The following is a 72,089-nucleotide window of genomic DNA, read 5'->3' as shown; positions in this document are numbered from 1 at the left end:
ATTGGCTGGCTTTTCGGGGGTGCCATGTATCTGGCATGAGCGGTCGAGTATTCGGTCCAAACTGGACGGGCCCCTAGGATTCCTTTTGAATGGCTTTTTCCGCTGACCGGATTTAGAGCCTGTGAATTCGGCATTAACTGCCATATCCTCAGCATTGTCACCGTTAATGCGGCCCTTCTGCTTGTTGCGACGTGACCTGCCACTACTGTCCCTGGTGTCCGAATTACCAGGGTTCTTGGTCATATTGTTGCTACGAGCAAGCCAGCTGTCTTCTCCCGCGCAAAAGCGGGTCATGAGTGTCGTGAGTGCTGCCATAGATTTTGGCTTTTCCTGTCCAAGGTGCCGGGCCAGCCACTCGTCACGGATATTGTGCTTGAAGGCTGCTAGGGCCTCAGCATCCGGACAATCGACTATTTGATTTTTCTTTGTTAGGAACCATGTCCAGAATTGCCTGGCCAATTCCTCTGGCTGCTGAATTACGTGACTTAGGTCATCGGCGTCTGGGGGTCGCACATAAGTGCCCTGGAAATTGTCGAGGAATGCGGCTTCCAGGTCCTCACAACAACTGATTGATCCTGTTGGCAAGCTGTTAAGCCAATGCCGAGCTGGTCCTTTAAGCTTGAGTGGGAGGTATTTGATGGCGTGGAAATCATTGCCGCAGGCCATGTGGATATGAAGGAGATAATCCTCGATCCATATCGCAGGATCTATTGTGCCATCATATGATTCGATGTTTATGGGTTTGAAACCCTCGGGGATTTGATGATCCATTATTTCGTCTGTAAAGCAGAGTGGGTGTGCGGCGCCTCTGTACTGGGCTATATCATGACGTAGCTCCAATGAGCCTTGTCTACTGTGTTCGGCCCCGCCGAAGTTGTGGCCGGCGTGACGGTTACCGTCTCGAACCGTGGGGTGCCCACGCGATCCGTAGATCGATCTTGTTTGCCTTGCCTTGTCCTCCAACATGTCTCGTAAGTCCGGCGCATATTCCCGTGCCTTGGTACAGGGTGCGACTTGAGTGAAGGGCCGAGAGGCCTCTCTGTCACGACCACGAGGTGGCCGGTCGGCCGCATCAAGTGCTTCCTCCTCTAATCGGGGTAGCAACCTGCGCTTTGGGTAGCTCTTGGAGGGGCGTTCGAGTTTATGCTCTTCGGCCGCAAGGACTTCAGTCCATCTATCGACTAGCAAATCTTGATCAGCTCTAAGCTGTTGCTGTTTTTTCTTGAGGCTTCTTGCCATGGCCATAAGCCTGTGTTGAAAACGCTCTTGCTCGACGGGATCCTCTGGCACGACGAATTCGTTGTCATCGAGGCTTGCCTCATCTTCGGAGGGAGGCATATAATTATCGTCCTCGACCTCTCTGTCTGCCGCTCTCTCATGAGGGCTGGTTTCTCCATCCTCCTGTACTAAATCTGGCTGGAGGGGGTTTTCTTCGGCGCTTTCCGGAGTATTATTATCTCCCATGCTGGAATCACCTTGTTTGTTTTGGCGGGATTTTGAGCGGCGCCGCTGACGCCGGTGCTTAGGCTGTTTCTTGGAGGGGTCATCCTCCGCTATTCCATCGCCCTCTCCCTCTTTTGGGGTGTCCACCATGTATATGTCATATGACGAGGTGGCTTTCTAGGGCCTAGTAGGCGCTGGTTCTTCATCATCTCCTTCATCGACGTCCATACCGTCGATGTCTTCGGAGTCGTAGTCGAGCATGTCGGTTAAGTCGTCGACAGTGGCTACAAAGTGGGTGGTGGGTGGGCTTTGAATTTCTTCATCGTCCGTACTCCAACCTTGCTGCCGTAGTCCGGCCAGGGCTCTCCTGATAAAGAGAGAGACTTCAGTGACTTCAGGATATCGCCGAGAGGCGAGTGCTGAAAGATGTCCGCGGCAGTGAACTCCATGATCGGCGCCCAATCGGATTCGATCGGCAGGGGCGCGGAGGGTTCGGAGTCCGGAGAGGAGTCCGGCTCCTTGGAGTCACGAGTCTCGCAGAGTACGGGGCTGGTGTTCGGCTCAATCACCGTTGGGGTCGCAGCCCCCGAGGTGGCGTCCAACCGCCCATCCTCGATCGGCGCAGTTGGCTCCGAATTAAGGGTCGGAGCTGACACGGGTGCGGTCTCCAGGGCACTGTTCGGCGGCAGAGCTAAATCATGCTCGTCATGACAGTGCGGCGCGCTCGGCAGTGGCTCGAATCCGTCAAAGATCAAGTCCCCGTGGATGTCAGCCGTGTAGTTTAAACTTCCAAATCTGACCTGACGGTCGGGGCCGTAGCTTTTGATCTGCTCCAGATGGCCAAGCGAATTGGCCCACAATGCGAAGCCGCCAAGGACGAAGATCTGCCCGGGGAGGAAGGTCTCATCCTGGACTGCATCGCTATTGATGATCGTAGGAGCCATCAAGCCTGATGGCGACGACGCAGAGGAACTCTCAATGAAAGCACCAATGTCGGTGTCAAAACCGGCGGATCTCGGGTAGGGGGTCCCGAACTGTGCGTCTAGGCCGGATGGTAACATGACACAAGGGACACGAAGTTTTACCCAGGTTCGGGCCCTCTCGATGGAGGTAAAACCCTACGTCCTTCTTGATTAATATTGATGATATGGGTAGTACAAGAGTATATCTACCACGAGATCGAGGAGGCTAAACCCTAGAAGCTAGCCTATGGTATGGTTGTTGATGTTGTATGTTGTCCTACGGACTAAAACCCTCCGGTTTATATAGACACCGGAGAGGGTTTGGGTTACACAAAGTCGGTTACAATGGTAGGAGATCTTCATATCCGTATCGCCAAGCATGCCTTCCACGCCAAGGAAAGTCCCTTTCGGACACGGGCCAAAGTCTTCAATCTTGTATCTTCATAGTCCAGGAGTCCGGCTGAAGGTATAGTCCGGCTATCCGAACACTGCCTAGTCCAGGACTCCCTCAAAGAGATCAAATGCTTGAAGTTTGCCGTCCATTGTGGTGACAATGGACTTGTGAAGATGTGCGGAAGAGTGTCTCACCCATAGTGGAGTATGGGGGAGCAATCAACTAGTCTTCATCGAGCCAACACAATCAAGAAAGGTGGTCCAACTTGAGGGAGTCAAGATCGTCATCATCTAGCTCAAGTGGACCATCTGCAAGGCAAAGGTTTTCCCTTGATAGGTTTTCTATTTTACCGGTCTCATGATGGTAGTTGGGAGACCCGGTTATAGGATCGATTGTCGTACTATCAAGGGGGGCTCTTGATGAGTAGCTTGATCGTATCATTCATAGAGAGCTCAAACCATTGCATCCTTGCATCATCTTTCTTGGTTCTTGTTTGGTTCTCTTTGTGAGTCTTATAGCTTATGGTCATCTTGATGACAAGCTTGAGTTCATCGAAAACGGAGTTCGCATGCATCTTCTATGATGTTTTCGGTGTTGGAGGTTTTACCGGTATTTTCCGAGGAAGGGTTCTCACCATTTTCTTATGAACCTGTTCTCATTTTCTTCTTATTGTTAGTTCTTTCAAGATTGTGTTAGCCCTTGTTGCTAGCTTTCTAACAAACTTGGTTTCGTTGAATTCGGAGTCCGTTTGCAGAAGTTGTGGCTGTTTTGGTAAAGGGTGCAGCGGTACTACCGCAGCTAGAGCGGATGTAATTTTTTACTACCGCTCCAGAGCGGTACTACCGCGGCTCCTGAGCGGTAGTACCGCTCCCGAGCTGTACTACTGCGGCTCCTGAGCGGTAGTACCGCTCCGGACCAAAATCTCGTGTTTTGCTCAGCGTAAGTAGGCACAGAAGTTTTTTTTAGTACCGCTCGCAAGCAGTAGTACCGCTACCATTTGCGGTAGTACCGCTATCCCTAGCGGTAGTACCATGAGGTCGAGCGGTAGTACCGCTCCGGCGGTGCTACTGGCCTTTTTCCTCCTCGCTGTTGTTTTTTTAGCGGTAGTACCGCTCCTTGGAGCGGTAGTACCGCTCTGTGCGGGCTGTGAGCATAACGGTTGGATTTTCCCCCACCTATAAAAAGGGGTCTTCTTCCACAATGAACCTTATCTCTTTAGCTCGTGTTCTCCCCCCATTGTTGACCTTCTTCGAGCTTGCTAACTCTCAATCCCTCCACTGATTCTTGCTAGTTCTTGAGGGAAAAGAGAGAGGAGATCTAGATCCACGTTTCCACCAATCACTTTCTCCTCTAAGTGAGGGGAACCCCTTGGATCTAGATCTTGGAGTTCTTGGTGTTCTCCTTCTTGTTCTTCCTCTCATTTTCCTCCCTAGCATTAGTTGCTTCAGTGGGATTTGAGAGAGAAGGACTTGGGCACTCCGCGTGCCCTTGCCATTGCATTTGGTGCATCGGTTTGAGTTCTCTACGGTGATATGTGGAAGTTACAAGTTGAGAAGCTTATAACTCTTGGGTGCTTGGTACCCTTGAGCTTGTTCCTCTTGGGTGCTTGGGTGCCCTAGATGGTTGGTGGTGTTCGGAGCTCAATCATTATGGTGTAAAGCTCCGGGCAAGTGTCGGGGTCTCCAATTAGGTTGTGGAGATCGCCCCGAGCAATTTAACGGGTTTCGTGACCGCCCCAAGGATTGCCAAAGTGTACGGGTTCGATGACCGCCCCCAAGGGTTGCCATTTCTACGGGTTTGGTGACCGCCCTCAAGGGTCTCTTAGTGGAATCACGGCATCTTGTATTGTGCGAGGGCGTGAGGAGATTACGGTGGCCCTAGTGGCTTCTTGGGGAGCATTGTGCCTCCACACCGCTCCAAACCGAGATTAGCATCCACAAGGGTGTGAACTTCGGGATACATCATCGTCTCTGCGTGCCTCGGTTATCTCTTACCCGAGCCCTTTACTTATGCACTTTACTTTGTGATAGCCATAATGTTCTTGGTCATATATATCTTGCTATCACATAGTTGCTTATCTTGCTTAGCATAAATTTTTGGTGCACATAGGTGAGCCTAGTTGTTTTAGGTTTTGTGCTTGAAAAATTAACCGCTAGGTTTATTCCGCATTTGTTCAAGCCTAAACCGTAATTATTTTAAAATGCCTATTCACCCCCCCTCTCGGCGACATCCATGATCTTTCACCGGCCCACTTTCCTCCTTTCCTCCCTCTCCTTCCTTCTTCCCTTCCCCCTTCCTTTCCTCCTCCTAGTAGGAGTAGGAAAGGGGAGTCGTACTCCTACTAGGAGAAGGACTCCTCCTCCTGGCACGCCCTAGGAGGGCCGGCCGGACTCCCCCTTGCTCCTTTATATACGGGGCAGGGGGCACCCTAGAACACACAAGTTGATCATTGATCCCTTAGCCGTGTGCGATGCCCCCTCCACCATAATCCACCTCGATCATATCGTAGCGGTGCTTAGGAGAGGCCCTGCATAGGTAGCAACATCATCACCGTCATCACGCTATCGTGATGACGAAACTTTCCCGTGTAGCTCTGCTGGATCGGAGTTCGTGGGACGTCATCGAGCTGAACGTGTGCTGAACTCGGAGCTGACATGCGTTTGGTACTTGGATCGGTCGGATCGTGAAGACGTTCGAGTACATCAACCGCGTTCTCATAACACTTTCGCTTACGGTCTACAAGGGTACGTGGACGATACTCTTCCCTCTTGTTTCTATGCATCACCATGATCTTGCGTGTGCGTAGGATTTTTTTTCAAATTATTACGTTCCCCAACATATGAGAGAATCATGAAGCATATGACTAGCACATTTAAGCCTAACCCACTTCCTATGCATAGGGATTTTGTGATAAAACAATTTATGCGAGCAAGAATCAACTAGCATAGGAAGGCAAAACAAGCATGACTTCAAAACTTTCAACATAGAGAGAGGAAACTTGATGTTGTTGAAATATAGAAAGTTTTGCGTTCAGTGTAGAAAACCCTCTACTAATAAGCATATCTTCCCCTCTCATAATAATTTTCAGTAGCATCATGAATGAATTTAACAACATAATTCACATAAAGCATTCTTTTCATGATCCACAGGCATAGAAATTTTATTACTATCCAAATAAGCAAATTTATCCTCCTTCATAATAGTGGGAGCAAACTCAGCAAAATAACTATCACGAGATACTTGAATTGACATAATCAAATTTCATGGTTATCATTACTCTTTATATAATACATGTCATCACCATAATCATCATAGATAGCACCTTTATTGTCATAATAAATTGCACTCTCTTCCAAAATAGTGGATTCATCACTAAATAAAGTCATGACCTCTCCAAATCCACTTTTATCATTATTCGAATAAGATTCAACACCCTCCAAGATAGTGGGATCATTACTACATAAAGTTGACACTCTTCCAAACCCACTTTCCCCATTGTAATCATTGTAAATATGAGGCATTCTATCATCATAATAAATTTTCTCATCAAAAGTAGGGGGACTAAAAATATGATATTCATCAAACATAACATCCTCAAGATTATGGCTTTCAATATCACTAGCGTCATGGATATTCAAAGAATTCATTCTAGCAACATTGCAATCATGCTTGTCCTTCAAAGATATTATGCCAAACATTTTATTGAACTCTTCTTCTAACACTTTGGCACAATTTCCTAATCCATCATTTTCAAAATACACATAATAAAGACAAAGAACTTGATGAAACTTCAATTCCATTTTTAGTTTTCTTTTATAAAATCAAACTAGTGAAAAAACAAGAAACTAAGATATTCAGTTGCAAGATCTAAAGATATACCTTCAACCACTCAACTGCATGGCAATGGCACCAAAAAAGAGCTTAATGTCTACTATGCAACTTTATTCTTGTAGACTCTGTTGGGCCTCCAAGTGAAGAGTTTTGTAGGAGAACAGCAAATTTCCCTCAAGTGACTGACATAAGGTTTAGCAATCCATCGGAGGTATAGGATGAATATGGTCTCTCTCAAACAACCCTACAATCAAATACAAGAAATCTCTTATGTCCCCAACACACCCAATACAATGGTAAATTGTATAGGTGCACTAGTTCTGCGAAGAGATGGTGATACAAGTGTAGTATGGATAGTAGATATAGATTTTTGTAATCTGAAATAATAAAAATAGCAAGGTAGCAAGTGATAAACGGGGCACAAACGATATTGCAATGCTTGCCAACATTGCCCAGGGTTCATACTTTCACTAGTGCAATCTCTCAGCACTGCTAATATAATTGAATCATATAACAATCCCTCAATGTGCGACAAAGAATCATTCCAAAGTTTCTATCGGAGAACGTAGGACAAAAAAGTGTATCAACCCATGTGCCTAGATTACCCCAATGTCACCACGGGAATTCTCAAGTTGATTACAAAAACATATATCAAGTGACTCAATATAATACCCCATTGTAACCATGGGTATCCATATGCAAGACATACATCAACTGTTCTCAAATCCAAAGTATTCAATCCAACATAATGAAACCTCAAAGAGCAAGACTCAATTCATCACAACAAGATAGAGAGGGAAAAGCACCATATGATCCGACTATATTAACAAATCCCATGGTTACATCAAGATCGTGCTAGATTAAGAACACGAGAGAGAGAGAGAGAGAGAGATCAAACACATAGCTATTGGTACATACCCTCATCCCTGAGGGTGAACTACTACCTCCTTGTCATGCAGATCATCGGGATGATGAAGATGGCCTCCTGTGATCCCTTCCCTCTCCGGAAGGGTGGCCAAACATGGCTCCAGATGGGATCACTTCGGTATAGAGGATTGCAGCGGTGGAGTCGAAGTTCTAGGTTTAATTCTGGGGGTTTTCCTATTTAGAAGAATTTTTAGAGTTGGAATCACGCGAAACAGAGAGGGGCCACAAGGTATACCAATGCATCCACCCCCTTGGGCCCAACGGGTTGTCTTGTCACCTCCTCGTGTGTCTTATGATCCTCCCACAAAGCTTCGGGGGTCTCTTATGTTAAAAAATCATCAAAAAGTTCTTTCGCGTTTGGACTTCGTTTGGCATGCATTTTCCGAAAAACCAAAAACAAGAAGAAAACAACAAATGGCACTGGGCACTAGGTTATTATGTTAGTTCATGAAAATCATATAAAAGTCATATAAAGGTGCATCAAAACCATATAAAACTATTATAAACATGGCATGAATACTTCATAAATTAAAGATACATTGGAGACTTATCAACGTTTCCTTCAAAAAAGACTATAGAGGCGGTGGAGAAGGGCCACCACGCCTAGCAAAGTAGCGCCAATGACAAGTGTACCCACAATGACGAAGGCGGCGAGCTTGATGTCGTTCTTGCTCTCATGCCCAAGGCCATGGCTTTGGACAGGTACATCTGTAGTGTTGTTCAGAATCAGTGGCGGAGCTTGACAAAGCTGGCGTGGGGGGGAGGGGGCAAAACACAAAATCTGAATTTCATGGGGCGCAAAACACATAAGTATCTCTCTCTTGAAAATTTTCGTCGCAAATGTGCAAAAGTTGGTGGGGGGGGCACGGCCTCCCTATGTTGCACTATGCTCTGCCATTGTTCGGCATGCTAACCTGGAACAATATGTGGTGTAAATTTCCATCAAGAATAAAGTAGAGGTATAAAAATCCAAAGATTATACCAAAGAATCAAGTACATTGTATAACATGAGTATCAAACTAGCCGGGGGCTGAGAATTAGACCAGTTAAACAACATTAAGCAGCATGTGATACAATCATGAATTAGACATGCTCTAATGAAATTAGTTGTTGGTGTCTCAATTGAGATGAATACAAAATTTTGAGGCGGCGGGGAGAGAGAAACATAAGAGTAAAGAGTACCTCAAGGAGTAGTCGACTATCAAAGAAGCTCTGGAAGCTGGTTCTGGTTAGATCACATGCTTGCTCTGATGGAATTCGTTGTCGGTTTCTCAGTTGAGATGAATACAAAAATTATGAGGCAACTGGGAGAGAGAAATTAGTTAAGAGTTAAGAGTACCTCAAGGAGTAGTTGATGATAGAGAGGTTGTGGACAGTGATGGTGTCCTAGACTAGGGGGTGCAAACCACGTTAGCCTCATCATAGTGGGCCGGGCCGAGGACCCCTGGATTGTTAACGAATGGGCTAAGACTGCCATAGCCCAAGGCTTACCCAAGATGGAATCCTCTGAGGACTTAGTGCACACTTCAAGACTCGTTTGAATCTTTGGCCTGTTTATCCCTAGATATAACCAATCTCATGTAAACCCTAGTATCCCTGGTCCCTATATAAGCCAAGGGGTTGCTACTTGTGAGTTGCGTTGGGATTCTCCCCCTCCCCTCTAATAGAACTTTACTCTCCTCACCACTCAACTATCATTCCCTACCTCTAATTCCCATGAACCAACATAACCAGCTGTCACAGCCCTAGAATTGTTTGCAATAGTTGCATAAGAGAGCATCCATGCATCATGTCTAAATTCTGAAAGTTGAATTGAGGTTAGTTAAAACCCTCAGAAAACACTTCAGAAATAATCAACATTAAAAATCTTTTCAAATGAGTCCAAGGAAGTGTTCCTGTTATTATGTAAAAATATTGGCAAGAGGTAAAATTCAAACCAATATTTTTGGAATCACAGAAATATTTATTTTGGGCCTTTGACTTAAATCAATGACATATTTGAGTTAAATTTATTTCTGTCATATAAGAAATAAAGTTCAAATATTTTTGTAAGTTGCCTGTGACCTTGGACTAGTTCCTGAGCTCACATAACAATTTACAGAAAGTTCAAAAAAATGATTTGATGTTTTAAATCAAATCAAAACCAATTGCAGAAAATAGAAAACAGAACAAAATTAGAAAAGACAGAAGAGAGAGCAGGCTTACCTGGCTCACCTGTAGCAGCCCACTTGGCGGCCCAGATGGTGGCCCAGCCCACTGGCCGAAGCGGTCGTCTTCAACCTCTGCCAATAGGCAGAGGCGTATCGACGCGCGCACGCCCAAGGCCTCCACCTCCTGCTTCCTCCTCCACGCCCTCGTTCGATCGCCTGGAGACGCCACGACACCCCCCGAACCTCTCTCACTCTCCCCCGTGCTTCCCCCCTCCTCTGGTCCCCCTCCACCTCGCACCCGAGCGGAGCGCAGCTCGTCGCCGAGCACCACCGCAGCCACCGGGCACGCCTCGCCTCCCCGTGCTGTCCCCTACGTCTGCCTCGATGCCTTGAAGCTCCCCCTCAACACGAGCATCGCTGGATGCCCTGTCGCCTCGCCATTGACCCGTTGTCTCCGCGCACGGCCGTGCATCGCCGCCGTCAAATCCGTCGCCGTCCGTGCCTCCCCGAGCTCGCCAAGAAGCTCTTCGTGACCGCGGTGAGCCCCCGGTCATTTCCCCCTAACCTTGCCCCCGTTTGGTCACCGTAGCCATCGCCTCCTTGCTTACCGTATCCGTCGCCGCACGGGCTCATCGCCAGCGAAGCCCCGGTGACCAAATGGCCCCGCGCGTCCGTCCGTTGCACTCACAATGACCCATGGAGCAACGCTAGCGCGACAGCCAGCTCATTTGCAAGCCGCAGCTCTAACCCCGCACCCACCCGAGCTCCGGCCGCCGCCTCGCTCGCCGCCGTTGCTGATTCCGACCACCCCAGCACCTCCCGCTGCTACCAAACAACGCGCCTCGCCACGACGCGTCCGTAGAACCCAGCCACGCGAGCTCTTGTCGCCAGAGATGGCCGGACAAGGAGTGCCGCCGCTTTCTGATTAGCACCGGCGGCTAATCACCGGTTAGGTGACGTGGCAGATTAGGTTAGCCACTAACCCCGTGGTTAGTTTAACCCGGTGACACTAACAACCGGGCCCCACTCTCTAATTAACCTGGTTTAGTTTCTATTTAGGTTTAACTAACCACAAGGGCCCCACATGTCAGTTTGACCTGGCCACGTCGCCTGTTGACCGGACCCCACCTGTCTGTGACACTAACCTGTCCTGAGTCACTGACCAGTGGGCCCCACTAGCCAGATTTGACCTGGACCGGCCTGTTGACCCTGCTGATGTCACCCAGACGCAATGCTGATGCAGTAATTGATTTTCTGGATTTAAAATAAACCAGGAAATTCCAAAAAATGCCCAAAACTTCTAAAAATCATAGAAAATTATCTATGACTCCAAATAAGATAAATTATATATGAAAAATGATCAGAAAAATCCAATCTATCCATCTGTACTGTTTTCATGCATGTTTGAGCAAGTTAACCTCACTGTTTAGGATGAAACATGATTAGGACAAATTTGATAATAGATTTGGAGTTGGAATTTGATCTAGCTTTGAATTCCACTTCAATTAAAATGACTTTTTGTTGCATTAGCCCAAATCACAGCATATTGCCATGTCATGATCATGCATCATATTGTGCATTGCATTGATTGTGTTCTTCCTTGTTTGCCGGTATTTGTCCCCTCTTGGTAGACGACGTTCCGATGATGAGATCGATGACACCGATGAAGAACTATATTATCTTCAGAAGTGCCAGGCAAGCAAAAACCCCTTGTTCATTCCGATACAATCCCACTCTCTCACTCCTGCTCTCTTTTACTGCATTAGGACAACAACGATTCAACTGTTACATGTTGTGGTAGTTGAACCCCTTTCCTCTGCATGACCTGTCATTGCCACAGTAAATAGATGAAACCCACTAGCATGAGTAGGAATTGTTTGAACCCTGATGTGCCTACTCATTCATGCTTGTTGTCATGCCTGCTACTGCTTAGAGTTGAGTCAGGTCTGATTCATCGGGAATGAATTGGAACATGGTGAACATGTCCTACCGTTGAGAGCTAAGTGTGTGAACACGATTTGGTAAAGGTAGCGGTGAGAGGCCATGTAGGAGTACACGGTGGGTTGTCTCATTGCAGCCGTCCTCAGGAACCGAGTTCTGTGTTTGTGATCCATGAACAGTTACTACCACACATTGGGTTCCGTTAACTCGGCCCCTCTTGGCTTATTAATCAACTCGATCTCTGTCCAGGAGTTGCAACTAGTTTCTGGTGTTTGTAGGTAGTGTTAGTAGTCTACCAAGTGGCACCCGGTACATGTGGGCTTGGGACAGACTAGGCACAGTGGCACGGTGTACCAAGTGGCACCCGGATGGTGGGCTTGGGAACCCTGCACACATTTTTTGGGGCCGTGAGCGACACCCCGGCCGGATCTCCTTGCGGATGGAACCCGAATAGGCGATAAACCTAGACGAGAGACTTGTGTGGTTAGTCAGGTCGTGGCCGACTCCCTCGCCAGGCTTCCACTTGAAGGTTGCCAGAGATACACGACGTGTACATGGTGGTAAGTGGCGAGAGCGTGTGTGAAGAAGTACACCCCTGCAGGGTTATCATTATCTATTCGAATAGCCGGATTCCTCGGATATGGAAACTTGGACCCCTTGCATAGTTCATAGACAAGTGAAAGTGGATACTCTAAAATGCGCAAGATAAGTGTGAGTGCTACGGATAGCGTTCTCGTAGGGAGACGGGAGCGAATCCATAGTGGTATATTGATATGGTGAATATGTGGACTCGTGTGCGCCACCGCAAAAGAGTTACTTGCAGTCATAGTTCAGGATAGCCACCGAGTCAAAGCTGGCTTGCTGCAGTTAAACCCCACCATCCCTTTGTTGATAATGATACATATGTTGTTAGTTCTGATATAAGTCTTGCTGAGTACATTCGTACTCACGTTTGCTTAATTTATTTTTTTGCAGAGAGACTTCAGACTCACTAGTAGTTCCGCATGGACTTCGGCGTTTAGCTCGTTACCTCAGCTACGATCTTGTACCCTTGGGAGTGTCTTGTAGATAGTCAGGCTTTTGAGCCTTCTTCATTTGTAGTTGTCTGTACTCAGACAAGTTAAGCTTCCGCATGTGCTTGTTGCTTGTATGCTCTGTATGTTGGGTCATGAGACTCATGTTTGTAATGTCTCGCTCCTCGGAGCCTATTGAATAAATACTTTAAGTCGTAGAGTTTTGTTGTGATGCCATGTTGTATTTACACATATCAAGCATATTGTGTGTATGATTGAAATGCTTGGTATGTGTGGGATCCGACAACCTAGTTGTTTATCCTTGGTAGCCTCTCTTATGGGGAAATATAGTCTTGTACTTCCATGAGCCATAGTAGTCCGCTACAGCTCGGTTCACCGGAGTCCTGCTAGCCCAGCACTACTGCTCCGGAACACTTGAATGGCCGGCATGTGATTCACTTCGTTCATGTGTCTGTCTCTTCGGGGAAATGTCACGCGATGACATCCAGAGTTCTGGCTAGCCTGCTACAGCCCGGGTTCCCGGAGTCCTGTTAGCCTAGTGCTACAGCCCGGATTCACATGCTGCTGACCGACATGCTCGATGTTGATTCATGTATGCCTGTCCCCGTAAGTTAGTGCCACTTTGGGTTCACGACTAGTCATGTCGGCCCGGGTTCTATGTCATATGAATGCTAGCGACACTATCATATACGTGAGCCAAAAGGCGCAAACGGTCCCGGGCCAAGGTAAGGCGACACCCGTGGGAATACCGTGCGTGAGGCCGCAATGTGATATGAGGTGTTACAGGCTAGATCGGTGTGACTTAGAATCGGGGTCCTGACACCAACCCATAAACATAATCAAATATGTGATCAATAAACCAATAACAAAATTACAGTTAAAGGGGAGTTGGTGGTCATTCATCCACGTCCCTCCTCCCCTCTCCTCATATATTTGACATGTAATCCTTCAACAATCCCACACTACTATTTTTAAGTCACTTTAGGTGCAACACATTTCTGAATTTGCCTGAGTGGCAATAAAGGAAAAACATATCACCATATAAATATTCAACGCCTTGTATTGAGTTTCACTTTAAATACATAGGTTTATGTTATGTGGATCACCCTAAAAAATTGCGATGAAAGTATAGGCGATATTATAAAAACCATACAAGTTGGGGTTAGAAACTCTACCGTTGGGAGGGCTAGAGCCAGAAAAAAGTGTATGAAGTGGGCCTACTGGAGGCACACCACCGTTGTGGGGGCCAAAACCAATCAAATGTAAAAAAAAACCAAAATGTCATATTCGTAGCTCTAGCAATGTTGTTTTATCAAAGTTGGTCCGGGCCATGGTCCCAACTCGCCCCCTGCCTCCTTCATTGGTTAGAGTTATACAGATGGAGTGCTCTTTTACGCAGCCACAACTACAAATATTGTGTACTGTGTTAAAAAAACATACAAATATTGTGGTAAGTTGTATCTCGAAGCTCAAGTCTTGCGTTTTAAACCATTTGATTGTGTTCTCGAGCCGATTGATCTCATAAAATGTGAACGACCGATACTTTGTTACACGTCGACTGACTAGGGTGTCGCAAACGATGTCAAATTGGTTTAAACATGAGATCTGTGATTTGTGGTACAACTAACCGTAGTGTTTTTCTCTTTTGAAAAAGACACACGATAGGCCAATTCATATTTGTAATTCGTCAAGGAAAATAATAGCTAGTACTTACTAAAGAATGACAGCTCGACACAAAGTAACCACTAAAAACAACAAAACTAAAACCTTCTCGGCTGATTTACTTAGATTATGACTTCTTTACCTAGCCCCACCCAATATGGTTTCTGATATTTAGTTATTTACTAGGAAACATGACCGTGCGTTGCAACAAGACAAAAAGTCGTGCCCGTCATATTTTTCTATAGGAGAAAGTGGGACGTGTGCATGCGTGATATAATCAAGTTACACTATGAAGATTCGTAAGAACCAAACAATTCATTAAGCTTAATCCTCATTTTGTTAAAGCAACATACATGCATGTATTTGTCCCAAAGAGATGCATAGTGGAATGCCTATTCATTTCTATGGAGAAAAAATCACATCGAAATCTTAAAAAATTGTTCAGTTTTTTTAAATCATTTCATAAATTTCAAAAAATCTTCATATTTTCATATTTTTTTCAAAAAATATAAAATGTTCATAAAGTTGAAAAAATGTTTGCATTTTGAAATTATGTCCTCAATTTTAAAAAATGTTCCCATTTTCAATTTTTGTTCACAGGTCCAATAAATGTTGTGATTTCAAATTTTGTTCAGAGTTTCGAAAAATGTTTAGAACAGGCAAGATTTGTTTTTGTCCCGTTGCAATGCACGGGCATGTAGGAGAGAAGAGATTACTCAAGAAAGCCGTGTAGAGGATCGTGCCCCTGCCGTTGGATGGGCAGGATCGTACATTCATACGGCGGCGATCTATCGAGGCAGGGCATACGACCCGGACTTCTATCTACACATTAAACACCGCCTGAGCAAGATAACAACTGCCGCATATGAAGACGGAGCCTCCACATAACGCGCAACAACCTGCAGTCCGCCCAGCCTTGACCGGGAAGGCGATCGAGCTTATCCATCTGATCACCAGCGGATGAGCGAGAGCGCAGGGCGGCGACCATGAGGAGCAGGGGGACGTCGACGAAGCGGCTCTTCGCGCTGCTGCTGACGGTGCTTTGCGTAGCCGCGCGTTTTCAGTGCATCGTCTGCCCCGCCGGAGGTCGGGCTGGCGGCGGCGGTGTCGGCGAAGGGGGTGGAGAGGCGGAAGGCGGTGGTGGCGCCGGCGCCGGCGAAGGGGAGGAGGGCGGTGAAGGTGCAGGTGGATCACGGAGTGGCGACGAGGAAGAAGGTGGGTCGACGAACACGTACAACTGGTGGGGTGGTGCTACCCGCGCCGTGGCGGCGGGGCCGGGCGTGGACCCGAGCGCTGCCGCGGGGTCGCAAGGACTGGCCAGCGCCTGGATAATGTCCGGCGCCTTCATCGTCGTCGTTCTGTCTATGGCGCTGGTCGCGCGCGTCCGTCGCGCTCTTCGCCGGCGGGGTAGCAGCAAGTTGACCAGATCGGTGGGTGCATCCTCTCAGCATGTGTAATGTCAGTGGTAGTTTGATTTCACATCGTCGTTTTGGTTAATTAGCGTGTAGAGCTAGATACCCAGACACATCGTCACTTCACTCCGGGCGAAGTCGTAGGGCCTCCGTGCACATTTCATAACTGGTTCGATGTCATAGCTTGTGCAAACACGAGAATGTTGACATTAATAAATTTGAATTTTGTCTGAAAATTTTCAGCGGCAGGTAGCTGGCATTTCTGATTACCGCCCGACGGAAGACGTGTCCGTGTGTAATGTGCTGCTGGTATTTGCACTTTGCCTCTGTTTCAGTCTAGCGAGATCCACATGTTAATGTCTCGCGTGGAAGACTATCATATTGTTGTGCCTCATCAAGTAATTACTACGTACTCCAGCTTGGAAATGTTTTGTTAGCAAGGGAGTCAACATTCAGCATGAGTTTCCCCATTTCCATTATAGCAACATTCAGCGTGAATTTAAAGCAACATTTTGCAGCAAGTTCTCCCAAACCAACATGGCATCCCCTCGAGCCTTGGTGCAGTGTTGACGATCAGTTGTAATAGTATCCTCCATGGTGTAGTTGCCTCACTTGTGTAATAGTATCATCCAGGATTGTAAAGTTTGACTGATATAGGAGATCATTCCACGATAATGTGTCACCGTTTCATGCTCCAAACACGTATAGTTTCTCACCAGAACAACAATGCAATCCCGCAAAAGGTAAACCTATGTCTTTTCCAGCAAAAGCTTTTAAATCCATGCATCAAGTAGATCATCACCATCTTTACGTAATACTAGCACATATGCCCGTATGTTGCAACAGGAGAGATATTTCTTTGCGAGAAGCAATAGAGAGATAATTGATGTGTTCACAGAAAATGATCTCCACAGCAGCGCGATAGAGTGAGGAGTTGTGGTCTTCTTGCGGGTCATGTTTATCCCGCGATATCATGATAGTGGTGGAGTTAGTCGGCGTGGCGGCAACCATCCAACTCGTGCCTTTTTTTCTCTGCATCTGCCTCTGTCTCGGGGTTGTGTCTGCCTCCTCATTTAGTAGCTATGCAACGACTTTTGGGGCACGATTGTTTCGACCACTATCTCTTGCGATGGCATAACCGATGGATTACTAATTGTAGTGTATAAAACCCATTTCATCAGCATATTTAGCACATAACCAGACATCAATGTCCCTTCTTTATTAGGGTTTATTCTATTTGATTATTTTAGCGCTGACATGGCCATAATTTTTTTATTCGAGCCAATATATCCTCTTTTACTGGCACTTGCAAGCTAGCAACGGCAAATATTTATGGAGTCCCTCCCTCTGCTCATGATTCTCGAGATAACTTCCTTATTTTGATACAAACTTCTTATTTCCAGACAACCTATGGACATACAAACGGGTGCGGATTTACTACAAAGTTCCAAGGTAATGCTATTCTCATCATAATTGCGTGATAGATGAGTTGGTTCTGTCCATCGACACAATATGGAAGGTCCATAGTTCAATTCCCTCGGGGCATAAATCTTTTGTTGCTCATCCGTCTCACAGAAAAAGAAATATGTGGGTAGGCCTATTCGTCCCACCCGGTGGACAAACAAAAACAAGTCGCGTGAGGAACAAAACCTATATGTATATTTAATAGGAGGACCAACCCGTTTTGTGTAACAAAGGCGCCCTAGCCAGTTGGCATCCGCATGAGGATTTGGATGCAACATCGCATGCCCTATTCCTTGCGACCGTCAAATATTTTTGGCTCCCTCGGCAAGGATCAATGGGCCGGATGCGGACGGCCCAGTAGGCGAGTACGGCTGAGGCCCAATACTGCCTCTGCGATGGAGCAATTTTTTTCTTGGGACAACTATGTGGGGCTACTATATGATGCTAGTTCTGTAAAATAGCGCGTGGGACGCACATCGGTTCGTGTATGGGCCAGCACACTGATAGGCTCCAAGACGACCTATGTTTGTAAGGCACGAAAAAAAAATCCAAAAAACGATGAGTTGAACGATCAAAATCATGCCTTTAAAGACCCAACTACGTGTTGCTAGCTACTCGACGAAACGAGTCCTACTAACCAATGGCCAGCTCGAACCTTTAAGAACATACTCCAATGTCAGATTGGAAACATTTTTTTTTCTTTTTAAACTTTTAAAAAAATATAAATTGCTGAATATTCTTGGAAACTTGATTTTTTTTGAAAAACTCAAACTTTTTTTGAAATTACATAAATTTCTAGAAATACACAACAAATTTTGAAACATTCGAAATTCACAATTTTAATTGGAAACATGAACCTTTTTTGGAAACATGAACATTTTTTGAATTTGTGATTATTTTTTGAAAATGTAAACATATTTTAAACATTCAGAATAATTTTAGAAAATGTGTGTTTCTTTAAACTCGGAAATTATTTTGATTTGCGAACATTTCACAAAAACAACAATGTTTTTCGTATTTGGAACATTGTTAAAATGCAATTTTAAAAAATCTCGAACATCTTTAAAAACACAAAGAAAAAATGAAACATTTTTTAAAAATTTGAACCAATTTTTGAATGAGAACAAAGATTTAAAGTTCTAAACATTTTTTAAACATGATATTTTTTGGAATTCAGAACATTTTGAAAAAAAATCAGAAATTATGTTTTTGTAATTTGGAGTTTACGAAAAAATAGATAAAGTAAAATAGAAACATAACACAGAACAAAAAAAATGGTTCAGCCCAGGCGCCCTTTGCAAAGCTGCGACTATTTAACGCTCCATGCAATAAATAGGGTTTTCCCATCTGCGTGGGCACGGAAATAAATAGGCTGGCTTTGCTGGACCACACTGCGGCGGCCCCTGCATGCAATTTTGGTGTTTTTCCTTTCTCTAATACATGAACGGACAAAAATTTAGTACCACCGCAAAAAAAACTTTTTGATGATGAACGGATAAAAAATTCGGAGAAACGCACCTTACTTTATTTGTAGTTATAGACTCAGAAGGAAAAGGTACATTTTTTCAAATAAAGGTATAGTAACGATTAAGTATCGGATTGTATTGGAAACATAGGATAGATTAGAAATTATTCTGGCTTGTCTTGTACTTCAAATCGATCATGTACTTTTATATATATGCCCATGAGGCTTAAGCAATAAACATACATCATCAAACAACTATTCCACCAATCCATCTCTCTCCTTTCTAACATGGTATCAGCCTTACCTCGATCCTAAATCCTAGCCACCGCCGCTTTTGCACCCGTGCGCCGCCCCCGAGGCGGTCGGTCTCCATGAACGCCACCGGGGGCCGCGCCGTCCGTATCTAGGGTTCGTCCATCGGTCGTGTTGACCGGCTGCCCTAGAGAGTCTTTTTCTCGAGCCCTTGCTCCGGTTTATTTCTCTCTCCCGCTGGTCACCTTGATTGGCGTTTTTTCTTTTTGCTTTTCTGATCTAAGCTTGACTGGTTTGCGTCGCCCGTCACTCTCGTCGACCCACCGCGCCTCTACTCCGACACCGGCGTGACCAGCCGTCCTCTCCTCCGACCCGGCGGCCACACGCGCCGAGGCGGCCCGTCATGGCCTATCGCTGTCCGCACGTCGGCTTGCCCGTCGCCCTGCGTCGTCCGTGGCCGCCCTGCTCCGACCGGGATTCTTCATCACCCATCGTGTCCGCCACGTCTGTGCGGCCCCGTCCCCGGCTACCTCGGGCGCGCTGGCTGCGGCCCCGTTGTTGGCTACCTCGGGCCGGCTGCCTAGGCCTTGCCGGTTACCTTGGGCCGGTTGTGTCAGACTCGCCGGCTGCGTCGTCATCGCCGGCTTCATCTTGGACTTCGCCGCCACCCCACCTCCCCCAAGCGGCGTCCCGGACCTCGTGCATGATTGGATTGTTCACCCACCCGCCGCCGCGTTGCGCCTCATTTACGCCGTGCGACCGACCTAGCCCGTCGGTTGCGCGCGCCTCCAAAAATCCCGTGAAAATTGTTCCGAGTATAGCGCGCCTCTCCACCGATCGAGCATCGGGCTGTCGCTGCATCGCCCCATCGGGCCGCAGCGTCACCGCCTCGTGGTTCTCTCTGCGACTACACCGATCCGCGTCACCGTTGCGTCGCCCCTTCGAGCCATAGTGCTGCGGCCCATGGTCCACCGCCGCCCCGAGGCGTCCGCTCCAGGCCGTCCTCGTGGCTGCCCCGACCCTCGCGCTGCCGCTGCGTCGCCCCGTCGGGCCGTAGCGAGCGTGGCACGTGATCCACGCCGTCAATATTCTTTATTCACCCACGCCTTCTCTCTTCCTCTGCTCTTCCACTCTTGAGCTCCAGCGCCCAAGTTCTCATCTATTTCCCACTCGAGCAAGCACCCAACCATGTCCGGATCCGGAGGTCAAGGCAAGTGGATGGCCTCCTCTGTCAAGGAGGAGGACGTCGCCGAGCTTCGGACGGCCGGGTATCTGGCGAAGGGAATCGCCCACCACCTTCCAGCCTAGGGACAAATTGTTCCCACGCCGAAGCCCAATGAGAGGGTAGTATTCATCCCTCATTTCCTCCGCGGGTTAGGGTTTCCACTCCACCCCTTCGTCCGCGGGCTGATGTTCTACTACGGGATAAACTTCCACGACCTATCCCCGAACTCCTTTCTCAATATCTCGGTGTTCATCATCGTGTGTGAAGCCTTCCTCCGCATCCAACCCCACTTCGGGTTGTGGCTCAAAATCTTCAATGTGAAGCCGAAGGTGGTGGATGGCCAGCATGCAGAGTGCGGAGGCGCCATGGTGAGCAAGCTGGCCAACATCTCCTGGCCAAAAGGCACTTTCGTGGAGTCTGTCAAGGAATGGCAGAAACAATGGTTCTACGTCGGTGTCAAAACCGGTGGATCTCGGGTAGGGGGTCCCGAACTGTGCGTCTAAGGCGGATGGTAACAGGAGGCAAGGGACATGATGTTTACCCAGGTTTGGGCCCTCTTGAAGGAGGTAATACCCTACATCCTGCTTGATTGTTCTTGATGATATGAGTATTACAAGAGTTGATCTACCAGGAGATCGTAGAGGCTAAACCCTAGAAGCTAGCCTATGGTATGATTGTATGTTATCCTACGGACTAAACCCTCCGGTTTATATAAACACCGGAGAGGGCTAGGGTTACACAGAGTCGGTTACAAGGGAGGAGATCTACATATCCGTATTGCCTAGCTTGCCTTCCACGCCAAGGAGAGTCCCATCCGGACACGGGACGAAGTATTCAATCTTGCATCTTCATAGTCCAACAGTCCGGCTGTCCGGAGACCCCCTAATCCAGGACTCCCTCAGTAGCCCCTGAACCAGGCTTCAATGACGATGAGTCTGGAACGCAGTATTGTTTTCGGCATTGCACGACGGGTTCTTCTCCAAATTCCGAATATCTGCTAAGTAGTGTCCGGTTCCCCATAAATGTTGCACTTCTTGGCTTCTGCGCCCAATAAGGGCTATCTTCCACGTGGCGAGCGAATGCGAGGAGCCAGGGCGTTTTTACATTCACCCCCCCTAGCCAGGTAAATAAATCATCATTTAAAGGGATGGGGATTCTTAGATCCAATCCACACCATCCTCCCATGGTGAGAGTTCATCGGAGCGCGCTCGGAAAAAATCCATTCCATCACGGTCGGCCATCGCAGCTCCTCCTCCCGCTCCCGTAGCCCTAAGCCCGGTGATTGGGAGAAGTGTTCCGTCCCGGACAGCTGATTAGTAGAGTTGCAGGCCCAGGGATTTCTTCCTCTAGCGTATATGGTCCCCGTTCGAGCCGGGCTCGCCACCTATAATGGTGGAGAGCAAGCGGAGAGCTTCCCCAATCCCTCCAAGGGGGAGCGGGCATGCCTTGTCCCTTACTTACTAAGGGGACTCGGATTTCCAATTCATCCGTTCCTCCACGGGCTCCTGGAGTTTTATATCCCCCAGTTGCATAATTTCACCCCTGCTTCCATATTACACATCGCCGGTTATGTTGCCCTTTGCGAGTTGTTTCTGGGCTGCGAGGCTCATTTCGAGCTGTGGAAGAGGCTATTCGGCCTTGTGCCCCGCACACAGGAGGGGTCACTTTATCAAGTGGGCGGAGCCGAAATATGGCGCATCGCCGAGACCGGATACTTGTCCGGTACCTCAAAGAAGACGTCTGAAGACTGGCCTTCGGAGTGGTTTTACATGGAGGACGTCCCCTTCCGGACCCTGTCCGAAGGGGTCTTCCCGAGTTCAACAATGCTCCTCTGAAGAAACGCCGAAGTTGGCGCCCACGGAGCCCCCAGGAGGAAGACAACGGAGAAGTCCTTTACCTGATGGACCAGATTAAAGTGCTGGCTCAATCAGGATTAACAATAATCGAGGTTATGTCAATATGCATAATGCGGGGGGTGCAGCCGCTTCAATATCGAGGGCACCCCTTGTGGTGTTTTAATAGGGAAGATGATGCCACCCGCTGCGGACGTAAGGGACCGGACTCCGCTGCTGCTTTAGCAAAAATTATGTCCGAGTTGTTCAAGGGAGAGGAAGAGGAGTTCATCCGTATTAAGCTATGGCATGGATTCTCCATGTACAACCCTCCAAGCTGGGTGAGTTATCACTCTTTACTCCCAACCTTCCCACATTCTTCGTCGTAGATACTCACCTTGCCATTTCACGCCAGGAACTGCGAAAAGCTATAAGGGAGGTCAACAGCCCACCTCCACAACCGGAGGACCCTGGCCGGGCCCTCGATCCCGGACTCAAAGAGGATCCGGACATATTTGTGGAGCTGATAGACAGGCAATTCTATCAATTGAGTTGCGATGATGCCATGGTGGCCATAACGGCCGACTATCCTGGACTACTCCCTGCATCGCATGTAAGAAAAAACCAAAGCCCCAACTCCCAAAAAGGATCCCCTTTTATGCACTTCACCTATCATACACATACGGTGTTTTACAAGGAGGGCCTTCGGGACGCCGTGCCGAACCTGCATCAACTCGCCAAAAAGGGGCACCGAAGCCGGGTAGGCCAAAAAGGAAGGCGATTAGGACGGAGACGCCAGCGCAGAGGTATGACACAAAACCTCGCTCCGTGGTTGTCGTCTTTCTTAAAATATAATGACGTCCATGTTTCCTAGTAGGAAAAACGCTCGCCAGACTATATCCGAAGAGGCTGCCGATCACGCCTCGACCTGTCGGGCTCCAGGGCCGGACATAGAGGCGGAAGCTAACGCGGGGCAGGCGCCGGATGTTCCTCCTACAGAGGATGCAGACAGATTATCCGCTACAAATTCTGAAGTGGAGAGCGCCATGAATCACAGGCGTCGCCGGGCCGTACTCCGTGACGCTTGTTTCTCCCAAGAGGTGTTCAGTGCCTTCAACTCAGGAGATGCGTACATCCGTGCTGCTCAAAATGGTCTTGACAGAGCCACGGACCAGTATGTAAAGGATATACGGGTAGGAAAATCTAACGATTATGTATACCAGTAGCCCCTGAGACTTGAAACAGTTGACGCAACTGATTTAAGGATCATTATTTGTGCAAGTTCTTACAGAGAAGAATTCCCGTCTGTCTCAAGAGCTGGAAGAGTGCAAGGCCTAGCTAGGGGCCGATGTTGCCGCGTTGAAGGAGTCCAAGATGGGCCCCTCTGGTAATACTTGTTTCCATTGCAAAAGAATACAGGTACCAGGTAGTACACGACATGCATGCAAATCTAACAATAGATGTTGGAGATGACCCCGGAGTGAATCCGGAGGCCGTGGCGGTGAATGTGGCACGTGTTGATCGACAGCTAAACGCTAGCGAGCGCGTGCTTACGCGAGTCAGGCAGGAGAAAAATAATCTCCAAGACGCCAATATCCGGCTGGGAGTGGAATTGAAAGATGTCCGAGCCTAGCTTGCGGACTCCGTGAAGGAGAATATGCGGCTTCGGCGCCGCATTTTTAGTATGTGCTTTAATGAACTTTTAAAGGAGTTCGGCGAAGAAGCTGACTAACAGAGTTATGTCTGCAAGTATGCTGACGGGTCGTCCCGCGGAGGAGAGGCCTGGGTCTTCGGGTGATCTTCTACCAGAGCTCTCACAATTGCACGAGCAAGTTCGGCAGGTGATGCAGGGTATTGCCCAAGCCTTGTGGCCATCCGCGTCCCTCCCAGGAGGCATAGGGGAGCTTATAGAGAAACTCAAGGGAGCGCGGCGGCGCTTCCGATTATGGAAGATATCCGCCTGCCGACAAGGTGCAAGGGAAGCCTGGGCTATGGTGAAGACGTGATATACCAAAGCGGACCCAAACCACATGGCCGAGGTCGGACCTGTCGGGCCCGATGGGAAAGAGATCCCCGTTAGTTTAGTGTATGACCAAGTAGAATTAGCCGCAAAGTATTCCCAACAGGATTGTAGGCTAGACAACCTATTGGATGGTATAGAAGAAGAATTTAATCAGTCTTAGTGACTGTGTACTTCAGGTGACATATGTAATGTCCCTAGCCGGATTGTAAATCATTTGTCATGGCGAACCTTTTCGCTTCGACCTCTCGACCCGATAGTCCGAAGTGTATCCGAATACCCGCTCGGTTATGTAAAAACCGGGATATGCATGGAAACCAAGCGTAGGGGTCATAAGTACTTGAACAGACAAGTACCCAACCAGCTATGTTATATTACATGGGTAGTAAGAAACATCTTCTAGGGAGAATAGTTCCGTTAAGGGTTCCTTTCCCTGGGTACGCATGCCCTAATGTGCATGTCCGAACTGCAAAAAGAGACACAGGCTATAAACATCTGGGGGCATGTGTCAAATTAAATAAAAGTCATCTTTTATTCACCGATCGAATATTCTCTTAAGAACGCTAGCTTTCAGCTTCACCCAGTTTGAGGTACACATCCGGCTGACCCGGCAGTAATAATCGCAGAGGTGCTCCCCTTATGCCCTAGCCGAATTAACGGGAACGTAGGGCATAAATACAAGAGCCAGGCAACCCAGCCTGGCCAAAACTTAAGTCATATCGATGCATATAATGGTGAAAAAAGGTACATGCGGAAGAATAACACATGTGTGGGGCATAAAGCCCGGAAAAATAATTAGATTAAGCTTCTGTGTAAGAAGCCCCCGGGTATAATGAGTGCGGTTAGCGCGTGAAGATTGTGTAACCAAGACACAAGTTTAGCCCTTTAGGGCCTTGAAGAAAAAAAAGAGAAAGAGAGAAAAGACAGATATGCAAAAAATTGACGCACGTAGGGAGGCGAACATAGAGTCCGGCGCTAGGCATAGAATCTTCGGAGTCTGGCTGCGTTCCATGGGTTTGGCTCGAGTCGATTGTCCGATGCATCCCGTAGACGGTACGCTCCACCGGTCAGAACCTGGCCAATAATGAAGGACCTTCCCATTTGGGATTGAGATTGTTCTTTTTCTTCTCCGGTAGGCGTAGAACTAGTTCGCCAACGTTATAGGTTTTGGCCCGCACTTCTCTGCTTTGATATCGTCGAGCTTGTTGCTGATAGAATGCGGAACGGGCTTTTGCCACGTCGCGCTCCTCCTCCAGAGCGTCCAAGCTGTCCAGCCGATCGAGCTCGGCCTCTCTTTCTTCGTACATGCGCACTCAAGGTGAGTCATGAATTATGTCGCAAGGCAGAACCGCCTCAGTGCCGTACACCATAAAAACGGTGTGTATCCGGTAGTGCGATTCCGCGTGGTCCGCAACCCCCATAGTACGGAGTCAAGCTCCTCTACCCAGTGTGTGTTTAATTCCTTTAAGGACCGCACTAATCTGGGTTTAATGCCGCTCATGATAAGAACATTCGCTCGCTCGACTTGACCGTTAGTTTGCGGGTGATAGACAGAAGCATAATCGAGCTTGATGCCCATGTTGCCGCACCAAAGTTTCACTTCGTCGACTGTAAAGTTCGTGCCGTTGTCAGTGATGATGCTGTGGGGGACACCATAATGGTGTACGACCCTGGATATGAAGTCTATCACCTGTCCGGATTCAGCCGTTTTGACAGGTTTGGCTTCTATCCATTTGGTAAATTTATCCACCATGACCAGTAATTATTTTTTCTTATGGGTTCCCCCTTTAAGGGGTCTGACCATATCAAGCCCCCAGACCGCAAAGGGCCAAGTAATGGGGATTGTTTGGAGAGTGGTAGGCGGCATATGGCTTTGGTTTGCAAAAAGCTGGCAACCGACGCAATGTTGGACCAGATGCTGCGCATCTGCCCGGGCCATCGGCCAATAGAAACCTGTACGGAAGGCCTTGCTTACAAGGTCCCGGGCTATGGCGTGATGGCCGCCGAGTCCGGCATGGATTTCTGCCAAAAACTTCCGCCCTTCCTCTTCGGAGATGCACCTTTGAAGGACTCCGGTTGTGCTTTTCTTATAAAGCTCTCCCTCGTGGAACTTGTAGGCTTTAGATTGCCGCACTATGCAGCGTGCCTCATTTTGGTCCTTGGGTAGTTCCTGCCTGGTTAGGTAGGCCAGGAATGGTTCTGTCCACGGGGCGACGACGGCCATTATCACGTGGGCTGAAGGTGTTATTTCGATGGCAAAGCCTCCGATTGTGTCAGAGTGTTCGGTATCTGATGTTGTGGTCGGGTCCAGATTATTGTTACCGGTGTCCCCCTTCCATACCACGGATGGTTTAAATGGTTTTACCAGGAAGATGTTGGGTGGGACAGGGTCGCATTTAGTGCCGATACGGGCGAGGATATCTGCCGCCTAATTGTTTTCCCAAGCCACGTGGTGGAATTCAAGCCCCTCGAACCGAGCTGACATTTTGAGGACGGCGTTGCGGTATGCCGCCATTTTCGGATTCTTGGCATCGAAGTCTCCATTTATTTGGGATATTGCGAGTTTTGAATCCCCACACACCTCTAGGCACTGAATGCCCATGGAAACTGCCATTCGGAGACCGTGTAATAGGGCTTCGTATTCGGCTGCGTTATTGGAGTCTGTGTATAGTATTTGGAGTACGTATTGAACTGTATCTCCGGTGGGGGACGTCAGGACGACGCCAACCCCCAGACCAGCCAACATTTTAGAGCCGTCGAAGTGCATGATCCAATTGGAGTACGCGCCATACTCTTTAGGGAGTTCGGCTTCTGTCCATTCGGCGACGAAATCGGCCAATACTTGCGACTTAATGGCTCGCCGTGGTTTATATATTATGTCGAACGGGAGGAGCTCGATAGCCCATTTGGCAATCCGGCTCATGGCATCGCGGTTGTTTATTATGTCATTGAGTGGTACTTCGAAGGCCACCGTAATTGAACACTCTTGAAAGTAGTGTCGTAATTTCCGGGATGCCATGAATACCACGTATGCTATCTTTTGATAATGTGGGTACCGTGATTTGCATGGAGTGAGGACCATGGATACATAATACACTGGCTTTTGAAGTGGGAATTTATGCCCGTCCGCCTCTCGTTCGATGACGAGCACTGCGCTTATGACTTGGTGAGTTGCCGCTATATATAACAGCATTGGTTCGCCGACGTTTGGCGCGGCCAAGATTGGGTTGGTGGCCAGGATGGCTTTTATTTCTTCCAATCCGGCCATGGCTGCGTCCGTCCACTCGAAGTGTTCGGTGCGCCGAAGAAGGCGATAAAGGGGAAGTGTCGTTTCTCCTAATTGGGAGATAAAGCGGCTTAAGGCCGCCATACATCCAGTTAATTTCTGGATTTGATTGAGGTCAGTTGGGATAGCCAACTGCGACAGAGCCCGTATTTTAGCCGGATTTGCTTCAATTCCTCTGCTGGAGATGATAAAGCCCAGGAGCTTTCCCGCGGGTACGCCGAAAACACATTTTTTTGGATTGAGCTTAATGTCGTATATTAGGAGATTGTCGAACGTGAGCCTCAAGTCGTCTATTAAGGAGTCGACGTGTTTGGTTTTAACGACCACATCGTCGACGTATGCCTCCACTGTTTTGCCGATCTGCTTTTCCAGACATGTCTGAATCATGCGCTGATACGTTGCGCCGGCGTTTTTGAGCCCGAAGGGCATTGTGTTAAAACAGAAAGGGCCATATGGAGTGATAAATGCCGTTGCGGCTTGGTCGGACTCCGCCATTTAATTCGTTGGTAACCGGAGTATGCGTCGAGGAAGCACAATGAGTCATGTCCTGCGGTAGCGTCGATAATTTGATCGATGCGAGGGAGGGGGAAGGGATCCTTTGGGCAAGCCTTATTAAGGTCCTTGAAGTCGACGCATAGGCGCCAGGATTTGTCCTTCTTTGGCACCATCACTAGGTTTGCTAGCCAGTCTGGATGCTTTATTTCTCTAATGAATCCGGCCTCCAGTAATTTGGCTAGCTCCTCTCCCATGGCTTGTCGCTTAGGTTCGGAGAAACGCCGAAGAGTCTGCTTGACCGGCTTGAATCCTTTTAGAATGTTAAGGCTATGCTCGGCCAGCATGCGTGGGATTCCTGGCATGTCTGGAGGGTGCCAGGCGAATATGTCCCAATTCTCGCGCAGGAACTCCCGTAGTGCGGTGTCTGCGGCGGGGTTTAACTATGCCCCGATGGATGCTGTTTTTGTGGGGTCCGTTGGATGGACTTGGAATGTGACTATTTCATCCGCTGGTTTAAAGGAGGTGGACTTGGATCTTTTGTCTAGTATCACGTCGTCCCTGTCCACTGTGGAGCGCAGCGCGGTTAACTCCTCCGCCACAAGGGCTTCAGATAATGCCTCGAGGGCCAGTGCGGCTGTTTTGTTCTCGGTGCGGAGTGCTATGTCCGGATCACTAGCTAGAGTGATGATTCCATTAGGTCCGGGCATTTTGAGCTTCACGTACCCGTAATGGGGTATGGCTTGAAAAATCGTGAATGCCTCCCGCCCTAGAAGGGCGTGGTATCCGCTAATCAACGGGGCCACTTGGAATGTGATTTCTTCGGACCTGTAATTCTCCGGAGTGCCGAATACCACATCCAGTGTGATTTTCCCAGCACAACGTACCTCCCGACTGGGGATGATTCCTCGGAAGGTCGTGCTGCTTTGCTCAATACGGTTGCTATCTATTTCCATTTTTTGAAGAGTCTCCTCATAAATGAGGTTTAATCCGCTGTCGCCGTCCATGAGCACTTTAGTGAGCCAAAAGCCGTCCACAATTGGACTAGGGACCAAAGCGACTGGTGCTCGGGCTGTTTGAAATTTAGGTTCGTCACTAGCATTGAAGGTGATAGCCGTGTCGCTCCATGGATTTATTGTTGCCATGTGGCAGACTTCGGCTAGGCTGCGGAGTACTCGCTTACGCCTATTATTTGAGGCGAAGGTCTCGAAGACCGTCAATGCTGTATTGTTATCCACGGGAAGTTGTTCTGAGGTATTTTGGATGAGGAGATCCTCACCGCTCTTGGCCACCTGCCGGAGTACGCAACATGCTCTAAGGCTGTGTGTTGATATGGTATCCGCTGTACTATGAATTTTGCAGGGCCCGTTAAGCCATCCCTCCAATACGGTTCCATGGCCTGTAGTGAGATTTTGCTTCTTTGTAATTGAGTCGGCCGACTTGTGAGAGTGCACCCTTTTAGTTCGGACTGGGGGTTTTGTCAGAGCCGGATTATCCCAAAATTGTGTTTGGGTTTTCCAGGTGCTTTCCATCGCACATTATTTCCGTACTATGGCCGCCAAGTCAGCGAAGTGTGCTATGTCACGGCGACTTATGGCGTTGAGGATTCCCTTGTCCGTGCAATTGTTGCAAAAGAACGAAATTGCGTCTTCCTCGCGACAGTCCTTGACCTTGTTCATTACAAGGAGGAATCTGGCCCAATAGTGATGTACTGTCTCTTGGGGCGCTTGCCTAATGTGGGAAAGATCGTTTGTATCTGGGTGAGTGGGTGGATTTAAGTCCAGACGTTGACCCAATCTGAGATCCTGGGGCAGGGGAGTTTCCGATCTTGGAAGTTCGGGCTCCGGGATGTTGCCCTGCGGGTTCGGTATGCGGCCTGATTCTAGGTTCAGGGTTAGGGCGATGTCCTCCCGTGAGCGGGTATCCGTCTCGGAGAGCAAGGGAATCTGACATAGTTTGTCCTCATGATGGAGGGAGAATCGCCGCATTGCTCCTCCACCACCGCTATCTGATGGGTGACCGGCTGAGAGTTAATCTCCCTTTGGTCGAGTTTAAGCCTGAGCCGATCGTAGTTCGTAGCGACTCCCAGAGCGGTGATGCGATCCAAGAGCTCGTCGAAAGAGGAGATCTTTATTGGATCCATCTGCTCGGCGAATTTCGAGCCGATGTGGAGGCTATTTTCGATGACCCGAGAAGTCATCGTCGGCGCAGCGGCCGAGCGGGCGGTCATGACGAAGCCGCCTAGTCGGAGAGTTTGGCCTACAGCCAGGGTTCCCCCAGAGGTGATGTTGTCCTTGACAACGAGATGAGTCATCCCTCCTTATGATGACGACATAGTGGAACTCTCAATGAAAGCACCTATGTCGGTGTCAAAACCGGCGGATCTCAGGTAGGGGGGCCCGAACTGTGCGTCTAAGGCGGATAGTAACAGGAGGCAGGGGACACGATGTTTACCCAGGTTCGGGCCCTCTTGAAGGAGGTAATACCCTACATCCTGCTTGATTGTTCTTGATGATATGAGTATTACAAGAGTTGATCTACCACAAGATCGTAGAGGCTAAACCCTAGAAGCTAGCCTATGGTATGATTGTATGTTGTCCTACGGACTAAACCCTCCGGTTTATATAAACACCGGAGGGGGCTAGGGTTACACAGAGTCGGTTACAAGGGAGGAGATCTACATATCCGTATTGCCTAGCTTGCCTTCCACGCCAAGGAGATTCCCATCCGGACACGGGAGGAAGTCTTCAATCTTGTATCTTCATAGTCCAATAGTCCGGCCAAAGGATATAGTCCGGCTGTCCGGAGACCCCCTAATCCAGGACTCCCTCATTCTACATTACAGAACCCCGTGATGCCACCTGGGCCGCGGTTGCCGAATTCAACTCCGGAGCTCCCATGCGACTCACCTCCTGGGTTGAGAAGAGCCCTAACTGGTGTTCGTCAGATGAGCTAACAGTGCTACAAACTCGCATTCAAAGCATGGTGGACAAGGATGTCAAACTTGTCGATGTAATCCAGGTGATGCTAGTTCACCGAATTCTCCCCTGCCAAAGCCGAAGTCACTTTCTATGGGAGTTTAATCCGAAGAAGCACCAAACCCTAGAGAGGCTCTTCGAAACAACCCATGAAGATGCCTGGAAGTTGCTCTTCAAGGGCAACGAGACACCGCCGGCCACAACCTCGGACCATGGGTACAACGTTAATCGCTCCGCCAGCAAGGTAAATCTTTACCGCATCCTTTACTTGCTTGTTTCAAGGATGATATCTAAGATTTTATTATCATGGCTTCTTCAGGAGTGGATGGAGAAGGCGAAGCGGATCCAATGTCCGGCTCCGCTGCCTGAAGAACCGGTCATCCCGCGTTTAGCGAAGATGCTGGTGCCGGTGCCCTATAAGGCACCGGAGGAGAAGGCCACAGGGAAGGCCAAGGGGGTCCGGAGTGGCCCCGCCGCAAGGGCGCTTCGGACGCGACGTCCGAAGACAAGACCCGCTCCTCCGCCGCCAAAGACGACGACGATGAGGAGGAGGATAACAACCCTCCCCCTGATGAGGGGAGGAAGAAGAGGGCGGCTTCCCCAAATCTGGAGGCGGAGATGTCCAAGAAAGGGAAGAGCTCCCTTGCGGATAACTCCGCGTGGGATGTCGACAACAGTCCGGAGAGACGCCCCCGCACTAAGCCTCGGGCCGCATAGTAAGTGCTAAATATCATATCCACCCATAAACCAAGTCTTTCCTCTTCGTTGTATTGATATAATTAGTTATGCTATTACAGTCCAGCCCATGACAGCTCCTAGCGATCCTCATCATGAGGTTCCCTAGACTCAAAGGCGATGGCCAGAGATTCACCGCAGGCCGCTCACTCCCCCAAGGCCAAGGACGTTGCGGAGGTACTGTCCCGAAGGACTGTTCCAGGCGGGGGAGAGGCTCAGGAGGCACCAGAAGGCGAAACCCCCGTCGCCGGACACCGGGGGGAATCAATCCCCATGGAGACTGGTGGGGAGGGCTGTATTGAGTTCGGCCCTCAGCCGGACTCAATTCCGGAGACCGATGCGGCTCCAGAATCCGGCACACAATCTTCTTAGAAAGAAGGGGGATGCCTATTCGCCGGTGACCCTGTCCAACCAGGGGCACCGGACAATCTGCTGGAAGCGCTGTGAGGCGCTTCCATTGTGGATGAGCACCGTGTCCTTATGGGAACGGTAATTGAAAGGGTTCAGCCCACCAAGAGCGGACTAACCGAAGCCTGCAGCGGCCTGCTGACAGGTTTTGAGGTAAGCGACGCAAAAAAGAGAAAATCCCAATGTAGACAGTAGCCCTTGAGACACTGTCCGGTGTTCGGAAAGAAAAAGCCGGACAGAGGATCAATCTCCTATTGCAGGAAACTAACTAAATTTTTCTGAAATGTAAACACAGGCGTCACTGTTGGCTGCAGCCTCGCATACTGCCAAAGTCTCTGGACTGAAGCAGAAACTGGCGGAGGCCGAGGAGGAGCTGGGCCAGGTGAAGAGGCAGCTCCAGGAAAAACAAGGTAAGTAATAACCTGTTATGTATTTGAAAAAAGGTAAAATGATATGTCGTGACCGAAATTCCATGATGTGTACAAAGGCGACGATTGAGGTCGAGGCCCTAAAAAAGGCCCTGGCCGAAGCCGAAGGGAAGGCTGTCAAGGAGCAGGCCGCTCGAAAGAAGCTCAAGTCCTAGGTCAACGAGGTCCAACAGGAGCTCGAGGACGCAGTGAAGAAGTGCGAGGCCTTGGAGCGTGATGTGTTGGTTCAAGGGACCGAACTCGCCAAGGCTCGTCAGAGTGCGGAGGCAGCCTGGAATGAGGCCTAGGGCGCCCTCCAGGAGATCCAGGAGGCCAAGAAGATCGCGGCGGGTAAGGCATTCAATATGCAAAGCAAGAATGTGAAGATGAAATATCGTTTACTAACCCGGATTCGGAGTTCTCCAAGGGCTTTTACTGATCTACCACACAGTGCGGCTGACGCCACAGAGTTCTTCCGAGCCGAAGAAGGGAGCTCCACGGAGAAGCTGTTCTGGTCGCAATATCTTGCGCCAGAACATCCGGTGCCCTTCAGCGATCCGCTAAAATAGCTAGTCGAACTGCATAGGGTGGCCGAACTGGCCATGAAGGATTTAATAATCCGGTTATGGCCAGCCGAAGCTATACTCGGCAGTTACTTCGGCCTCGTGAAGCGACTGGTGCGTGCCTATCCTTGGCTAGACGTCATCAAGCGGTCCGTTTGCATCGAGGGCGCATGTCTGGCCTTCTCCTATTACAAGGTCTGGTGGGCGAAGCTGGACACTATCAAATTAGTGACCGAGGGGCCGCCGGAGGGCAAGGAGCACCGCACACCCGAGCGATACTTCAGCGATGTCTTGGAGGGGTCCCGCATTGTTGCAGATCATTTGTGCGAAATACACTACCTTTGAATGAATGTATTCGAGCTCCCTCTACTTTGTATAATAAAACAAAGTGATTGTGCAATATAATGCTTGTTATGTTTTTAAATTTTTACTTCCTGTGCGGCCGTGTTGTATGAAATCTGAGGGTTAACCAATCGTTAGCTTCTGCCCCCACGTAGATAGTATGGGGGTGTTTGGGATGGGATCTAAACAATCTTGATCCAGTTAGATGGTCCTTGAAGGAGTTGTTTAGCGCAACGAACCAGGCAACCAGACTATGCGGCTGTAACGCCCTCAATTAGCCATAGGAGTTCGACAATAAAAACATGGGCGCAACCCGTAGTATCCGAACTAGAGTGCTATAAGCATTTGATGGGAAGTACAAATCCTTCGCGTAATGCGGAAGAAATCTCCAACGATTTGTAACCTCCGAACAGCTGACCGGCTCTCGCCGCATCATGACAGTCAGTTTTCGGCTTTCTCTACTGAGGTGCTCTTTGGATAAACCAAGGCACAATCACAGTAGTTCTTCCTTTACTACCTTAGCCGATATAGCGGAACGTAAGGTAGCAAGCACAGGAGCCGGGCAACCCAACTATTGATCAAAGACATGATTCGGAGCCAATGCATATAATGCTAAATTCGGGGTGCCGAACTATACTTATAAAAAGTGTTTGGACTTTTGTTGTCATAATGTGGAGTGCTATGAAGCCCCTGGCAAACATCAAACGTACCAAAGTGTACGGGTGCTACCTGATAGGGTTATCCACAGGGGAGCTGAGAGAAAAAAGAGAAAGAAAATAGAAAAGGTAAAAAGTTGGGGTCCTAAAGCTCTAGCCGCAAACTGTTCCCATTGTAATTTAATTAGTACGTCAAGGTGCATTGATACATGTAGTGCAATAAGAAACAAGCTATTTGATATGCCGAAACCAAGGGAGAGCTGCATGTGGGTCCTAAAAAACAGGTAGAGTTATCGTTAACGGAATCACCCAAAAATGTCCCCCATATGTCTACTTTTCTCGCGGTCTTGGTGTGTTTATCCTTCAAGAGGACCAATGACCAGACCACCAGATGCGGCCTGTGGGATTGAGACCTGAAAAGGAAACAAGTAAAGTGAAAGTATGTGTGTATCCGATGTCGGTTGAGCCGTACTATGGACCACAAGCTAGCTATGCCTCCGTCGATGCCCATGGGATTTTGAGTGCGTAGTTATGTACACGCGGCACGAATGCCACCACCTGATCGATACTGAGACGGAGGCCGGATTGCTATTCAAGCTCCTGACGAGCCGAGCTCTCCTACTGTAGAGTAGTTCAGACCCTCTCCATGGGCTCAGCAGCCGAATTAAGCTTCTGCTTGAGAAGGCCGCTCTGTACTTCTGCTACTAAGGCAGTTGTGTGCTCTTCTGTACGGAGGGAGCGTTCCGTATTTCCATTAGCCGTTATGAGACCGCGTGGACCGGGCATCTTGAGCTTGATATAAGCATAGTGTGGTACTATGTTGAATCGAGCAAACGCAGTTCGTCCGAGCAGTGCGTGATATCCGTTGCGGAAGGGACGGTATAGAAGATTAACTCCTCGCTTCGGAAGTTGTCCGGAGATCCAAAGACAACCTCTAGTGTGATTGAGCCCGTACATCGGACCTCTGCACCTGGTATGACTCCTTTGAAGGTAGTCCTGGTGGGCTTGATCTGTGATGGGTTAATGCCCATTTTTCGCGCTGTATCCTGATAGAGCAGATTGAGGCTGCTACCTCCATCCATAAGGACGCGAGTCAAGTGGAACCCATCAATTATTGGTTCTAGGACCAGTGCGGCTGAGCCACCATGACAGATACTGGTCGGATGATCCCGGTGATCAAAAGTGATCGGGCATGACGACCATGGATTAAATTTTGGGGCGACTGGCTCTATCGCGTAGACGTCCCTGAGCGCACGCTTGCGCTCCCTCTTCGGAATGTGGGTAGCATATATCATGTTCACCATTTTGACCTGAGGGGGAAACAACTTCTGTCCCCCTGTGTTCGGTTGCCGGGGCTCTTCGTCATCGTCCTCGCTTTGTGATCCCTTTTCCCTGTTCTCGGTGTTTAATTTGCCGGCCTGTTTAAAAACCCAGCAATCTCTATTTTTATGATTGGGTGGTTTGTCCGAGGTGCCATGAATCTGGCACGGACGATCAAGTATGCGGTCCAAGCTGGATGGACCTGAATTGTTCTTTTGGAACGGCTTCTTCTGCTGACCGGACTTAGAGCCATTGAATCCGGCATTGACCACCGTATCCTCGGTTTTGTCATTGTTATTTCGACGCTTGTATCTGTTGCGTCGAGACTTGTCTTTGTTGTTTTTAACTTCAGGGGTGCCGGCGTCGCTTGCATTGTTTTTGCTACGGGCCAACCAACTGTCCTCGCCTGCACAAAAGCGGGTCATGAGTGCCGTGAGGGCCGCCATGGATTTTGGATTTTCTTGGCCAAGGTGGCGAGCGAGCCATTCGTCGCAGATGCTGTGTTTGAAGGCTGCTAGGGCTTCGGCATCCGGACAATCGATGATTTGGTTCTTTTTAGTTAAAACCTAGTCCAGAATTTCCTGGCAAACTCTCCGGGCTGTTGAACTATATGGTTTAACTCATCAGGGTCCGGAGGTCGAACATATGTAGCTTGGAAGTTATTGAGGAAGGCCTCTTCCAAGTCCTCCCAGCTGCCAATAGAATTTTCAGGCAGACTGTTGAGCCAATGCCAAGCTGGCCCCTTGAGTTTTAAAGGGAGGTATTTGATGGCGTGGAGGTCATCGCCGCGGGCCATATGAATGTGGAGAATGAAGTCTTCGATCCACACCGCGGGGTCCGTGGTTCCATCGTATGATTCTATATTCACGGGTTTGAACCATTCTGGGAATTGATGATCCATGACCTCATCAGTGAAGCAATGAGGGTGTGCGGCGCCTCTATATCGGGCCGTATCGTGATGTAGCTCTGGTGGAGTCCGTCTGCGGTTTTCAGCCCGTGCATGACTAAGTTTGTCATGTCCGAATAGGTGGCTGTCGTCGCGTGTCGAGGCACGTCCTCGCGATCCGTAGATTGATCTGGTATGTCCTGCTTTATTGTTCAGGTTTTTCCGGAGGTCATATGTATGGCCGTGGGCTAATTTACCTCTACCTGTGCAATGAGGTGGGGCGGGCTGGTGTTCGGCATGAGTTGTCGTTTTGTCCTGACCACATGGTGGTCGGTCAGCCGCATTGTACGATGGTGGTATGTATTCTGGCGCCTCCTCGTCAAACCGAGGTAGCAATCTGTGCTTTGGGTAGCTTTTGGTTGGGCGCTTGAGGCCATATTCTTTGGCTGCTAGGACATCGGTCCATTTATCATTGAGTAGATCTTGGTCAGCTTGAAGTTGCTGCTGCTTCTTTTTCAGGCTCCTTGCAGTGGCTATTAGCTGGCGCTTGAAGCGCTCCTGCTCAAGAGGTTCCTCAGGCACGATGAAATCGTCGGTGCCAAGGCTCACCTCATCCTCGGAGAGCGGAAGATAACTTCCGTCCTCTGAGTCTTCGTGTGTGGCCTGTTTACCAGGACTAACCTACCCATCTTCCCGTTCATCTTGTTCGTTAGCTGTTTCAACGGGGTCTTCGTTGTCTTCGGCACCTTCTGGAATGTTATCTTCTCATGTGCCAGTGTTTCTGTCTTTACTGCGGCGTGACTTAGAGCGGCGCCGCTGACGTCGGCGCTTGGATTGTATTTTGGAAGGTTTATCCTCAGCTGGATCTTCCTTGTCATCGCCGTTGTTTTCCTTTGGTGCATCCATGTATACATCATACGAGGAAGTGGCCGTCCAGCGTCCGTTGAATGGCGGGTTCTGGGCCTCTTCTTCTCTGGCATCGTTGTCCATACCATCGATGTCCTCAGAGTCGTAATCAAGTGTGTCGGTCAAATCCTCGACCGTGGCTATGAAGTGGGTGGCGGGTAGGAAGCAAAATTCTCCATCGTCAGCCCCTAGTTCGGACCGGATAGAGTTCAGCTATGAGTCCTCCGTCAAGGACATGTTTTTTAATGAGTTTAGCATGTCGCCCAAAGGCGAGTGCTGGAAGATGTCTGCGGCGCTGAATTCGAAGATCGATAAATGATCAAGTTCGGCGTCCCCAGGCTCACATGGTTCGGAACTTACGGCCGGAGACGAGTTCGGAGTTCCGGTGGCACATGTATCGTGTGAGATCAAGTCTATGTGCGGCTCCATCGCCGGGGAATCTGTGGCCTCCGTAGCGGGGTTTAGCTTCCCGTCCTTGGATGGCGCAGTCTGCTCCGAATCTACGGCGAGAGCGGTTATGGGAGTTGTTTCCTGGATGCAGTCCAATGACATATTTAGGCCATGTCTCTCGGGGTGACCAGGAGTGGTAGCCGCGGTCTCGAATCCGGCGAAGATCAAGTCTCCACGGATGTCTGCAACATAGTTCAAGCTCCCAAATCTGACCTGATGGCCAGGGGTGTAGCTTTCGATCTGCTCCAGATGGCAAATGAATTGGCCCGCAGTACAAAGCCGCCGAACACAAAGATTTATCCGGGGAGGAAAGTTTCTCCTTGGACAGCGTCATTATTGACGATTGAAGGGGCCATCAAACCTTTTGGCGACAGCACAGTGGAATGCTACCTCTTGAGCACTGCGTTGGTTTTCCCTGAAGAGGAAGGGATGATGCAGCAAAGTAGCATTCCCTCAGTTTTTTAGAACCAAGGTATCAATCCAGTAGGAGGCTACGCGCGAGTCCCTCGCACCTGCACAAAACAAATAAATCCTCACAACCAACACAAATAGGGGTTGTCAATCCCTATAGGGCCACTTACGAGAGTGAGATCTGATAGATATGATAAGATAATATTTTTGGTATTTTTATGATAAAAGATGCAAAGTAAAATAAAGGCAAAGTAAATAGCAAAGGAAATAACTAAGTAGTAGGAGATTAATATGATAAAGATAGACCCTGGGGCCATAGGTTTCACTAGTAGCTTCTCTCGAGAACATAAGTATTCTATGGTGGGTGAACAAATTACTATTGAGCAATTGACAGAATTGAGCATAGTTACGAGAATATCTAGGTATGATCATGTATATAGGCATCATGCCCAACACAAGTAGACCGACTCCTGCCTGCATCTACTACTATTACTCCACTCATCGACCGCTATCCAGCATGCATCTAGAGTATTAAGTTAAAAACAGAGTAACACCTTAAGCAAGATGACATGATGTAGAGGGATAGACTCATGCAATATGAAGAAAACCCCATCTTGTTATCCTCGATGGGAACAATACAATACGTGCCTTGCTGCCCTTACTGTCACCGGGAAAGGACACTGCAAGATTGAACCCAAAGCTAAGCACTTCTCCCATTGCAAGAAAGATCAATCTAGTAGGCCAAACCAAACTGATAATTCGAAGAGACTTGCAAAGATACCCAATCATACATAAAAGAATTCAGAGAAGATTCAAATATTATTCATAGATAGACTTGATCATAAACCCATAATTCATCGTTCTCAACAAACACACCGCAAAAAGAAGATTACATTCAATAGATCTCCACAAGAGAGGGGGAGAACATTGTATTGAGATCCAAAAAGAGAGAAGAAGCCATATAGCTACTAACTATGGACCCGTAGGTCTGAGGTAAACTACTCACACTTCATCGGAGAGGCTATGGTGTTGATGTAGAAGCCCTCCGTGATCGATGCCCCCTCCGGCGGAGCTCCGGAACAGACCCCGAGATGGGATCTCATGGATACAGAAAGTTGCGGCGGTGGAATTAGGGTTTTGGCTCCGTATCTAATCGTTTGGGGGTACGTAGGTATATATAGGAGGAAGGAGTACGTCGGTGGAGCAACAGGGGGCCGACGAGGGTGGAGGGCGCGCCTGGTGAGGGTGGGCGCGTCCCTACCTCGTGCCCTCCTCTTTTCTTTCTTGATGTAGGGTCCAAGTCTCCCGGATCATAATCTTCCTAAAAATCACGTTCCCGAAGGTTTCATTCCGTTTGGACTCCGTTTGATATTCCTTTTCTTCGAAACCCTAAAACACACAAAAAACAGCAATTCTGGGCTGGGCCTCCGGTTAATAGGTTAATCCCAAAAATAATATAAAAGTGGATAATAAAGCCCAATAATGTCTAAAACAGTAGATAATATATGGAGCAATCAAAAATTATAGATACGTTGGAGACGTATCAAGCATCCCCAAGCTTAATTCCTGCTCGTCCTCGAGTAGGTAAATGATAAAAACAGAATTTTTGATGCGGAGTGCTACTTGGCATAATTTTTAATGTAATTCTTCTTAATTGTGGTATGAATATTTAGATCCGAAAGATTCAAGACAAAAGTTCATATTGACATAAAAATAATAATACTTCAAGCATACTAACAAAGAAATTATGTCTTCTCAAAATAACATGGCTAAAGAAAGTTATCCCTACAAAATCATATAGTCTGGCTATGCTCTATCTTCACCACACAAAATATTTAAATCATGCACAACCCCGATGACAAGCCAAGAAATTGTTTCATACTTTTGACATTCTCAAAACTTTTTCAATTTTCACGCAATACATGAGCGTGAGACATGGATATAGCACTATAGGTGGAATAGAATGGTGGTTGTGGAGAAGACAAAAGGGGAGAAGATAGTCTCACATCAACTAGGCGTATCAACGGGCTATGGAGATGCCCATCAATAGATATCAATGTGAGTGAGTAGGGATTGCCATGCAACGGATGCACTAGAACTATAAGTATATGGAAGCTCAAAAAGAAACTAAGTGGGTGTGCATCCCACTTGCTTGCTCCTGAAGACCTAGGGCAATTTGAAGAAGCCCATCATTGGAATATACAACCCAAGTTCTATAATGAAAGATTCCCACTAGTATATGAAAGTGATAACATGAGAGACTCTCTACTATGAAGATCATGGTGCTACTTTGAAGCACAAGTGTGGTAAAAGGATAGTAACATTGTCCCTTCTCTCTTTTTCTCTCATTTTTGAGCCTTTTCTCTTTTTATGGCCTCTTTTCTTTCTCCTTTTTTATTTGGGCTTCTTTGGCCTCTTTTATTTATTTTTCGTCCGAGGTCTCATCCCGACTAGTGGGGGAATCATAGTTTCCATCATCCTTTCCTCACTGGGACAATGCTCTAATATGATGATCATCATACTTTTATTTTTCTTACAACTCAACAATTAAGATACTTAGAACAAAATATGACTCTATGTGAATGCCTCCGGCGGTGTACCGGGATATGCAATGACTCATGAGTGACATGTATGAAAGAATTATGAATGGTGGCTTTGCCACAAATACGATGTCAACTACATGATCATGCTAAGCAATATGACAATGATGGAGTGTGTCATAATGGTGGAAAGTTGCATGGCAATATATCTCGGAAATGGATATGGAAATGCCATAATAGGTAGGTATGGTGGCTGTTTTGAGGAAGGTATATGGTGGGTGTATGATACCGGCGAAAGGTGCGCGGTATTAGAGAGGCTAGCAAAGGTGGAAGGGTGAGAGTGCGTATAATCCATGGACTCAACATTAGTCATAAAGAACTCATATATTTATTGCAAAAATCTACAAGTTATCAAAGCAAAGTATTACGCGCATGCTCCTAGGGGGTAGATTGGTAGGAAAAGACCATCACTCGTCCCCGACCGCCACTCATAAGGAAGACAATCAATAAATAAATCATGCTCCGACTTCATCACATAACGGTTCACCATACATGCATGCTACGGGAATCACACGCTTCAACACAAGTATTTCTCAAATTCAAAACTACTCAACTAGCATGACTTTAATATCACCATCTCTATATCTCAAAACAATTATCAAGTATCAAACTTATCATAGTATTCAACACACTCATAAGAAAGTTTTATTATTAATCTTGCATACCAAGCATATTAAGATTTTAAGCAAATTACCATGCTATTAAGACTCTCAAAATAATCTAAGTGAAGCATGAGAGATCAATAGTTTCTATAAAACAAATCCACCACCGTGCTCTAAAAGATATAAGTGAAGTACTAGAGCAAAATTATATAACTCAAAAGATATAACCGAAGCACATAGAGTATTCTAACAAATTCCAAATCATGTATGGCTCTCTCAAAAGGTGTGTACAGCAAGGATGATTATGATAAACTAACAAGCAAAGACTCAAATCATACAAGACGCTCCAAGCAAAACACATATCATGTGGTAAATAAAAATATAGCTCCAAGTAAAGTTACCGATAGAAGTAGACGAAAGAGGGGATGCCTTCCGGGACATCCCCAAGCTTTGGCTTTTAGGTGTTCTTAGATTATCTTGGGGTGCCATGGGCATCCCCAAGCTTAGGCTCTTGCCACTCCTTGTTCCATAATTCATCAAATCTTTACCCAAAACTTGAAAACTTCACAACACAAAACTTAAAGTAGAAAATCTTGTGAGCTCCGTTAGCGAAAGGAAATAAAAGATCACTTCAAGGTACTGTAATGAACTCATTCTTTATTTATATTGGTGTTATACCTACTGTATTCCAACTTCTCTATGTTTTATAAACTATTTTGCTAGCCATAGATTCATCAAAATAAGCAAACAACACACGAAAAACAGAATCTGTCAAAAACAGAACAGTCTGTAGTAATCTGTAGATAGCGCAAGATCTGGAACCCCAAAAATTCTAAAATAAATTGTTGGAAGTTAGTAATTTATCTATAATCATATGCAAAACGAATTAACTAAATAGCACTCTCCAAATAAAAATGACAGTAGTTCTCGTGAGCGCTAAAGTTTCTGTTTTTTACAGCAAGTTCAACAAGACTTTCCCCAAGTCTTCCCAACGGTTCTACTTGGCACAAACACTAATTAAACACAAAAAAACACAAAAAAAATACATGCTAGATAAATTATTTATTTATTACTAAACAGGAGCAAAAGCAAGGAATAAAAATAAAATTGGGTTGCCTCCCAACAAGCGCTATCGTTTAACGCCCCTAGCTAGGCATAACAAGCAAGAATAGATCTAGGTATTGCCATCTTTGGTATTAGGAAAGTAAAGAGCAAACTTGCTATGTATAGAATTAATCCTTCTATTTTGATAAAGCACATGGCTATTAATGCTAGAAGAAAGATTAAGCATGTTACGGAAGTTTGTATCTAGGCTAGCCTTTATCTCTTTAATAGATTCATTTTGGTAAGAGTTTAAAAGAGACTAGTCGACAACCCGTGCATTTGCACGGGCTAGTTTATTTATTGTCTAATTGGCATGAATATTATAAAATACATTTATTACTTTCATTGAAGTAGTTCAATATTTTGTTTTCTATGGGTAAGTTTCTATATTGCCATGAAAAATTGCAGATTTGTTGTTCATATTTCAGTTATGTACAAAACTTCGTGCATCAAATTTGCACATGCATTACTTAACTTTTTACCTGCCATATGAATTTTCAATAAAAACAGTGTCATTAATAATCAAACTTACAAAATAATGGTCGATGCATGTTTTAAAAAATGCTAGTGTGTAAAATGTCATAGTGTTTCAATTGTTCTGCAATCTCATTTATTACGATTGCAAATAAAAACTATCAAGCGGTGAAAATAAAATATTTCTGTAGAAATTTGATAACCTCTTTATAAAGTTCATAGCATATCAAATGAAAGGAACAATCAGTTAACGTACTGGATTCACCTTCTTTGTTTAACCAACAATTTACAGTAGTGTCACATGCTATTGCTTCCCCCAACAATTTCCACGCACAAAGAATTAGAAAAGTTGATCAGAGGGAAAAAGGAGAAAAACAAATCAAGGTCCCACTTGGTTATATAACCTACAGGGCAACAACAAATAGGAAGATGGACACCTAACTAAGTAACATCCAAGGGATGTTGTTGCCAACATAGAGAGAGTCCTTCATTTAAGTTGTATGCGGTACATCCTCATTGATTTATAAGAACTTCTGATAGTCATAGTGCCGCCCAAATTAAATCTGCTCCAAGTGACCAAGAATACTCCAACGGATTAACTTGTGAAATCTGTGCATTCGAGTTAATATACAAATCTATGCATTTGAGTTAATATACAGAGAGGACAATCTGAGAATCCAAATAATTAAATCAGAAAGTCATCGGTGTGTTAAGATCAGACAAAAATAATAATGAGACTGTCTATAAGAGGACCATCATACGACTAATTATTTAGGAGTAAGCATTACCTTATGCATGTTGCCGCCAAGCATTATTTTGCTTTGTTCTATTCACGTCAAGGTTGAAGCCTTGTGCATAATGTTTCTGGTAGGTACTTCCTTGTTACACCTGCATTACATTGTCCATATCAGTTATCAGGCGAAGAACAGCGTGCGTATGCTCGGAGTCATGGATCACTTTTTAATTCTATATACCATGTCATGTGTCCCTGGTCTGTTTTCGGTTGTGCTGCTAACAGTTCTTGCGTTGCACTGCCAATGCGTGTCTCGACCAATTTTTTTTTTAAACACATTACATATCCAGTAATAGTGACCTCAGAAACAATCAGAATCCCACTTCTGTCCTGGAGAACTTGTGCAATGAAATCATTGGTGATGCCATAAAAATATAATCTCGTATCTCAAAATCTGCATGTTATCTATTTTATGTGGGCCGCCCTCCAGAGTGGCAGATAAGCTTGTTCGTCTCTTTAACAATGAATTACCACGCACAAAGACTTCAAAAAAAGGAAAACATTACATATGCTACATTTGAAGCAATTTTCAATGGTTAAAGAAGAAACTTATATATGTATTAATAGTCTAATATTATGTACTGATATACATGCATATTGCGTGGCAAAAATCAGTCCGTTTCAACTGCTTTAGCACGACCGAGATCAAATTGACTCAGATATCATATCTATAGTAGGCAGCAAATGATACCAGGAGAAACTGGATGTAGCCACAGCCCTACGGTGAACAATAGCTCATGGGTATGCGTCGATCCGCCATATGTGTTTTTCGTGCACTTGATCATGAATGTGTCTTTGGTCCACACATGGTACAGTTTTTCACATACCAGTTTAGCAAGTGCTGGAGTGGCGGAGGTCATAGTTTATCCTTTTTATGTGCGAAAGTAACCTGCAGTTCTACCGCAGGAATATTTAGGAACGACATAAATTAACTAATCTTAAATAGGAAAAGGAGTAGTACCATGTGACTGTCTAGTACTCACAGCAAACAAAGGGACCGAGGTGTTTTTGTGGAATAGAAATTTAACCAAATAGGACATGACAATGTTGTAGCCTTCACTCCCAACCATTATAGACTAAGTTTACAATTACAACGATGTTAAAAGAGAAATTTAATTTTCGAATATAGTCTAAAAGCATTGACGATCAAAATTATATTGAGTAAAAACTCCACAAAGCAGCACTTCCTTTAAAATCAATATTAGATTGAGTTTGAAGCCCACAAAGCAACAGCAGTTTGAAGAAATCCAGAAATAGTACACACGTATGATGAAATTGCAAATCAGTCAGTTTCAACTGCCTTAGCACGGACCGAGACCAAATTGGCTAAGATATCATATCTATAGTAGCCAGCAAATCATATCAGGAGAAACTGGATGTAGCCACAGCCCTACGGTGTACAATAGCTCATGGGTATGCATCGATCCGCCATATGTGTTTTCTGTGCACTTGATCATCAGTGTGTCTTTGGTCCACACATAGTACATTTTTTCACGTACCAGTTTAGCAATTGCTGGAGTGCCGGAGTTCATAGTTTATTCTTTTTATGCGAGAAACTAACCTGCTATTCTACCACAGGAATATTAAGGAACGACATCAATTAACTAATCTTAAATAGGAAAAAGAGAAGTACCATGTGACTGTCGAGTACTCACAGCAAAGAAAGGGACCGAGCTGTATTTGTGGAATAGGAATTTAACCAAATAGTACATAACAATAATGTTGTAGCCTTAACTCCCAACCATTATAGACTAAGTTTACAATTAGAACGATGTTAAAAGAGAAATTTAATTTTCCAATATAGTCTAATAGCATGGACGATCAAAATTATATTGAGTAAAAACTCTACAAAGCAGCACCTGCTTTAAAATCAAAATTATATTGAGTTTAAAGCCCACAAAGCAACAACAGTTTGAAGAAATCCAAAAGTAGTACACACGTAGGATGAAATTGCTTTGACCTAAAAGGTATTTTCCACCTTTCCCAAGTGAAAATCCAATGGAAAACACACCTCAAAAGGGACAGTAGGGGAACCTTTCAGAAGCGGATGGAATGGCCTACCTGCCAGCCGGGGTAATGATGTGAGAAACTCTCATACGGATGGAAGCGGTGGCCGCAGGCGAGCACTGCGTGTGTGGGCTCCAGCCATAATGGGCGAGCGTGGACGACGGTGCACTGGTACTCCATGTACTCAATCATGTGTGGTACCTCATCCATGGTGGTTCTCCGGCTGGGCATCCGTAGTATTTGCAAGTATGGAAGTGCGGTGGGATTAATTGGGCATAGCACATGACATCTTTTCTGTGGTGGTTAGACGGCGGCTACATCTGGCGACATCCCAAAGACGGTGGTTGGATTGAGATAAGAGATGGGGTGCATGGCAATGCCATATGGAGGAAGGAGATTGAGGAGAAGTGACCTGTTCATCTTGGACCTGGGCTGCATGGCGGCGGCGGCCTGTCTGTCTTGGTCGTGGGAAAAGAACGCCACATATCAGAGGACAGGTGCATCGTGGCGGCGACATGTGGAGGAAGGAGATCGAGTAGACATGTTCGTCTTGGACATCAGTTCGTGCGGCATGAGTACCGCATGGAACTGCAGAGAATCGTGGAGAGAGGGCTAGATATTAGGAGTCCTATACGTAATTAAGCTGGATACGCCACGGCAGGAATTGCAAATTGTATTTACCTACGTAACCAGATTTGACTTGGTTTTTTCTAGCGTGAGTAGATTGGACTTGTTGCCTTTTTTTTACGCGACCAAATTGGACTTGTTTCCCGTGTAGATGTCCAGATTGGACTAGTTGCCCATGTAGACCTTTAGCATTACGTGCAACGTTGTATGGATCAATGGAGAGGCGGATTTTCTGATTGTTTTCTAGGATTAATCTACACCGTAATAATTTGGTCCCATCAGATTAACGGCTCCTAATTTCTAATTAACGTGAGAATTTCTTGGAAGTCCAGAATTAGTATAGGTATAAGTATAGATAGATAGATAGATAGATAGATAGATAGATAGATAGATAGATATAGATGTAGATTCAACTTTCTCATTCATGAGGTGCCCAAATATAGTTTTCATTTTTTCATAAGTGTCTATGACATTCCCTTCAAGGAAACCTTCTTCAAATATAGAATCTAAGACATGCTTAAAAGAAGAGGGAAGGGCAATATAAAAGCTTTTTAGGTAAACTTCAATTTGATATTGAGGAACATAGCTAGCCCTGGTCCTTAATAGTCTATACCAAGCATCTTTCAAAGATTCGTCAAGTAAATAACGAAAAATTCCAGAATCATCTTCATCAAAATTATTAAGACTCTCATTGATAACTCCGGTAGGTTTTTCCATAGTATCCTTATTTATAAGTTTAGCGAGGATAGAGGGGTTGTCCAAAGTACTAAAACTCTGGAGAGAACCCCCAACCCTTTTTGATTCGGACATAGCGGAAGAAAGGTAAGCGGAAAGAGAGGGAGGATAGAGAGAGGGTGAATAAAACGGCAAGGGTGAAGTGGGGGAGAGGAAAACGAGAGGCAAATGGCAAATAATGTAATGCGGGAGATAAGCGTATGTGATGGGTACTTGGTATGTTGACTTTTGCGTAGACCTCCCCGGCAACGGCGCCAGAAATCCTTCTTGCTACCTCTTGAGTACTGCGTTGGTTTTCCCCGAAGAGGAAGGGGTGATGCAGCAAAGTAGCGTAAGTATTTCCCTCAGTTTTTGAGAACTAAGGTATCAATCCAGTAGGAGGCTACGCGCGAGTCCCTCGCACCTGCACAAAACAAATAAATCCTCGCAACCAACGCAAATAGGGGTTGTCAATCCCTATAGGGCCACTTACGAGAGTGAGATCTGATAGATATGATAAGATAATATTTTTGGTATTTTTATGGTAAAAGATGCAAAGTAAAATAAAGGCAAAGTAAATAGTAAAGGAAATAACTAAGTAGTAGGATATTAATATGATAAAGATAGACCCGGGGGCCATAGGTTTCACTAGTGGCTTCTCTCGAGAGCATAAGTATTCTACGGTGGGTGAACAAATTACTGTTGAGCAATTGATAGAATTGAGCATAGTTATGAGAATATCTAGGTATGATCATGTACATAGGCATCACGTCCGAGACAAGTAGACCGACTCCTGCCTGCATCTACTACTATTACTCTACACATCGACCGCTGTCCAGCATGCATCTAGAGTATTAAGTTAAAAACAGAGTAACACCTTAAGCAAGATGACATGATGTAGAGGGATAGACTCATGCAATATGAAGAAAACCCTATCTTGTTATCCTCGATGGCAACAATACAATACGTGCCTTGCTGCCCTTACTATCACCGGGAAAGGACACCGCAAGATTGAACCCAAAGCTAAGCACTTCTCCCATTGCAAGAAAGATCAATCTAGTAGGCCAAACCAAACTGATAATTCAAAGAGACTTGCAAAGATACCCAATCATACATAAAAGAATTCAAAGAAGATTCAAATATTATTCATAGATACACTTGGTCATAAACCCACAATTCATCGGTCTCAACAAACCCACCGCAAAAATAAGATTACATCGAATAGATCTCCACAAGAGAGGGGGAGAACATTGTATTGAGATCCAAAAAGAGAGAAGAAGCCATCTAGCTACTAACTATGGACTCGTAGGTATGAGGTAAACTACTCACACTTCATCGGAGAGGCTATGGTGTTGATGTAGAAGCCCTCTGTGATCGATGCCCCCTCCGGCGGAGCTCCGGAACAGGCCCCAAAATGGGATCTCATGGATACAGAAAGTTGCGGCGGTGGAAGTAGGGTTTTGGTTCCGTATCTGATCGTTTGGGGGTATGTAGGTATATATAGGAGGAAGGAGTATGTCGGTGGAGCAATAGGGGGCCCACGAGGGTGGAGGGTGCACCTGGTGGGGGTGGGCGCACCCCCCTACCTCGTGCCCTCCTGTTTTCTTTCTTGACGTAGGGTCCAGGTCTCCCTGATCATAATCTTCCTAAAATTCACGTTCCCGGAGGTTTCATTCCGTTTGGACTCCGTTTGATATTCCTTTTCTTCGAAACCCTAAAACAGGCAAAAAACAGCAATTCTAGGCCGGGCCTCCGGTTAATAGGTTAATCCCAAAAATAATATAAAAGTGGATAATAAAGCCCAATAATGTCTAAAACAGTAGATAATATAGCATGGAGCAATCAAAAGTTATAGATACGTTGGAGATGTATCATGGAACTCTCAATGAAAGCACCAATGTCGGTGTCAAAACCGGCGGATCTCGGGTAGGGGGTCCCAAACTATGCGTCTAAGATCGACGGTAACACGAGACAGGGGACACAATGTTTTACCCAGGTTCGGGCCCCCTCTATGGAGGTAATACCCTACGTCCTGCTTGATTGATCTTGATGAATATGAGTATTACAAGAGTTGATCTACCACGAGATTGTAATGGCTAAACCCTAGAGGCCTAGCTTGTATGGTTATGGTAATGTATCTCCTCCAGACAAAGTCCTCCGGTTTATATAGACACCGGGAGGATCTAGGGTTACACAAGGTCGGTTACAAATAAAGGAATCTACATATCTAGTCGTCAAGCTTGCCTTCCACGCCAAGGAGAGTCCATCCAGACACGGGTGCAGTCTTCGGCCTTCGTATCTTCACAGCCCATCAGTCCGGCCCATGGCTAACAGGCTGGACGCCCGAGGACACCTTAGTCCAGGACTCCCTCACTGCCCGCCGCCGCTGCGTTGCCCATTCGGGCCGTAGCGCTGCGGCCTGCGGTCCACTCCGCCGTCACCATGCGTCGACCTTCCGTGGTATGCGCTGCGCCGTCTCCCTCGGTGTGGGAACGCCATCGTCCGCGCCGGTCTTCGTCATGTTGTTGGGTTCTTCACCTACTTCGAGCACCGCCGCCACGCTCCTAACTTGGCCGCCGCCGGTACCCCTGTAGCCGCCGCCGCCTGTCCACCCCCTTCATCTTCGTCAAGCACCAGCCTGTCGCCAACGTCTCCATCTTCTTCCTCGACCACTTCGTCTATGACCATCGCTGGCGACATCGGCCCCGCGCCGATTGGCGCTGCAACCGTTGTCGAGTCTTCTTCTCTGCTGGCCCTTCGACTCCTCGACATGGCGACAACTCATGCAGGTCCCTCGTCTACGCATGCCTGGTGCTGACAACACCGACATGTGCGGTGGTCCATGACGTGTCCCAGGCCTGGCAAGCTTAATGTGGCGCTTCGTCAACTTCGTCTCCGTCCATCTATGCATGCCCACTGTTGGAAACACCAACGTGTGCCTTCATCGATGATGTGTCCCTGGGCTTGCCAAACTCGGCGCGATCCCTCGTCAACATCGTCTTCTCCCCGCGCACCACTACTTCAACACCAATGCCCCCATGACTAACTCGACGCCTCCTTGCGGCAGCGGCTCCACGGTGACTTCCTCGACACCAGCTACCCCGACTCGACATCGACCATGACATTTCTTCGCACGGCTACCTCGACCACGGCTACACCATCCTACGCTCTCGGCTACATCGACATCGGCACAAAGGGATACCGCCTTGCTTGAGCAGCCTCGTCGGTTTTCACTCCAGTCACGCCTTTCGCGATGCATCGACCGTTATGACTGTGTGTGGGGGTGTCCATTGGCTTGCCTTCGGATTCTTCTCCAGTCTCACCGTCTGCGTCGCTACCGTTGTGACTGCAGGGGATGTTGAGTATCGTGATTGTATTGGAAACATAGGATAGACTAGAAATTATTCTGGCCACGAGGCTCAAGCAATAAACATCCATCATCAAACAACTATTCCACCAATCCCTCTCCCTCCCTTCTAACAGTAACCACCATCCATTCATAACTGATGATGGGTGCAATCAAAAAAATAGTACTACTCCCTCCGTTCCTAAATATAAGTCCTTTTAGACATTTCAAATGGACTACAACATACGGATGTATGTAGACATATTTTAGAGTATAGATTCTCTCATTTTGCTCCGCATGTAGTCACTTGTTGGAATCTCTAAAAATACTTATATTTGGGAATGGAGGGAGTAGCCGATTACTAATTCTTTGATTCCATCCAAAGAATTGACACCCGGTGGTCCTCTCCACCATGCCTCCTCTCATCTCCTCCAACCTCTCCACACACCTCCTCTCCACCACCTCCAATGGAGTTAGCTAGGCTTTGGACACCATGGATGGACTCCTGCACTAGGATTTCAAGCCCGGACTTGCGGCCGTGGATCAGGTGCGTCGTCGCTTTGGTGAAACTGTTCATTTCTAACCCTCTCATCAACCAAGGAATTCTTCTTGGTGGTATCCTTTTCTTCGGCCTCTTTTGAACTCCCGGAACGCTCCGTGTGTTTGGCTTTACAATGTTGCATTGGAGGTCACCCTCAGGGATTTCTATCTATGCAAATCAGTGAGAGATCCTATCAGTTTTTGGTTGCCGGCAACAAAGTTGGGCATGTCATCCATGGTCTCAAAGATCGCATTTTGCTAGACTTCATATGTCATTTTCATCTCTACAATGGTCGGTTCAATACTCTACATCGTTTTGATTCTCATTGGCATGTGGACACAGTGATTGAATCTATTGCTGCTCATTCTCCTATTGTTGTATGGGTTAACACTAATTTCCTCGAGAAGAGTGTTGTTATGGACACATCATCAGTCAAGGAATTGGGAAAATTTGGACTTTCTCCTATACAATTCATGGATTTTCATAACAAGAATAGCGATGAAGCCTCTTCTTCCCAGTCGGTTCAATTTCAAACACAGTAGTTTCCTACAAGGGAGGATTTTTTGGGCATAAAGAATATTATTGAGGACTCTATTTTAATTGGCAGTTTCTGTTTTCCCACTGATTGCTGCTACCCGGTCACGCCACAATGTTTCCTCAGCTCTGCACTCAAATATGCTCTGAAACAAACGTCATGGCCTCCGACTCTTGACACCGCTTTAATGCAGGATTTGATGTACTCTGGTTATGGTTAATAATAAGTTAATACTCTGGCCAAATATTGGAGCACACTTTGTGCGAAATGCCTACAATGGGGTCACAATAAATCAGCTTGCCTAGCTAGGATTATTTGCCTTAATTGTTTTGCTCTGGGACATAAAGTTAATGCATGCCCGGATATCTGGGACATTCAATATACTGGTATGGCAACCACTTTTGTAATCCCATAGTGTTTGGTCAAATCGGCTGACTTGGGGAACCAAATCAACACTTCCAAAAATCACACACCCCCACGGCCTGATCGACCTAATCCCCGACGCAAATCCCAGACCATTCGATGTGCATCATGCAGTCATTATGGGCATATGGAGAAATCCTGTTGGCAGCGGAAACGGGGCAAACAATGGAAGTGGGTACCCAAAGTTATAGTCGAGCCTCGGCTGGCCTCTTCGGCTTCTGCTACCTGATGTCTACTACACAACCTTCTTCTTGTAGATGTTGTTGGGCCTCCAAGTGCAGAGGTTTGTAGGACAGTAGCAAATTTCCCTCAAGTGGATGACCTAAGGTTTATCAATCCGTAGGAGGCGTAGGATGAAGATGGTCTCTCTCAAGCAACCCTGCAACCAAATAACAAAGAGTCTCTTGTGTCCCCAACACACCCAATATAATGGTAAATTGTATAGGTGCACTGGTTAGGCGAAGAGATGGTGATACAAGTGCAATATGGATGGTAGATAAAGGTATTTGTAATATGAAAATATAAAAACAGCAAGGTAACTAATGATAAAAGTGAGCACAAATGGTATTGCAATGCTAGGAAACAAGGCCTAGGGTTCATATTTTCACTAGTGCAAGTTCTCTCAACAATAATAACATAATTGGATCAAATAACTATCCCTCAACATGCAACAAAGAGTCACTCCAAAGTCACTAATAGTGGAGAACAAACGAAGAGATTATGGTAGGGTACGAAACCACCTCAAAGTTATTCTTTCCAATCAATCCGTTGGGCTATTCCTATAAGTGTCACAAACAGCCCTAGAGTTTGTACAAGAATAACACCTTAAGACACAAATCAATCAAAACCCTAATGTCACCTAGATATTCCAATGTCACCTCAAGTATCTGTGGGTATGATTATATGATATGCATCACACAATCTCAGATTCATCTATTCAACCAACACATAGAACCTCAAGGAGTGCCCCAAAGTTTCTACCGGAGAATCACGACGAAAACGTGTGCCAACCCCTATGCATAGGTTCATGGGCGGAACCCGCAAGTTGATTACCAAAACATACATCAAGTGAATCACGTGGTATCCCATTGTCACCACAGATACGCACGACAAGACATACATCAAGTGTTCTCAAATCTTTAAAGACTCAATCCGATAAGATAACGTCAAAAGGGGAAACTCAATCCATTACAAGAGAGTAGATGTGACACTCCAAAAATTTTGATTTGGTTTTTATCAAAATCTTTATTTGATTTGGAGGAGGCTATTTAAATTTTTTCTTAAACCCTCTCCCTCTCAAAACTTTTATGACAAATATTTTGGTACTCTTCTCAACCTTGATTTTTGGTCTTGAGAACTTTTCATGTTGTCTTGACTCTACTCAAATTTATTTTCTGAATTTCCTTCTATTAAAAAGAAACCCTAGGGATTATGGGTTATTCTTTTCCCCATTCAAAAATTTCCTCTTTTGCCATGTCACATTTTGACATAGCATTCCAAAACCCATCCCTGCCTTAGATCAAGGCAAGACCCCACCTCCAGCAAGTTTCAAGCCATTTTTGTTTTCTATTCAATTTATTTTAACCTCAAAACTATTTCTGTGATTTGTTTTGGACATAGGTGATTTTCAAAGGAACTACAAGTTTCCTTTTGAGTTTTAACTCCAAACAAACTCCTCTGACTAGTCCTTAGTACCTCCAACCTAGATCCATCAAGATCCACTTGTCCTCAGTTCAAAATTTTCAAATTTTGCCCACTGCAAGTTTGGACCAGAAATGCCATTTTCAGTGAAATCCATATTTTTCCTTTTCCAAAAATTCTGAGAAAATTCATACAGCTTCCAGATACACCAAGAGGCCACCTCACCGAAGATCACCTCTAGAAAAATTTCCCACATGAAAAAAACATTTCATCGAACACCTAGCATGCACTGTTTCTGTTTGAATTCAGGAAAAGTTCAGAGATTCAGTGTCTGGGTTCAGTCGACAGTACCATTTCGTCAGAACCCGTCGACAATCTCGCCAGTAGCCTCCTTGGATCAATGCTCACTGCTCCCCCTCCTTATCCAGTGCGCCACACACTCGCTTGGCCGGGCGCGGGCGTCGGTGGCGACGTGGCTCGCCAGCTCCGGCGTCTTCTACGGTGGTAGCGCCACCCGTGGCGGCCAATAGAGGCCGGCCCTGCCTTTCGGCGCCGTCCGGCACCGCCCCAGCCACCAGAGCCCTTCGCGTGTCCATCCCCTCCTCTGTGCACGACTGCGGCACCGTCGCCGTGGCCTGGCAAGCACAGAGCGTGCTCTCTGCCGCCGACGGGCCCGCGAGGCGCCGTTCCATCGAAACCGCGGAGCAGGCCAAATCCCACCAAGGTTAGCATTTGAGTGGAGCCAGTGGATCATCACTAAGCTGCCCAATCCCCTAAATGGCCCGTTCAACCTCTGCAAGAGCCATAGCCATCGTCGAAGTTATCCCGTTCTCGGGCACCGCCTCGGGCCGGCTATAGAAGGGGGCCTCGAGCTCGATCTCGACCAGGCATCACCCCTACAGCTCTCCAGAGCCACGTCCAGCCACTAGGAGGACCTCGAGGGGGTCTTCTTCTCCGTCTCCGGCCGCCCCGATCCGCTTCGGGCTCCGGCACGATCCACGCCGGTGAGGGCACCCACGCCTCCCTAACTCTGCCTGTAGCCTCCTAGTGCACCCACACTTCTAACCCACGCTCCAATTTGAAGCTTGCAGCTCTGCTTTGAGAGAATCAACCTCACCCGAACCACCGTCCGCCGGAGTTGGGGCCGCCGTCGATGTGGTGCTCGCCGACGCTCAACTCCACCACCCACAGGTGCGGAAGAACACGGTGAACACGTTGGTACCCTCCGATCCCCTTGCCTCGCCGTGGATCGCCGCCGGCGACCACCGCGGCCCTCGGGCGCCAGTGCCCTATTCTGGTTTTCAAACCCGACGGGTGGGACCTCCCCGTCAGCTTTTTCTTTTTTTGAAACGTTTTTTGAAAACGCCTTCGGGCAAAATACGTCTCCCCTCTGGACTGACGTATTCTAGACTGAAACGTTTTCTGTTTTTATGAAGTGAACCCTGGAAACTTTCTATTTCATTACAGAAAGGTCCATGGACTAAAACCCTTATAACTTTTAAACAAAAGATGATTTTAACTTGAAACTTTTTCTGTCATCTTTATTTTTTCTGTCTAGTTTTTTTGTCATATTTATTTGAAAAATATTTGGGATACTTTTTGTGCACGCACGGTATTTATGTAGATCCAATTTTCTTTAAATATGTAGATACCGGAGGAGGTAAAGGAGACGCGTACTTCGCCGAGCTAGACTCCGACTTCTCCAAACCAGGCAAGCATGTTTGAACCTTTGAAATGATGAGTGTTTTGCATGTTTGCTTGAGTAGTTTTTCTCATGGCATGTTTATATGGGCATTTGTGAATGTTATGTGCACGCAAGACAAGCTACAAGTGAGCTTCCAAGTTGGATGTGTTCTTATGATGATAAGATAACACGATCATGTGGTGACATGATGGGTTGCAGGCTGGTATTGTTGAAGCATGCCAGTTTTATGTCAACCGTGAACTCCAATTTTAACGTGGGTCAAGTCTCGATCCCATTCGTTTCCCCTTCGTGCTGCCACATGTTTTCTGCAAAGGGTGCGGTTTAGTAAGTTGCAAACCTCTTTCCTTGTACACACCAAACAGAGGGACCGTGATGAGGGTTCCATGGCCATGGATTAAAGCCCGTCATCCGGTCAGGGGGCATGGGTGTTTCCGGTTGGGACCGAGAGGGGGGCACCCCTTAGAGCGCACGATATAAATTTGATCCCATGCTATTCGAGGTTGTAGCCTCCCCATCTTAAGGTTTTTCTTGAACGTCGCCGAGGGTGATCCCTGGCAACGGAATGTGGAATGGGTGTGTACTGGTTAGACATGTTTCTTCTAAAACACCGTAAACAGAACTAGTCCTTGTGACTACCGAAATCCGTTGGCTGTGGTAATGAGTACAAACTCTGCAGAGTCAAAAATCATTCGAGTATCCATGTCCACGAGCAAGGACTTGTACATCATCTCTGTATCAGTGTCAGTCTCAGTGGCAAATCTCAGTGTCAACCCCAGAGGCAGCCCCCGGAGTATAAACATAAAAGCGAGAGTGGTAAACTCGGCTGAAGGTTATTTATGTGAATGGACTAACCAGTTTATTATTATATGTTGAGTATTTCCTTGCGATGATTTAAATTTATGAGCTATTTAAATTCGAATGATAAACAATAAGCCCTTTATGTGATGTCGCTCAGACGTCCAACTGTGGCATTATAGTTGCTTACTTTTGATATGAGCCCTTTATGTGATGTCGCTCAGACGTCCCACTATGGCATTATTGTTATTTACTTTCGATATAAGCCCTTTCTGTGATTTCGCCCAGACGTTCGACTGTGGCATCATTGTTATTTATTTTCGCTATAAGCCCTTTTCGAGATGTCGCTTAGACGTCCGACTATGGCACGTTCTGTTATTTACTCTTCAATATAAGCCCTTTATGTGGTGTCGCCTCGACGCCCGACTGCGGGATGTTAATTTACTATTACCTTTCGATGCGTCGCTTCAGACACCCGATCGGTCTTCTGTTATTTTTTTGGGATTCGGGAGGACTACCGCCTGACTTCCTTTTATTTATCGTGCAGTGGAAATCTATTATTTGATTGTGCATACTAACCTGCTCATGTGCATCATGTTTACATTTGTTATATCTTATGTCCGAACTGTCTTGCGAGTACATTCAAAGTACTCACCTGGCTTGTTGATTTGGCCAGATGTTGACGAAGGCGATCTTATGGATGAAGAGTTCGATAGCGAGTCCGACGCCTAGAGGAGTCCCAGTCAGTCACGTGCGACCTAGAGTTGTTCACTTGTATTATACACGCTTCCGCCACCCGAATAAAAATCATCAAGCCTCACGCCGACGCTTGATGAGCTGTAAGCTTTCAGAGTCATGTCACTCTGTGACATATCCACCACCACCTTTATTTCGAGTCAGTAGTTATGTCACCATACCCTTGTGTCATATCCTCCTTTATGTATAATATAGGCGTGCTTGTAATAAATTGTTGAGCATCCTCAGCTCAACCATGTATAATATTTAGTTCTGCTGGATTTCTATATCAAGGTTTTATCTGCCAGTAAGAAGAATTCTTCTGTACTGGTCAACACAAAGGTCGGCTTTTCAATAAATGTTTTATTGGAAAGGCGGTCCTGACAAACTTGGTATCATAGCCAGGCTGACTGTAGGAAGCCACTAGGTACGATCGCTAATCGATTATTAGCATATTTTATTATTCTGCATATTGTAGCAATTTTCTGTTGGTCATCAAAAATTTATGATTTGACTATTCGGGATTTTCTCTACTTTTGTAGATGGCAGGCAACGTTTGTGAGTCACAGGTGTTCGCCAATGTTCCTGAGGGGTTTATCAAGCTCCTCATCTCCATCACCAAGATCGCGATCGGGCCATTAGTCCGTCCGGAGTTCACACTCTACCGGCACAAGCTCAGCGACAGTTTGTCCATGTACCAGGCCGCAGTTCAGTTCAAGGGAGGACGCGCCGAGTTCCGCCGCTTCCGGTTCGTCGGGAGGGCCATGCCTACGGAGAGGCATGCCATGTAGATGGCTGCCCGTGAGGCAATAGCTCGTCTCCGGGATGTTCTTCCTTCAATGAAGACTCGTCGCTACCGCTACCTTCCCTGCCACGTGCCATACACTTGCCACTATGCATTCGCTTGCGCCAGGGGAGAAAGAGATGAGGCTATTGAGATGCTTGTTGAGTACCTCAAGGCACTTAAGGCAGCTTTCGACAACCTCGTGGACGACCTCGTAGCTGCTCGTATGGATTCCATCCATGGCTGCTCCGCCAACAGGAGGGAGCTCCTCCACATGGCACCACCACTGACGTTCGTCTCGTCCTCAGCATCCTATACACCGGCCATCTTAGCCACCGCTCGCCGCCTGCCTACCACTGAGGAGTTTGACCAGGTCATTGCTCCCACTCCAGTCCGAGCCGCACCACCTGCCACACCCGTGCCAGCTCCACAACCCAGTACTTCGCGCCTGGAGCCTATCATTGAGGAAGAGGTTGAGTCTCCAGCACCACTGGGTCTTACCCTCGGCAGGCCAAAGGAGGTCTTCACCATCTCCGACTGAGCACGCCTAGCAGCAGTGTGATATGCCAGCTTGTATGATATGTTTATATGTACATAGGTTTGGTGAGTAGTAGTTTGTGTGCGCATCATGTAGGATCTCGGAGAAGTGCACTAGCCTAAATAACATGTCAGGAATGTGTACGCACATCCTGAGTGATGTATTGTATAATTACAGCTTGCGTGTATGATATGTACTAAGCGGTCCTTCTCCATGCGCAATTGAGTTTTATCTTGAAAAATCTGAGAGTTCTTAAAATTTCCGCCTGTACAAAATTATTTATTTTTATGACTCAATTTTCTCATGAGTTTGCAAAATTAGCCCAGAGTGAAAAATGCCTCGTCCCTGGACGCGTTCCATGCCAAACCCGCCGGAAGAAAATTATGGTGCCCAGACTAGCAACAATTTCACACAGGGACAGTCAAGTCGGCAGGGCAGTGGAACAACATTTTCTCAAGTATGCCGCTTTTATGAGAAAAGCCAGCAGCAGCATCAAGAAATGATGAACCATGTTATCAATATGGGGAATCATCGTGAGCCATATCAGCAGCACTCTAAACTGTCTAAATTACAGAAGACGCGTCCCCCAATGTTCTCTCACACTAATAAACCTCTTGAGGCCGATGATTGGCTTCGAGACATTGAGAGGAAGTTGATTATTGCTTAGTGTTCAGACCGTGAGAAGGTACTTTATGCACCTCACTATCTCACGGGAGCAGTCTCGTCATGGTGGGAGAATTTCCTACACATGCACCCCAATGAAAACAATATCACCTGGGAAGATTTTAAAGAAGGATTTCGTGGGGCACACATTCCCAGAAGCATTATGAAGATCAAGAAAAGGGAATTTGATGACCTCAAGCAGAGAAGCATGACAGTGACTGACTACAATAGTTAGTTTACCCTATTATCTCGTTATGCCAACGAAGAACATATGACGGAGAACAAAAAGATGGAGAAGTTTTTGGATGGTCTGGCACCAGCACTTAAATGCCAGCCGGTCATACACACCTTTCCAGACTTCAAAACGGTTGTGGACAAGGCCATTACATTGGAAAATGAGCGCCACAGCTTGAAGGAATTTCACAAGCGGAAAAGGGACCAGGTTACTCATGCTCGCAACAACCGGCACAAGACTGAACCTCAGAAGATTGGGGCAAACCAACCCACAACCAATGTTCCGCGCGCAATCAAGAATTTTCACGCAAGGGACGAGGATTTTACCTATCGCCCAGGTGTTACTTGCTATGCTTGTGGGGAGGAGGGACACTATGCTAAACAGTGCCCAAAGCCAAGAAACTCGGCCCCAAAGCAGAACAACAATGGGAACAATTCAGCACCCAAGCGTAACAACTTCAACCCCAACAACAATCACAAGAAGGGTCACCTGAACCATGTGACCAAGGAGGAAGCACAAAATGCCCCTGATATCGTACTCGGTACGTTCCCTGTCAACACAATACCTGCCACAGTTTTGTTTGATTCTGGAGCTTCTCACTCGTTCATTTCGAAGAGTTTTGCTTTGCAACATGATTTTTCGATACTCCCTTTGGAAAAATCCATGATCATCAAGTCCCGTGGGAATAAGCAAATCACTCAGAGTTACTGCCAAGGTGTAGTTATTGAGCTCAGAGGGCTAAAGTTTCAAGCAAACCTCGTCGTATTAGAAAATAAAGGGCTGGAGGTTATCCTAGGAATGGATTGGTTAACCACCAACAAAGGGTTTATCGATTGCTTCAATCGGACTGTAATCCTCACTCATCATCACGGGAAGACAATAAAAGTCGCAGCCCAAGAAAGACCAGGATCACGACAACCAAGATTGAACAAGGTGGACACCTCAGAGTTAAGAAAAGTTCCAGTGGTGTGCGAGTTCCCTGACGTATTTCCCGAAGAACTACCAGGCATGCCGGCAGACCGAGAAATAGAGTTCAGCATTGAACTAGCACCTGGAACCACCCCCATCTACAAGAAACCCTATAGGATGGCACCCTCTGAGTTAGTAGAATTAAAGAAGCAAATAAAAGAATTGATGGACAAAGGATTTATACGAGCCAGCTCCTCACCTTGGGGTTCGCCAGTATTATTTGCCAAGAAAAAGGATGGGACACTGAGATTATGCATAGACTATCGAGCACTCAATATGGTCACCATCAAAAATAAATATCCAATGCCACGGATAAATGATTTATTTGACCAGCTCGCACAAGCCAAAGTTTTCTCAAAAATTGATTTAAGGTCAGGATATCATCAATTAAAAGTCCGGACAGAAGATATACCCAAGACAGCATTCACCTCCAGATACAGACTACATGAGTTTACAGTAATGCCGTTTGGACTAACAAACGCCCCCGCATATTTTGTCCACCTCATGAACAAAGTGTTTATGAAATTTATGGACAAATTTGTTGTGGTGTTCATTGACGATATTCTGGTATACTCTAAGACACCAGAAGAGCATGCAAAACATCTCAGGATTGTACTGGGGGAATTAAGGAAGCACCAATTATACACCAAATTCAGCAAATGTGAATTTTGGTTAAGACAGGTCGGCTTTCTAGGCCACGTATTGACCCAAGAAGGCGTTGCCGTGGACCCAGAAAAAGTCAAGGCTGTACTTGGCTGGAAACCACCAGCCAACGTAACGGATGTCCGCAGTTTTCTGGGAATGGCTGGATACTACCGAAGGTTTATTGAGGGGTTCTCCACCATAGCAAAGCCAATGACACAATTACTCAAGAAGGATAAGAAATTTGTATGGACTGAAGCTTGCGAGAAAAGTTTCCAAGAACTCAAGAAGAAATTAACAACAGCACCAGTATTGGTTATACCAGACATACACAAAAGTTTTGAAGTGTATTGTGATGCATCCCGGAAAGGCCTCGGATGTGTACTAATGCAAGAAGGCAAAGTAGTCGCATACGCTTCCAGACAACTTCGAAAGCATGAAGAAAATTATCCCACTCATGACTTAGAATTGGCAGCAGTCATTCATGCACTCAAAGAGTGGAGACACTTTTTTCGTGGAAATCGTTGTGAAATATATACGGACCACAAAAGTCTCAAATATATTTTCACACAGCCAGAGCTCAATTTACGGCAACGACGCTGGTTGGAATTAGTGAAAGATTATGATGTTGGCATCCACTACCATCCAGGAAAAGCGAATGTAGTGGCAGATGCTCTTAGTCGAAACCCCAGCTCGGGCAACGACCACCCACATAACTTGAGACCTGAATTTCAACAGGAGTTCACCAAACTCAACTTGGTGATGGTCACGGAGGGCACTGTGTCAAATTTGGAAATACACCCCACCCTTGTGGAGCAGATTAAGAAAGCTCAGCATGGACACCCCAACATCGAAGGCATAAAAAGAAAAGTGAGCATGGGCAAGACCTCGGAATTCGTCGTAGACGATGAGGGAATATTATGGTAAGGAGACAGACTTTGCGTGCCAAATATAGAGGACCTCAAACAGCAAATCCTAACCGAAGGCCACACCGCTCCATATTCAATCCACCCTGGTGGAACCAAAATGTATAAGGACATTCAGGAAAGATTTTGGTGGCACGGTATGAAGAGGGATATAGCCACCTTAATTGCATGTTGCGATTCTTGTTAACGCATAAAAGCTGAGCACCAAAAACCAGCCGGACTAGTACAGCCAAACAGGATACCTGAGTGGAAATGGGACGAAATTGGGATGGATTTCATTGTCGGACTACCTCGGTCACAACACGGAAATGATGCCATATGGGTCATCACCGATAGATTAACCAAGGTGGCACATTTCATCCCAGTGAAGACAACCCACACCACTCAGAAGCTTGCCAAGATTTATCTCTCCCGTATAGTTTGTCTGCATGGAGTTCCAAAGACTATAATATCCGACAGAGGCACTCAATTCATCTTGAAATTCTGGGATCATTTACAACAGGCTCTGGGAACTCAGCTAGCATTCAGTACAGCATACCACCCCCAAACTGATGGACAAACTGAACGCGTGAACCAAATTCTAGAGGACATGCTGAGAGCATGTGTCCTCACCTATGGAACCAGTTGGGAAGAAAGCCTGCCATATGCCGAGTTCGCATACAACAACAGTTACCAATCCAGCCTACAAATGGCACCTTTTGAAGCCCTGTACGGGCGGAGGTGTCATACTCCATTAAATTGGTCGGAAACAGGAGACAGCCGTATCTTCGGCCCAGACATGCTCAAGGAAGCTGAAGAGAAAGTTAGGCTCATCAGGGACTGACTCAAGACAGCTCAAAGCCGACAAAAGAGTTACTACGATCAGAAGCATCGTGAAGTCAGCTTTGAACCCGGTGAATATGTGTACCTACGAGTATCCCCTATGAGGGGCCTGCAACGGTTCAAGGTTAAAGGAAAGCTAGCACCAAGATTTATTGGACCCATCTGTGTGGTTGCACGGAGAGGCACCATAGCCTACCAGCTAGACCTACCCAAGGAGTTGTCAAACGTCCACGACGTGTTCCACGTCTCACAGTTGAGGAGATGTGTAAGCAACCCAGAGAAGCAAGTGTCACATGAGAACATTGACGTGCAACCAGACCTCACCTACAGGGAACGTCCAATAAAGGTATTAGAGGAGTCTGAAAGGAGGACCCGTCAGAAAACAATTAAGTTCTTCAAGGTTCAGTGAAGCAATCACACCGAGGATGAAGCGACATGGGAAAGAGAGGACTCTCTCCGGGCAGAATACCCACACCTATTTGAGGATCAGCTGAAATCTCGGGGACGAGATTTTTCCTAAGGGGGTAAGTGTTGTGACACTCCAAAAATTTTGATTTGGTTTTTATCAAAATCTTTATTTGATTTGGAGGAGGCTATTTAAAAAAATTCTTAAACCCTCTCCCTTTGAAAACTTTTATGACAAATATTTTGGTACTCTTCTCAACCTTGATTTTTGGTCTTGAGAACTTTTCATGTTGTCTTGACTCTACTCAAATTTATTTTCTGAATTTCCTTCTATTAAAAAGAAACCCTAGGGATTATCAGTTATTCTTTTCCCCATTCAAAAATTTCCTCTTTTGCCATGTCACATTTTGACATAGCATTCCAAAACCCATCCCTGCCTTAGATCAAGGCAAGACCCCACCTCCAGCAAGTTTCAAGCCATTTTTGTTTTCTATTCAATTTATTTTAACCTCAAAACTATTTCTGTGATTTGTTTTGGACATAGGTGATTTTCAAAGGAACTACAAGTTTCCTTTTGAGTTTTAACTCCAAACAAACTCCTCTGATTAGTCCTTAGTACCTCCAACCTAGATCCATCAAGATCCACTTGTCCTCAGTTCAAAATTTTCAAATTTTGCCCACTGCAAGTTTGGACCAGAAATGCCATTTTCAGTGAAATCCATATTTTTCCTTTTCCAAAAATTCTGAGAAAATTCATACAGCTTCCAGATACACCAAGAGGCCACCTCACCGAAGATCAGCTCCAGAAAAATTTCCCACATGACAAAAACATTTCATCGAACACCTGGCATGCACTGTTTCTGTCTGAATTCAGGAAAAGTTCAGAGATTTAGTGTCTGGGTTTAGTCGACAGTACCATTTCGTCAGAACCCGTCGACAATCTCGCCAGTAGCCTCCTTGGATCAATGCTCACAGCTCCCCTCCTTATCCAGTGCGCCGCACACTCGCTTGGCCGGGCGCGGGCGTCGGTGGCGACGTGGCTCGCCGGCTCCGGCGTCTTCTGCGGTGGTAGCGCCACCCGTGGCGGCCAACAGAGGCCGGCCCTGCCTTTCGGCGCCGTCCGACACCGCCCCAGCCACCAGAGCCCTCCGCGTGTCCACCCCCTCCTCTGTGCACGACTGCGGCACCGTCGTCGTGGCCTGGCAAGCACAGAGCGTGCTCTCTGCCACCGACGGGCCCGCGAGGCGCCGTTCCGTCGAAACCACGGAGCAGGCCAAATCCCACCAAGGTTAGCATTTGAGTGGAGCCAGTGGATCATCACTAAGCTGCCCAATCCCCTAAATGGCCCGTTCAACCTCTGCAAGAGCCATAGCCATCGTCGAAGTTATCCCGTTCTCGGGCACCGCCTCGGGCCGGCTATAAAAGGGGGCCTCGAGCTCGATCTTGACCAGGCATCACCCCTACACCTCTCCAGAGCCACGCCCAGCAACTAGGAGGACCTCGAGGGGTCTTCTTCTCCGTCTCCGGCCGCCCCGATCCGCTTCGGGCTCTGGCATGATCCGCGCCGGTGAGGGCACCCACGCCTCCCTAACTCTGCCCGTAGCCTCCTAGTGCACCCACACTTCTAACCCATGCTCCAATTTGAAGCTTGCAGCTCTGCTTGGAGAGAATCAACCTCACCCAAACCACTGTCCGCCGGAGTTGGGGCCGCCGTCGATGTGGTGCTCGCCGACGCTCAACTCCACCACCCACAGGTGCGGAAGAACACGGTGAACACGTTGGTACCCTCCGATCCCCTTGCCTCGCCGTCGATCGCCGCCGGCGACCACCGCGGCCCTCGGGCGCCAGTGCCCTATTCTGGTTTTCAAACCCGACGGGTGGGACCTCCCCGTCGGCTTTTTCTTTTTTTGAAACGTTTTCTGAAAACGCCTTCGGGCAAAATACGTCTCCCCTCTGGACTGACGTATTCTAGACTGAAACGTTTTCTGTTTTTATGAAGTGAACCCTGGAAACTTTCTGTTTCATTACAGAAAGGTCCGTGGACTAAAACCCTTATAACTTTTAAACAAAAGAGGATTTTAACTTGAAACTTTTTCTACCATCTTTATTTTTTCTGTCTAGTTTTTTTTGTCATATTTATTTGAAAAATATTTGGGATACTTTTTGTGCACGCACGGTATTTATGTAGATCCGATTTTCTTTAAATATGTAGATACCGGAGGAGGTAAAGGAGACGCGTACTTCGCCGAGCTAGACTCCGACTTCTCCGAACCAGGCAAGCATGTTTGAACCTTTGATATGATGAGTGTTTTGCATGTTTGCTTGAGTAGTTTTTCTCGTGGCATGTTTATATAAGCATTGGTGAATGTTATGTGCACGCAAGACAAGCTACAAGTGAGCTTCGAAGTTGGATGTGTTCTTATGATGATAAGATAACACGATCATGTGGTGACATGATGGGTTGCAGGCTGGTATTGTTGAAGCATGCCAGTTTTATGTCAACCGTGAACTCCAATTTTAACGTGGGTCAAGTCTCGATCCCGTTCGTTTCCCCTTCGTGCTGCCACATGTTTTCTGCAAAGGGTGCGGTTTAGTAAGTTGCAAACCTCTTTCCTTGTACACACCAAACAGAGGGACCGTGATGAGGGTTCCATGGCCCTGGATTAAAGCCCGTCATCCGGTCAGGGGGCATGGGTGTTTCCGGTTGGGACCGAGAGGGGGGCACCCCTTAGAGCGCGTGATATAAATTTGATCCCGTGCTATTCGAGGTTGTAGCCTCCCCGTCTTAAGGTTTTTCTTGAACGTCGCCGAGGGTGATCCCTGGCAACGGAATGTGGAATGGGTGTGTACTGGTTAGACGTGTTTCTTCTAAAACACCGTAAACGGAACTAGTCCTTGTGACTACCGAAATCCGTTGGCTGTGGTAATGAGTACAAACTCTGCAGAGTCAAAAATCATTCGAGTATCCATGTCCACGAGCAAGGACTTGTACATCATCTCTGTATCAGTGTCAGTCTCAGTGGCAAATCTCAGTGTCAACCCCAGAGGCAGCCCCCGGAGTATAAACATAAAAGCGAGAGTGGTAAACTCGGCTGAAGGTTATTTATGTGAATGGACTAACCAGTTTATTATTATATGTTGAGTATTTCCTTGCGATGATTTAAATTTATGAGCTATTTAAATTCGAATGATAAACAATAAGCCCTTTATGTGATGTCGCTCAGACGTCCAACTGTGGCATTATAGTTGCTTACTTTTGATATGAGCCCTTTATGTGATGTCGCTCAGACGTCCCACTATGGCATTATTGTTATTTACTTTCGATATAAGCCCTTTCTGTGATTTCGCCCAGACGTTCGACTGTGGCATCATTGTTATTTATTTTCGCTATAAGCCCTTTTTGAGATGTCGCTTAGACGTCCGACTGTGGCACGTTCTGTTATTTACTTTTCAATATAAGCCCTTTATGTGGTGTCGCCTCGACGCCCGACTGCGGGATGTTAATTTACTATTACCTTTCGATGCGTCGCTTCAGACACCCGATCGGTCTTCTGTTATTTTTTTGGGATTCGGGAGGACTACCGCCTGACTTCCTTTTATTTATCGTGCAGTGGAAATCTATTATTTGATTGTGCATACTAACCTGCTCATGTGCATCATGTTTACATTTGTTATATCTTATGTCCGAACTGTCTTGCGAGTACATTCAAAGTACTCACCTGGCTTGTTGATTTGGCCAGATGTTGACGAAGGCGATCTTATGGATGAAGAGTTCGATAGCGAGTCCGACGCCTAGAGGAGTCCCAGTCAGTCACGTGCGACCTAGAGTTGTTCACTTGTATTATACACGCTTCCGCCACCCGAATAAAAATCATCAAGCCTCACGCCGACGCTTGATGAGCTGTAAGCTTTCAGAGTCATGTCACTCTGTGACATATCCACCACCACCTTTATTTCGAGTCAGTAGTTATGTCACCATACCCTTGTGTCATATCCTCCTTTATGTATAATATAGGCGTGCTTGTAATAAATTGTTGAGCATCCTCAGCTCAACCATGTATAATATTTAGTTCTGCTGGATTTCTATATCAAGGTTTTATCTGCCAGTAAGAAGAATTCTTCTGTACTGGTCAACACAAAGGTCGTCTTTTCAATAAATGTTTTATTGGAAAGGCGGTCCTGACAAACTTGGTATCATAGCCAGGCTGACTGTAGGAAGCCACTAGGTACGATCGCTAATCGATTATTAGCATATTTTATTATTCTGCATATTGTAGCAATTTTCTGTTGGTCATCAAAAATTTATGATTTGACTATTCGGGATTTTGTCTACTTTTGTAGATGGCAGGCAACGTTTGTGAGTCACAGGTGTTCGCCAATGTTCCTGAGGGGTTTATCAAGCTCCTCATCTCCATCACCAAGATCGCGATCGGGCCATTAGTCCGTCCGGAGTTCACACTCTACCGGCACAAGCTCAGCGACAGTTTGTCCATGTACCAGGCCGCAGTTCAGTTCAAGGGAGGACGCGCCGAGTTCCGCCGCTTCCGGTTCGTCGGGAGGGCCATGCCTACGGAGAGGCATGCCATGTAGATGGCTGCCCGTGAGGCAATAGCTCGTCTCCGGGATGTTCTTCCTTCAATGAAGACTCGTCGCTACCGCTACCTTCCCTGCCACGTGCCATACACTTGCCACTATGCATTCGCTTGCGCCAGGGGAGAAAGAGATGAGGCTATTGAGATGCTTGTTGAGTACCTCAAGGCACTTAAGGCAGCTTTCGACAACCTCGTGGACGACCTCGTAGCTGCTCGTATGGATTCCATCCATGGCTGCTCCGCCAACAGGAGGGAGCTCCTCCACATGGCACCACCACTGACGTTCGTCTCGTCCTCAGCATCCTATACACCGGCCATCTTAGCCACCGCTCGCCGCCTGCCTACCACTGAGGAGTTTGACCAGGTCATTGCTCCCACTCCAGTCCGAGCCGCACCACCTGCCACACCCGTGCCAGCTCCACAACCCAGTACTTCGCGCCTGGAGCCTATCATTGAGGAAGAGGTTGAGTCTCCAGCACCACTGGGTCTTACCCTCGGCAGGCCAAAGGAGGTCTTCACCATCTCCGACTGAGCACGCCTAGCAGCAGTGTGATATGCCAGCTTGTATGATATGTTTATATGTACATAGGTTTGGTGAGTAGTAGTTTGTGTGCGCATCATGTAGGATCTCGGAGAAGTGCACTAGCCTAAATAACATGTCAGGAATGTGTACGCGCATCCTGAGTGATGTATTGTATAATTACAGCTTGCGTGTAAGATATGTACTAAGTGGTCCTTCTCCATGCGCAATTGAGTTTTATCTTGAAAAATCTGAGAGTTCTTAAAATTTCCGCCTATACAAAATTATTTATTTTTAAGACTCAATTTTCTCATGAGTTTGCAAAACTATGGCATTATTGTTATTTACTTTCGATATAAGCCCTTTCTGTGATGTTGCCCAGACGTCCGACTGTGGCGTCATTGTTATTTATTTTCACTATAAGCCCTTTTCGAGATGTCGCTTAGACGTCCGACTGTGGCACGTTCTGTTATTTACTTTTCAATATAAGCCCTTTATGTGGTGTCGCCTCGACGCCCGACTGCGGGATGTTAATTTACTATTACCTTTCGATGCATCGCTTCAGACACCCGATCGGTCTTCTGTTATTTTTTGGGATTTCGGGAGGACTACCGCGTGACTTCCTTTTATTTATCGTGCAGTGCAAATCTATTATTTGATTGTGCATACTAACCTGCTCATGTGCATCATGTTTACATTTGTTATATCTTATGTCCGAACTGTCTTGCGAGTACATTCAAAGTACTCACCTAGCTTGTTGATTTGGCCAGATGTTGACGAAGGCGATCTTATGGATGAAGAGTTCGATAGCGAGTCCGACGCCTAGAGGAGTCCCAGTCAGTCACGTGCGACCTAGAGTTGTTCACTTGTATTATACACGCTTCCGCCACCCGAATAAAAATCATCAAGCCTCACGCCGACGCTTGATGAGCTGTAAGCTTTCAGAGTCATGTCACTCCCTCACTATGACATATCCACCACCACCTTTATTTTGAGTCAGTAGTTATGTCACCATACCCTTGTGTCATATCCGCCTTTATCTATAATATAGGCGTGCTTGTAATAAATTGTTGAGCATCCTCAGCTCAACCATGTATAATATTTAGTTCTGCTGGATTTCTGTATCAAGGTTTTGTCTGCCAGTAAGAAGAATTCTTCTATACTGGTCAACACAAAGGTCGGCTTTTCAATAAATGTTTTATTGGAAAGGCGGTCCTGATAGTAGAGGGGGGAGAAAACATCATAAGATCCAACTATAATAGCAAAGCTCGCGATACATCAAGATCGTATCACCTCAAGAACACGAGAGAGAGAGAGAGAGAGAGAGAGAACAAACACATAGCTACTGGTACATACCCTCAACCCCGAGGGAGAACTACTCCCTCCTCATCATGGAGAGCACCGGGATGATGAAGATGGCCACCGGAGAAGGATTGCCCCCTCCGGCAGGGTGCCGGAATGGGTCTAGATTGGCTTTCGGTGGCTACGGAGGCTTCTGGCGGCAGAACTCCCGATATATTGTGCTCTCTGCTGTTTTTAGGGTATATGGAGATATATAGGCGGAAGAAGTACGTCAGGGGGGGCCATGAGGGGCCCACGAGGGTGGAGGGCGCGCCTAGGGGGGTAGGCGCGCCCCCCTGCCTCGTGGCCTCCTCGTAGGTCCCCTGACATGCACTCCAAGTCTTCTGGGCTTCTTCTGATCCAAAAATAAGTTCCGTGAAGTTTCAGGTCAATTGGACTCCGTTTGGTTTTCCTTTTTTGCGATATTCTAAAACAAGGTAAAAACATAAACTGGTACTGGGCTCTGGGTTAATAGGTCAGTCCCAAAAATGATATAAAAGTGTATAATAAAGCCCATAAACATCCAAAACAGTAGATAATATAGCATGGAACAATGAAAAATTATAGATACGTTGGAGACGTATCACAACCCCGCTTCCCCAGAACACCTCTGACGACCAAGCGCCCCATCGGGCATTGCTATTGTCACCGCTCCCCTCTCGGCCATTGCCATGGCCAACTACCCCATGAATCTGGTCCCTTTCCTCCCGCCTGGTTGGTCGATCGAGCCCGGGCCGGCGGATTACAAGGTGCATGCAGATATGGAAGTGAACCCCATCCCGCCGCTGAGCAACAATCACCTGGCAATCGCTGAGGCCAGTCGCTACACCCCCCTGCATCTTCACGAGGGTCTGAGACACACAGTGGAAGGGCTACTCCATGAAGTTGGCTTACCGCCCACAGAAGTTTCTGATCATCCTTTTGGCATCGGTATGTTTGCTTTTGTGGATTCTTTTGCCAGAGACACTGCTGTCAACACTACATTCCAGATAGATGATGAGGATCTAGTTGTTTCCTTTGTCCGTCACAATGCGGCCCTGAATATGAGATCTACTACCTATGGCCCTGAAGTCTGGTTGTTGTATATCGGTTTCCCTGACGATTATCAAACTGAGTTTTATTTGCAGAGATCTGTGGATGACTTTGGTAGATTGGTCTCTTGGAACAACCCTCACATGGACCGCCGATATGTGCTCATTAGAGTCAGGGTTATTCACTTGCATTTGATTCCCAAAAGCATTGTGGTTAGGCAACTAGGTGGAGATAGAGAGTGTTGGACAGTGCAAGTTAACATACTCCGTGGGGCTGGCTGGAATGCTCACATCCCGGAAATCCCTCCTGCTAATGAGGAACCACCACCTGCTAATGGGATTCCACATCCACTATTTGGAGAAGGTATGACAGCTGAACAATTATATCAGCAGCAACTACATAAATGGTTTGCACAGAATGGTAATGGATAGGCTACTGCTCAAAATCTTGGCAACAATGCTCCTCATGTCCACAAACCTGCATAGTGGGGAGCTTGGCTTGAACCCCCTGCTCCTCAGATACCTCCCGCTCTTGTAAATTTCCAAGCTTGGCTCGCTGCTCAGGGGCTGCAGGTCCAGGATGGCATTACACCTAAAAACAATCTCAGTGACAGTCTTGGCTCTGCTTGGGAGAACTCCAGCTCAGGAACCAACAGTATCAACTCTTTTGAGGTGGCAGAACCTAGTGGGATAATTTCTACTCTGTTTGTTCCTCCTACTAATCGCCATACTGTAACTGTTGTTGTGGCCATCTCTGCTGATACTTTACAAGTTAATCTGTCTGTCCAAGGTGATGATTTAATCGGGGTTCTCATGACTGAATACGTGCCCAGAAACAATTTCACCAGATATTTATCCCAGTCCATCATGAATGTGATTCGCTCATACGGCCCCTGGAGCTCTAGCTATGGGTTTCCTATCTCCACTGCCTTTGCCCCATCTCCTGCCGTAGTCAACTATGAGATCAGCATGGCTACTTCTACAGTTCAAGTGCAGTTTCGGCCTAGAATCTATGACACACCTCCAACTGGTACTACCTCAGTCATCATCTCATAAATCAACAATGATCACAACCTGGATGATATTGCCATAACTGCTCCCAATAACAGCCCAGCTGCTGCAACCAACAATATTGTAACCTTGACAGATGAGCAGGGGACTAGGGGGTTGGAGGATGACACTGTGGAGACTGATATCAATTCTGTCACTTCAATTGAACATGCAGTCCATGCTGAATCTGATGCTGCTATGGAAACTGAATCTGACACCATGGCAACCGAAGCTGAGACTGCAGTCAACACTGAATCTAACGCTGCTCAATTGGCGCCAAATCCAAACTCAAGCACTTTGGGCCATCATGTGAATAATCTTTCTTTTGCTTCTAGGCCTGGCCTTGCCCAAGTTCCACTTCTAAATATTGTAGGGCCTGTTGGGCCGGTGGCTTCGCGTACCAGAAGCTCTAGGGCCCAGACTCCAATCTCCACTACCGAAGTCAGACGCAGTAACCGTATCAACAGATACAATGGTTTTCGTGTGCCTCCACCGTCTGACAACCGTGCTCCACACTCCAAGGTCCAGCCCATGATTCAACCTTTCGTCGGGCAATCGAAAACAATTATGAGAGGATGGCATCAAGCTTGAACTACGAATCTTCGAGAGAACATACCAAGATTTGAGAGAAACTCTTCTTCAGTCTTCAAGTGTCGAGAATGACGATGAGAAACACCACCATGAATTGTTGAGATACTCCGGGATGAAAATTAGAAAGTTTGAACCAAACGATGAAAAGTATTTGAAAGATCTTGGAGAAAGACATATGACTGATGATAATTCATTCTTATGTCAACTTTGAAAGAATTTGAGGATAGCTCCGGGAAAATAAGAAGAGTCAAGTAAAATCCTGGGAAAAGACCTGTGGGTTAGGGCCCACTCAAAAGAGACATCATTGAATGATTTAAAAGAGAGATTGCGCCGGTTGAAATTAAATGGCTTGTATGAGATAACATCCTTGAAAGAGCTTGAACGAAAGCAGAGTGGAAACACGAATCTTCGAGATATCTTGAGCACTCCGGAACAATTGAATAGCGAGAAGTGGATGATTAAGAGGTGCACCGGCATGAGAAAG

At 46.7% G+C, this 72,089-nt stretch overlaps 2 pseudogenes; both read left to right on the top strand.

Moving 5' to 3' along the window:
• Positions 1 to 31,625: 31,625 nt before the first annotated feature.
• LOC147992007 (uncharacterized) lies at positions 31,626 to 57,842 on the top strand (annotated as a pseudogene).
• Positions 57,843 to 62,175: 4,333 nt separating this feature from the next.
• Positions 62,176 to 67,625, top strand: LOC147992006 (uncharacterized; annotated as a pseudogene).
• Positions 67,626 to 72,089: the final 4,464 nt, after the last annotated feature.

This window comes from Triticum urartu, chromosome 1A (assembly GCF_056163025.1).
Source record: "Triticum urartu cultivar PI428250 chromosome 1A, HENAU_Tu73, whole genome shotgun sequence".
Lineage (NCBI taxonomy): Eukaryota > Viridiplantae > Streptophyta > Magnoliopsida > Poales > Poaceae > Triticum > Triticum urartu.
Note: the sequence above shows the minus strand (reverse complement) of the source record. Positions and strands in the feature narration are given on the sequence as shown.